Here is a 72,089-nt window from a genome sequence, read left to right on the forward strand (position 1 = left end):
TTTCATAGGTGAGGACAAACTAGAATCACAGTTTAGAATGGGCTTTAACTTTACAGAAAAGGGATTATATTTTGTTCTAGGACCAATGAGCTACTATTTGTGTTAGTCCATTTTGCATGGCTGTAAAAGAATTCTTGAGACTGGGTAATTTGTAAAGAAAAGAATTTTATTTGGCTCATGGTTCTGCAGACTGTACAAGAAGCATGGTGCTTTCTTATCTCTGGTGAGGCTTCAGGGGGCTTTCAATCACGGCAGAAGGTGAAAGGGGAGCAGGCACATGGCAATAGAGGGAGCAAGAGAGAATAGAGGAAGTGCCAGACTCTTTAAACAACTGTGAATGAATACAATGAGAACTCACTCATTACCCCATTCATTAATGGTTTGTTGCCCTCCTTGGGGATCCACCCCTATGACCAAACACCTCCCACCAGGTTCCACCTTCAACACTGGGGACCACATTCCAACATGAGATTTTGAGGGAACAAATATCCAAACTATGTCACTATTGGAGGGTTTTCATCAGGAGAATCACATGACCTGACATATATTTCAAGATAACTGCGGTTACCACGTGGAGAATGAAGACAGGGACAGATGAGATGCAGGGAAACATGAGGATTAGATTGGTAGAAGTGGAGATGGGCAAAAGCATTGATTTGGGATGTGCTTTAGAGGTGAGCTCTACAGAGTGTATTGATGCACTGGATGTGAGGAATAAGGAAGATGCCAGTATTTTTGGTTTGAGCAACTGAATGGACTATAGTATATTTTAATGAGATGGAAAAAATTGTGGAGGAACAAATTTGGAGGGGATGTGTGAATCACAGGCTTTCCTTTGCTAAAGTTGAAAAATGCATATCAGAGAATCATGTGAATATATTAATAGGCAGTTTGTCATATAAGTCCTTGTAGTTTGTAAAAACTAGACTCATTCCTCATGTAGTGTAGTCTACTCTACATTAGTCAGGACACTTTCTCTGGCTTGTAAATTTTGTCAGCCATTTTCTTGTGGCCTCTTTCACTTTTCTTCCTGCCTATTAAATAATCACTTACCATATTTTTGTGTGTGTGTGTGCTGGTTATGTGGATGAGCACAGTGCTGGCAGCTAACACTGCAGACATAGGTGGTTCTTTATGAATGTTTGCAGAATAATTGAATGAATGAATATACCTCTCAGGTTCCCTTAAGGCTTAAGTCTTGAAGTAATGACTAGTCTAGTACAGAAAATAATAAATATACTTTAATAACTAAAATAGAAAGTAAAAAAGTGGTGAGTTGAACAGGAAAGGTCCTAATTAAGGATTGGGGGAATTCAGAAGAAGCTAGGGGATTCCAGAAAGACTTCATTAGAAATGTGGCATACTGACATGATATTAATAGAATACTATTTAGTAATGAGAATGGAGAAGCTAAAACTATATGCAACAACATGGATAAATTCCAAAAACATAATTTTGAGCAAAATAAGCCATACAAAAGACTAAACACTGTATGGTTTCAATCATGTGAAGTTCAAGAAAGGCAAAACTAAACTATGGTGTTGAAAGTTGGGAGAATACTTGCTCCGTAGGGGAGTTATGACTGTTAGTGAGCACAAGGGGAGTTCTGAGGTTCTGCTTCTATTCCGTTCCTTTGGTTTTGTTTGTATAAGTGTGTTTACTTCATAAAAATTCACCTACTTGTACACTTGTGATTGTGTACTTTTTCCTCCCTTCCCCCTTTATTTTTCTTTTATTTTCCCTTAATCCTCTCTTCAAAGAATGTGTACCTTTTAAATGTGTATTACGTCAAGAACTGTGAAGGGTCTGAGATTTTACTCTATTTGCAATCCTGCCATAGTTTTATGGATGCTGGCAGAAGACATGATATTCCTAGGTCAGAGACAAAATAGTTTGTGACTCATAGCATGGCAAATAGCATGAGCTTTATGTTAGCTCTCGTTCCCTTTGGTCTTCCTCCCCCGAATTGCACAGAAGAGGCTACAATGGATGCTATACATGCAATGGGTTTGTGTCATGGCTGAGGAACCTCAAGTTTAGAGAACCCAAATCCTTCATAATGAGATAAAAGCAACATGCTCTATCTTTGCCCTGGAGGGAGACAATACCTTTGTTATAGCAAATAATAAACAAACCTGTCCTTTGCTTGGGAGGAAGATGCCATCTATCTTCCAAAGCTGTTCTGTATACAAACATCCTTGGAAAGTTAGTCTGGAACAAAAGTTGTCAGTGCCTCACTGCTCATAGGACATGCAGAAATGTGAGAGACTTGTGGAGAATTATCACATAACAAAACATATTTCAATAAAATGTTTACACTTAAAAATCTCTGATGCTTTAGCTAGGCGTATTTGGGCATAATCAAATTGAGGGAAAATAACTTTTACATGAGCGATGGTGAACAGTTGAGTAGAGCAGGGGGTTTTCCCGACCCGAAAGGTCTTCTGACATGGGAAGTTGAGTGAAATGAAACTCAAATTGCCAATTTTACTATCTTTTTTACTGCTCAGATAAAGGTTTGTAGAAGGGAAGAAAATCACATTAAAGAGTGAAACAAAAATTTAAGGAATCATCTGTGAATCTCATTTATCTTTTGCCCTCCTCCTCAAACTCGGCAAGAATTTGTATTATTTAAGAGTTAAGGGCCGGGCGCGGTGGCTCACGTCTGTAATCCCAGCACTTTGGGAGGCCGAGGCAGGCGGATCACAAGGTCAGGAGATCGAGACCATCCTGGCTAACACGATGAAACCCCGTCTCTACTAAAAATACAAAACATTAGCCGGGCGCGGTGGCGGGCACCTATAGTCCCAGCTACTCAGGAGGCTGAGGCAGGAGAATGGCGTGAACCCAGGAGGCGGAGCTTGCAGTGAGCCGAGATCGCGCCACTGCACTCCAGCCTGGGCAACAGAGCCAGACTCTGTCTCAAAAAAAAAAAAAAAGAGTTGAGATTTGGAAAATATTTCCATCGTACTATGTGCACAGTTCAGTAGTTTTTATTTTGAAAATGAACCATGAAATAGAGAAAATAATAAACTCAAATGCCTTTAAAAGTTTTTTATTTTCATAATTGAAATTTTTATACCAAAATTATATTGGCCCTAATTAACTTCACTTTGAAAGACAAATCCCTAAATTCCTCTTGTCTTATTCACAATAAATCTAGATGACCCAATAGCATTTAAGCAGAAATGTGATATGCTTAATGCTTAACAGTTTCTTAATATTTTCTCTCTGAAACATCCATTTTTATGCTACCTAGGTAAGAGTATGGAAGTGAATATTAAAATCCCATAACCATATTTTGGTGCTGATGCTGCATTTTCACATTTTATGATCTATCTCGAGCTGTTTGATTGAACGGCAGTCTGCTGTTTAATCAAGAGCCATGTGTTATTCTATATAAGTGTACTGTATTATAAAAATGAATGTAAAATTAATTTCAGGATATATATGTTTAATTACACAGTTTCATGTTACATATCTGAATCAAATTGTGCATTGCCTTTTAATATCTTTAAGAAGTTTGGAATTAATTTAAGCAATGAAGCTTGAGATCTTTTAAAGGAGGCTTTTCTCAGATCATAACTCAGTTCTTGAAGTTGGGTCCTATGCGGTTTTTGCAATTTAGCTCCTCAGGTGTGGACGTCAAGGGATATTACATTTATTGAATGTTTGTTATGCACCAAGCAATGGGATAAATGGTTTATATATATCATCTCATTTTAAAGCCTAACAAAATTCCATGGGGTGAGTGTAATTCCCATTTTATAGATGAATAAACAAATCAAGAGTGAGTTACTTTAGGTCACCCCGTTAAGTGGTGGAACCAAGATTTGTATCCAGAAGTGTATGACTCCACATTAAAATTATTTTTTTTAATAGGACTTGCATATGGGTAAGAAAAAAGATTGAAAAGATGAATGTGTACAATTATGTTAGCAGTGGTGGGATTAAAGGTAACTTTTTTTTTTTTTTGAGATGGAGTTTTGCTCTTGTTGCCCAGGCTGGAGTGCAGTGGTGCAATCTCGGCTCACTGAAACCTCTGCCTCCCGGGTTCAAGCATTCTGCTGCCTCAGCCTCCCAAATAGCTGGGATTACAGGCATGCGCCACCATGCCCAGCTAATTTTATATTTTTAGTAGAGATGGGTTTTCACCACGTTGGTCACGTTGGTCTTGAACTCCTGACCTCAGGTGATCCACACGTCTTGGCCTCCAAAGTGCTGAGGTTACAGGCGTGAGCCACTGCACCTGGCCTAAAGGTAACATTTAATTAATCATTTTCCTATTCTGTATTTTCTGAATTTCTGATAATGTGCAAGTATATATACTTATTTAAATGTAGTATAGGACTTAAAATGATATTGAGGAGTCATTAAGGAAGATAACTATTAATGGCAAGGGCTCCCCTGAGCTTTATCTTGACAAGGGAAGCTTGAGGCTGGTGGTCTTCTGAAAGTCAGCTATGAGGCCATTGCCAGAGACCTGATGATCATGAACTGATAGTATGCCTCCCACAAAGACCCCAAAGGTCAAGTTTGGAGCAAAAGATAGGCAATTCAGGGCTGTACTCCAAGCTGAAAAAGTTCTAGTGGGTGGACCTCAGATGGCTTGATTCTTATTAGGTCATGGAAGCAAAAACAACCCCTGCTTCCCTACCACTGTCACTTTTAAAAAATTGCTCTAGGCCAGGTGCGGTGGCTCACGCCTGTAATCCCAGCACTTTGGGAGGCCGAGGCGGGTGGATCACGAGGTCAGGAGATTGGGACCATCCTGGCTAACACGGTGAAACCCCGTCTCTACTAAAAATACAAAAAATTAGCCGGACGTGGTGGTGGGCGCCTGTAGTCCCAGCTACTCCGGAGGCTGAGGCAGGAGAATTGTGTGAACCCAGGAGGCAGAGCTTGCAGTGAGCCAAGATTGTGCCACTGCACTCCAGCCTGGGCAACAAGAGTGAGACTCCATCTCAAAAAAAAAATTGCTCTAATAGCTTATGGAGATCACCTGGAGTCATTCCACTCACCTGTCTATAGTTGTCTATGGTCTTATAGTTTATTTAATAATTAGCCCTTTGTGTGTATCCTTATTATAGTTTGGATGGAGTCAATCCATCATTTCCTCTCTTAAATGTGTCATTAATTCCCCTTAATATTTCTGAAGCTAAGCTTAATTGTTCATTCGAAGATATGGGATAGAAGGAAAGAAGGGTGTAGTCAGTGCTCTGGTGTGCCACCCAGGTGCCCCCTTTTGGGCCAAAGTATCATTCCCAGCTGCCAGGGATATTGTCTGCAGGCAGCTCACAGCTGAGACTCTCCTTAGGAATTGCCTTTGCTCAAAGGGAGCTGCCTTGCCCGAGGTTACATGTCCTCTGCAAGGGCAGCCCGTATCAAATGCTTGGACTATAAGTGAGTACAAATAAAGGGCCAACCCCTTTGCCTCAATGTAGCGCATCTCTGGAAAGCCATCCCAGCTCCAGACCTCTCTGTGGGATCATATGAGACTTCTGCTGCAACCCCATCACAGTTCAACTTCTTCCTCTGCCCAGGCCTGCTTTCCTTACATCCGTACAGGTACTGCTTTTTACAGCAATCACTTATGAGCTGTCTGCATGTAAATATCTTCCCAAATCTCTTTCCTTGGGAATCTGACCTAAGACTCACTATAATTCCTATGGCCTCCACTCCACCACTGGTGAGCTACAGAAAGAGGAGAGTTCAGAGGTGAATGTCATAGTAACTCTTCCAGACAGATTCCCAGACAGATCACTCTTCTGTTTAAAGGGACTGAGCAAGGAGTTAGTCACCTAGGCTCACATACCAAATTTGCTTAGAAAGAGGCTGTAAGCATACTCTCTAAGCCCGAGCGTCAAGAGCTGTAGTGCTTGTTAGCCTCATGTTGCCTGTAGTCTCTATGGAGTCTGAGTCAAGTGAACACTGGTCTCAACCCAAGCTCAAAGACTCTGTGTCTGATCTCCTGGACTTTGGGGCCCATGGGTTGTGTTGACAGGTCAGTGTTAATAGTTTTCTGGGAAAGCAGAAAACTGCAGTAGTGGTGACAAAACAGGAGGTCTCTATTTTAAAATGGAGCAAAAATGCCACTTCACCGTGACCCTTTGTGATCCAATGCCTGTCTTTTGGGTTGGGCTTCACCATTAGTCACATTGAAGGAATCACAGAATCGAAGTAGACTCTGACACTGCTCTGGGTCTGGGTGACTGGGTAACTCAACATCCTATCTTAGATTTGCAAACACTTCCATGAAGCCCACAAAAACCAACAAAGAAGGATAAGATGGTATCAGAGGATACCACAAACAAGCATGTTAGTTCTTTGTAACAACTCTCTTTATGAAAAATATACTGGATCAGATTGTGGTGGGACAACTTGATAAATAAAGACTCAGGGATTTTTTTTTTTTTTTTTTTTGAGATGGAGTCTTGCTCTGCCACCCAGGCTGGAGTGCAGTGGCACAATCTCGGCTCACTGCAACCTCCACCTCCTGGGTTAAAGCGATTCTCCTACCTCAGTCTCCCAAGTAGCTGAGATTACAGGTGCACAGCACCACACCCAGCTAATTTTTGTTTTTCTGGTAGAGATGGGGTTTCACCATGTTGGCCAGGCTGGTCTTGAACTCCTGACCTCAGGCGATCACCCCCCACTCAGCCTTCCAAAGTGCTGGGATTACAGGTGTGAGCCACTGTACCCGGCCCCAAGACTTAGAAATTTAATAACCCATGTGGAATAACTTTTTTTAAAAAACATCAATCAGACTGAGTTATTTTCCCCAGTACTACAATGGTTGTTACACATTTTGTAGACACCCCTACCCAGAACTTCCTGAGAAAGGATCTGATAACCACCATCTACACTAATTCAAACAATTGATTAACTTAAATGGAAAAAGTCTCCAGGAGGAGAATCTTTAGATATCATCGTGAGTGGTGAGTTCCTCTCCTGCTAAATTTGCTTATCTACTTCTCAGATATAATTTCCTCCTGTAAGCATTCAAAAAATATAAAACAGTTTAATTTAACCAGTAAATTGGTTTAGTTTCATTGAGGGTAAACTTTGTGGAGGACTCCTCTGGTTAGGATGCAGTGCTCCTCAAAATTAGACTATTGAATTTTCTTAAAATGCTCTAAATAGTCAGCCAGTAATCTTCTGGGAGCATTATTTTTGCCAAAATTGAAACAAAACTCTTGACTTGACTACTAGGAAGCTCATAGCTAAACTTAATGTTTAATTACAATAACAATTATTGGCTTAGATTTTCTAATAAAATTCCTCTTCCTTTTCAACCCCACCTTCATCCTATCCCCCAAACACACAACTATAGAAATTTTAAAAATATTTTAATGAATTTACACTGGGCAAAAAAACCAGAAAGTCAAGAAACATTCTGGAAATCATATTTATTTCTGTCTTGTTGGTCCAATATTTTAAGGCTGATGTGGGGGAAGTAATATATAAGTGGGCAACAACAAGAAGAAAGATGTTCAAGTTCAACATCTCTCCAAAGATCAAGGATTTGCTGATAAGTGGCTGGATGTGGATTATATATCCAGCATAGAGAGGAAAACAGTCTCTTCAATGTGGAATCTATTTTCCAAAACTGAATAGATCTATGCCACAAGCAGTTCCATCAGACAAATTGTGCCCTAAATCTTCTTTGAACTGCTGGGCTTAAATCAAATTGAGATATAAAAGGTTTCATTTTACATAACCTATATTTAAGGCTTCTATTGAGTCTTCAAAATGATTTGCTGCAATGCTTGTGTTTTTGGTATGAGTCCAACTTCTTAACCTGTCTATAGTTTCAGTGATAAAAGTTCACATTAACTTAAATAATATGCCAACATTGAAGGCTCTCAGGCTAGTTATCGATAGTCTGCATGTCTCTAGTATATTAAGATAAAAGGAGCTGTACTATTATAAAAACTGACATTAATTGATATGATTCTCTATACCAATACGTCAATCAATTTAAAAATACTATTTCATAATCTGTGTATGTTGGAATTTGAGATAATGGAATGTATATGTCAGATAGCATGGGCTCTAATGTGGTAAAACTATAACCCCAGAGTCCCAGTGACATAATAAAAATTTATTTCTTATTTATGCTAGCCCCAATGTGAGTTGGTTATTCCTTCAGAGTAACTGTCCTCCATGCTGTGACACAGAGATCCAGGCTGTTTGTACCTTCTAGCTCCACCATGTCAATATATCCCCTTCTTTATATCATGGCAGCAAAAAAGGGGGTCAGAGTAACACACTGACTGTTGAATGCTTCAACCCAGAAGTGGCTCTTGCTCATGGCTCATTGTCCAATCCTAATCACTTGGGAGCAAATGGATTTCCAGTGAATAGCAAATACCTTTGTCTCAGGGAATGTTCAGCATTCTGAAGGAGTGTGCAAACTTGTGGCATCTTATTCCTTGAAAATGTACGTTCTATCAATGTCACTGTGTTTACATAAAATCTTGCTTAGTAGTGTCATATCTGAATGTATACATAACATCTGTGCTTATAATTATACATCTAAAAGTAGAACATAGTTTTGTTTATAAAATAACTCTGTTGTTCATAAGTGATTTTTGTTACATGGATATTAAGATTTTTTTTGCTAAAGGTATTGTTTTATTGTTTGGGTGATAAAGGTCAAAGACATACCCCATGTAGGCAGAAAATAGGGTTTCCCTTGAATAAGAGACTACTTGTGGTGCCAGGCTCCAGAATTTTAGCAAGCCTCTGAGGAAGAAGCAAACCTCTGCCATCCAAAGAGAACTCAGGAATAAGAGGCATTGCTCAGTGAGGCAATAGAATGAAGATGCTTTTCTCAGAGTGTGTGAAACTATTGAGAGAACTTCTATTGTGTTTTGGGAAGAAGGGTGACAATAAGCAGACTAACGACAGGGGAGCAAGGATCCTAGGGGATACCGACCCTTTAAAATAAGAACACAAGTGTATAGACAGGCATAGAACCTGGGACTTTGCTCCCTTTCTCAGTTCTTAAGGAAGATTCTGAAGACCTCAGAGCTCTTGGGGGTACCAAGAGCTTAGTTTACTTGGGGCCAACATTTATTTATTTTGAGACAGGGTGCACTCTGTCACCCAGGCTGGAGTGCACTGGTGCAATCAGAGCTCACTGCAGCCTCGACCTCCTGGGCTCAAGTAATTGCCCTCTGCCTTAGTCTTCAAGTATTTGGGACTACAGGTACATGCCACCATGCCCGGCTAATTTTTTTTCAGCAGAGATGAGTTCTCCCTATGTTGCCCAGGCGGGTCTCAAACTCCTGAGCTCAAGCATCCTCCTTCCTTGGCCTCCTGAAGTGCTGGGATTATAGGCATGAGCCACCGTGCTTGTTTAGGCCAGCTTTTAAAAAGGAAGCAGAAACAATTGTTAGTTTAGATGGAGATTGGAATAAAAGAAGTGAGAAGACCCCAGTGGAAGGTTACATACATTCTGGGAGAGAAAGGCAGGGCTTAAGTCACAGAGTATGGCTGTAATATTTGCTACATCTGAGGGTGGGGAATGGGAGTAAATGGGAGATGAATGTGGGGACATGGATAGCAGCCAGACCATAGATTTGCTTCTAAAATTAATGTAGAGTCATTGTGGGATTCATATTATAACACAAGAATAGATTTTTATTTTAGAAACAATAGCAGCCATGTAGCCTAGAGATGATGACTTTATGAACTGTGACAGTGCTGAAGAAAGAGATAAAATATTTGGCAATAGGCTCTATAGGACTTGGTGAACATTGGTAGTGGGGGTGGGAAAGTTGTAAGTGAATTGGGCTGACTTCCAGGTTCCAGACTTGGGAAACTGGGCAATGATGGGGCCATACTCACTGAGAGACAGCAGAAGCAGGCTGGTGTGGAGAAGGTAATGGAACAGTTCTGTGCATGGTGATTTTGAGCTATTTGTGACACAGAACAGATACTCATTATTCTTTAAATATGTGAATTCCTTTCTCTTTCAAAAAGAAAAGAAATGACTATTTCCCAATATATAAGACCCATAAAGAAAGAGTGCTAAGGTCTTTTGAATAGTGTCATGTATCTATTAGAAATTAAGATAATAAAGGCTCAATTTTCATTCAAAGTTGACCTCTACCAAAAATTAAAGGCATGCATTGTTACTCAGATCCTGATGCTGTGTTCTACACATTGGGTTAGACCTCCTTGTCCTGACTCTTTGAATCATAGCTGTTTCCTAGATCTTCTGGACTTTGTGTCTACACCAGCATCTATAATGTGGATTAGCACCCACAACACCCAATGCACAGGTCTTCTACCTAGCCTCATTCAGCCTCTCCTGTGTCTCTACCAAGACCCTGCACTCCGATAATCATTTAACTGGTTTCCTACAGCAGTGATCCAGATACGCCGCTGGACGTTCATAGGCAATTACTTCATGTGGTTGGAAGTGATTTCTTTCTGAAGTCATGCTCATTCACTACATTAGTACTCTCAAAATATATTATTGTTCTCCTCCCCTAACTTCAATGAGACACCTAATTCAGTGCTTAGTACATGAGAAGGACTCAGTCAATGTTTTTTGAATAAAAGAATAGATAAATATATTAAATGGAGGCCATCAAAAAACCCTTTTACTGCCCTATCAATGTACCTTATGCTCACAGATGTGATTTCTTAATTGTCCCCATGCCAGTGACGCATATGCCTCATCTTGTGATGAACACAAATGTAGTGGTGAACACAATTTTCACTAATAACAGACTGGAAATAGCCAAAGCCATCAAATATCTGTAGCCAAAGAGCTCCACATCCACGTGTCAAAGGAGAAGCAGATGGGTCAACCTCCTTTGTGACACAACTTCCCAAAAGTACTAAAATAATGATTCATTTTACAGACATGAAAAACATAGCAGGAAATGGAATAACACAATTTTAATTAGAAACATTCAGATTTACTCTTAATTTAATTCAGCTGCCCAACAGCCATGGTTAGATTTGCATCATGATGTATTTTCGATACTATCTATTTTCGTAAATGTAAACTTTCCTGAATATGGTTCTGATGGATCCTGACATTTTAAAATATGTCCTATTGTCCTTTTCTGTGCAGTAGACCAAGCATAGAGTGTTCACTCCTATATCATTGTCACTGTACTATCAGACCAGATGGCTACTTCATCACAGAATCAAGAATTAGGAATAATTTATGCTGTTCCTTGCTCTAGAATATGAAAATAGAAAGCATTTGCTGCACACATACTCATGAGGAGCAGCTTGACCCAACAGTAACAGCTTCATCGGAGGACATTTGGTGCTGTGGCTGCACCATCTTCAGGAACTGGATTTCGTTCTATGGAGCCCTAAGCTCTCAGGTCATGGAGAAAATTATTGAAGCATGTGAGTCCGTGCTTCACCTAGTAATCAAATTAAGCCCAGAGAGCCTCCTTGTTGAGGAAAACAAGTTGCAATAAAACAGTTCTAAAATGGGAAAGATTATATCTGAACCTTTCATTGTTTCATATTCAAGGATTTCTCCCCTTCATAGGAAAAAAATTACGAATGTTGGCTTAATATTCAGAGCAGTTGTTTTTGTGTCTGTGAACATTAAATGTTAGAAACGGAAGAGCTATTTATCTTCAGCTGGCTGAAGAGAACAGTGGAAATTTTTCTTTATTGGTCTATAAATAAGCAAAGTCTGAACACACCCTTTATTGGGAGAGGGAGTCACGGCAACTCATTCCACATATCAACTGGCTCGGCAGGATTTCTGTATTTGATATGGTCATAAGCATGCAGCTAGTGACATAGACAAAAGGTTGTCTTCTCAAACTATCAAACACATTTAGCCCTAGGACCAACTAGTACTCCCCAGAAACTAGTATTTCCCTAGAAAGAAAAATGCATATAAAATCATAAGCATTTCTAACAGGTGTTATTGTTGAGAAAAAGCTAGAGAAATCAGCGACGTATCACTTAACAAGATCAAATGAATGGCGGTTGGTTTCTTTGTAAAATCATTTATTATCAACAAAGAAATGTGAGGCACTTGGGCTTTGTTTACATAGTGCCAGAAAAAGCTGGTTAACTCAGTAGAAAACAAGCAAACACCTCCCCCAAAATATCAGTTAAGATGCCTATTTGAATTCTACAAACCAAAGATCGGTTGCATTAATTTTTTATTTATCAATTGTTTGTGGTTGTGAACACGTAGGAAAGCCATTGAAAATGTCTCAACTAAATGGGCAATATAATCTGTTCTTCCTATATGAATCTGTTTAATTTGTTCATGTATATTAACTTTTTCAGATTAGATAGCCCACAAAAACAGACAGCTGCACTAGAGGAATTTAGTTATGTAGGCAAAATTAAAAGGCTATCAGTGTGAAAAGTGAGAACTGACAGAAAGCCTAACAAATTGGAAAGAATAACAGGCAGCTAGCAAGAATCACATTCCCTTTCCAAGAAAGGAACTCTTTCTGCCTGTTCCCTGTATGTGATTTGAGGCTTATACTCATATTAATGATAATACCTCTTCCATCAATATCTTGGATTATTACCAGTGTCTGGGAGAAATTTTATTGGCTGCCGCAGTTCACTGAAAATTAATTGATGTGACACACTTACTCTACATGAACTTGGAAAAAAGTCTATGGAGTGAGTGATTTAATTCATTTTATGTTAATTATAAATTATGCCAGGAAACACTATTACGGATGGACTTGTTTCCAGCTTACATTGCATGTGTGAGCAGTTTGTACTTCCTACATGCTGAATACCCTGACTTTGACTGACTAATACCTTAGGAAAGGCATTCATTTGGCATTCTCACTAATATTTGCAATGTGGCATGTCCTTAAACAAATTAGGCCAGGAGGAGGCAGCAAAATGGCCCACTTATCTTTATTTGTAACTTAACCAACATTATGGGAGACAACATCCAAATTGGGCAATTTAAAACTTTTACTTACTTTCTGTATATATGTAAATAATCTCCTGAGTGTTTCAGAAAACTGAAAAGGAAGAGGGTGGAGGTAGGGTGGGGAGTGGCTGCCAAATCAAGCTGAAAATGAAAGATGACTTTAGAAAGAGAATGCAGAGTTGCTGGTGGCACATTAAGGTGGTATGCTGAAGAACTCTTTATTTTCATTTCCTGTTTGATAGTGCTGATGAGTAGATTCCTCTCTATTCTCCCTCTCGGTGAGCGTACACTAATACTTTTATTAAAAGGAGTCCATCAGAATGGGGTAGTTGTTATGCAGGAGCAGTAGCTCACATAATGGGGGATGGCATTTCTTTCCACTCGTGCTGCTCCGCTGGTTCTAATAGCAACCTGGAGCTCAATTTCCTCCTCAAGAACATTGCATTTCATGTGGAATGTCAATTATTAAAATGCAGTGTCCCGTGTCTTACTTCTCAGTAGATGAATTCATTTGCAAAACTTGCTAATTTATGCAAATGATCCTTAACCTGTAACTGCCTGGAACCTATTTTAGCATTTCTAGCAGCCTTTGGCAGCTCGGAGCCTAGATGCGGGAAGGAAATCCATTAATGCAGAATTTGTCAGTTCTGTCATCATTATATCGGTTATTGAGTTGTTAAAAAAAAAAAAAAACACCAACAACAGATAAAAATGTGTTATTAAGTGGAAGCCAGCTGACAGCTAGAGCTGAAAAATCTAGAGATTAAATTAAAGATAAACCAGGATGAGAGGATCTGATACCTGCATCTCCTGACACCCCTGAGTAATGTTAGATGCTAATGACCTCTTTTCTGGAAGAAACTAACTGGTTAATAACCCAAAGAGGGTCTATCAGCTACTGACTAAGACAGATCCAGATAGTGAGCAGATAAGAAATTTCTTATTGGGAGTAAGAGCCAAATTGGCCTGGATTTTAGTAAATGCAACACACAAAAGGAACTGTATACAGTTTTTATTTTTTTAGTCACGGTTACATGAAAGATGAGGCAGCAAAAAATGGGATGCTGTCAAGAAGGGGGTTGGTGTGTGTGCGTGCATGCACGCATGTGTGCTTGTGTGTGAGAGCATGAGGCGGTACAAGAGGGCCCGCTGGTACTTCTGTGTCTGAATGTGTGTTCCTGCAGGTACCTCATACATCACATATCTCGCAGCTTTCCTCTGAATCGGTTGAGCTTTGTACATCAATGGGGCTGTATTTTAATCAATAGTTTGGAAAAGACATACTACAATTTTTACCCCCCGTAGCCCTCACGTACTGTGACACAGTCACTTTTCATGAACCATGTTGAAAAAGGGCTTTCTGCAAACCTCAGAGCTGCAGGTCAGGAAGATTCAGATTTCTGGCCTGGCTTCTGCATCCACTGGACCTATATCTATTGTTTTTTTTTCCATGTTCTTCATTCTAGCAAGCTTACAAAGGCCAGTGAGCAGACTGATTTAGATTTAAATTAGCCAGGAAAACTTGACAAGGGAAGCAGTGTGTGTGTGTGTGTGTGTGTGTTTGTGTTTGTGTGTGTGATGCACAGGTGAGCTCTAGTCTGGACACTCAGCCTGGGCCATCAATGCAGACTCTACCAAGCAGCCCCTCTGGTCTCCTGCACCTCACTGGCCACTGGCCACTGTTTTGGGGGATTTCCTTTGTTCAGCTGAGCATGGCCTCTGACTTACCTGAATCCATGCTGCACATACACAGTTACAAGCTGCCCCCATAACCCGATCTTCTGACTGCTGTATTTTTGTATTTTTTTTTTCTTTCAAGTGTACCAATAGTTGCAAAGCGGGTAGGGGCATTTGTTGTGGATATTGGGATGAATTCTTTCAACTCCTCAATGGATTCCAATGAAAGAGGAAAAAAAGAATCTGCCCTTGGTAAAATGGACAATTGCCACTTCAAGGAATCTGTCCAAGGTCCAGAATATCATAAGAGAGTACATATTTAATGGCTCACTTTGCTCCTATTTCTTTCAGAACTGTGTCTCTTTAAATCTACTGAGGAAGATATTCCTTCTGGCCCACAGGATGCCAAAATGACTTGATGATTTATTTATGCAGCACTTGGCAGCCTATAGTCCAGATTGTGGCTGAAGCTGAATTTTATGAGCCTTCCCCTAGTGAGTGTATTTTAAAATTATATTAAAAGTATATTTTTTGAAAACCTCAGTCATGTTTGGCCCAGCCTCGGGCCCTGAGAACGACGGTGATAGGACTAAGGAATTAATATTACTAAGGACCTGGCTGGTGAAATTTTTACTGTGAGAGCTTAGAAGAGTGTTAAGCTTTCATTTGGGGAAGGAAAAAATTGTATTCAAACGTAAATGCTTTAGTGATATCAAATGTGACCTTTCCTATTTGTAGCAATTCATCTGGTCACTCAACGGCTATTTATTGGGCTTCTCACTATGTTCCAGAAGTATTCGAAGCCCAGGGGATTGTGGCAAAAAAGACAAACACTGCTCCGTCTCCCCTGGAACAGACATTTCAGAGGAGGGAGGTGGATGATAAACAGGCAAGTAAATACTGTAGTTGAACAGAATGGTTTCAAATCACAATAAGTCCCATGTAATAAACACACAGACTATGTCACAGGACTTTGAGCTGAGAACCCCTTGAGGTGCAGTGACTTTCCATGTTTGCCTGAAAGGATAGCTTCTTTATGTTAAATCAGAAAAGCAGGGTGGGCACAGTGGTTCATCCCTGTAATCTCAGCACTTTGGGAGGCTGAGGCGGGAGGATTGCTTGAAGCCAGGAGTTGGAGACCAGCCTGGGCAACAAAGGCAGACACTGTCTCTACAAAAAATTTAAAAATAGCCAGGAGTGATGGTGTGTGCCTGTAGTCCCTGAGGTGGGATGGGGAGTCATAGGGGGCAAAGGCATGGGAAGGAGGATGGCTTGTGCCCAGGAGTTCAAGGCTGCAATGAGCTAGGATCCTACCACTGTACTCCAGCCTGAGCGACAGAGCGAGACCCTGTGTAAATAAAAAAGAAGAGGGTCTAGCAAAACAATTCCCTGGACAATTTTACTTCTGCAAAACCCAGCCCAAAAAGAAAATGTGTTGTGAAGTTCAAATGAAAGAGTTTAGACCAAGAGATGAGTTGATACCAAGGTGGTCAGGCAATGTAGTTCCAGGAGCAGCTTGTAGTTTGGCATCGTGCGTTTAAACTTTACAGGATCAGTGATTAATTGTTGTAAGGAGGCCCAAGTTTACAAAGCCTGAAATAAGGCCACAGGGGCAGGGTTTTCATTGATGGGTAATAAAAAATGACACAGCAAGGATAAGAACTTAAAATCCTGGGCAGTCTTCATTGAGAATTCTTCATAGTAATACCTCATACTTGCACACCACTTTATGTTTTTCTTTTAAGTACAAGTCACATTTTATGGCCTTTGATTTCCACATCAATCCTGTAAGTTATTGCAATCCGCATGTTAGATGAAAGAACTACTTCGTGGAAGAGACATACAGCTTTACAAAGGTAAAACTGGTCTCTTTATCATAGTCAGCTATTCACTCAAAAATGCAGATGTGATACCTCACAATTTTAAAGGAATAATTATTTGTGATTGCATTGCACTCTGCTTCTGTAGCCAGTTGTAAGTGAAAACCTCTGGTAGTCCATAATTTTGTTCCAAGTTTTACCCCATTTTTATGTGGATTTTTTAAACTGAAGTTATGCTTTCAAAATACAAAAACAAGTACTTAAATAAGCAAATGGGCATGGCAGATGCTTCACGTGGTCCTATCTCCCAAAAAAGCTGCTTAAAACTATGGCTTGCTGTGGAGTCAAGTAGACAAGGACTCAAATTCAAAGACATAGTCTGGCTTTTATTCCTGACAGTGAGATAGATTTTCCTTAATACTAAAACTAAAGGTAAAAAGGAGGCCTGCAATTGTGTCTAAGTCAAGGCCAGAGGATATCAAGGGCCTTGTCATTACTGTTAAAAAACCACAACCAAGAACAATCACCATAATCTAGACCTTTGCTGAAGAACTGCTGGCCGAGGAACAAAAAATTAATAATTCAAATTAAACTCACTTAAATCATTTTGCTATCCCTTTTGGTAAACAAAGACCTTTTCTTAAAACATAAAATTTTAAGGAATTTATCCTTTTTAATGGAAAAGATGTGATTATTACCATGTAATATTGATTGAATGTCAAAAGCATTTAATTTATTGGGTACTGGTAATACAGAAAGATAGTGCAGAGAAAGTGAAATTAGACACTTTCCATAAGTGTCTAGTCGTAATTCAACAGATACTTAACACTCTTGCTAACATGAATCTATCATCTGTAAACTTTCTAGTGATTACCTTTTTAAAAAAAATTCATATTGTGTAATTTCTTCACAATGTATCAGTGCCCAAGCCTTTTGAGTAAGATTGCTTTCTGAGAGTTATGTGTGTGTTATTGTTTCACTGAAGTTACTTAAGCATAAATTTGAGCCACAATTACAGTTATTTTGTAGTACAAAAGTGTTGGGGCAGAAGGTTCCATCTAATAGGTGTCCCTTTCTGTCCCATACACAGCTACACGCTATGCTGAACCGACTGGTAGGGTAAACTTGGGTGTGGTCAAACCTCATACTCTTGAGAATGTGGAAGAATCCTCCCTGCTCTACTTCAGTCAAGGCTCAAGGTGCCCTTTCAGGGTGATGATAGAGTCTGGACCCCATGTACGCCATGGCTGACACTCGGAAGCAGTTTTGGACAGGCAGGTTCATTTAATTTCAGAGGAGGGCTCCTTAATTCACTGAATGTCTGGATCTCCTGGGGCTTTATAAGAGTTAATCTCATCCAGTGCCAAAGCCCTTGGGGTTTTTTCCTACTGTTTGAGACTATACTTCATTAGTCTCATCCTCTTCTGTGTGTTGTTTCTTTGGTTATTCTAGAAGATCCCAAGTAAAAGCTCCAGGCGGCAGTCAGGAGTTCTAAGCAGGTGACAGTCATAGTATTGATGGAAAGGGCTGGCTTTGGAATCAGCTAGATCTGGATTTGAATCTCAGCCTTACCACTTCCTGTGTGAACTTGGGCAATTATTACACTCCTCTTTGAGGGTCAGTTTCCTTACTTGTAAACAGGAATAATTATGTCAACTTTATAGGACAGTGTGAGGATTAAATGAGGAAAAATAAAAACCAGCACACAGCATCTACTAAGTGCTCAAAACTGCAAGCTCTCTTACCTCTTGAGGACCTTGCCTTCTAAATATATCTCCATCTCATACATCACTTCAAGTCACAGGTATACAAGTGGTTTTAATGACTCAGTTTCATCTGCTGCATATTTCGTCTAAAATTTCTAAGTACTTCACTGCTACAGTGAAGCCTTCCTCTTATGCCATCCTTGGATTTCTTGCTCTAAAGCCATTGTATAAATGAAGACATATAAAACAATATTAACTCCCCTCCAACAGGGTTTAAGTGAAACTCATCCACCTTATCCTGTGACATATGGTGTAATGGGGGATGGGCCTCCATAGATTACCCTCCAAGGTGAGATTCAATTCCATTTTGAAGTTAAGACTTGATTAGGATCTTTGGCATGCTAAAGCCACAGTTCAAAAAGTAAAAATCTTGGGCTGACAGTTGCATAGGTTTGTTGTTAATGCCATGGAAAATAATCAAGTTTATTTAACTAATAATTCATTATTTTCCCATCAAGGACAGCCTTGTCACTTTCACAGAGAGGGATTTGGTCCCTTTGAATTAATGTGATTTTTGTAGAGGCAGGATTCTGAATAGACTCTGTGTTTCCTATAGCACAGCCTATTTTCCTAACAGCTATCTAGACAGGATCAGTGTTGTTACTTCGAGAGTTACACAATGGAATAGGGGGGAGTTATAGGTAATCCCTTCTTCTGAACTAGCTTGAAATAAAAATTAAATGGGCCTTGAGCATTTGTGAATTGCAGTGTTTCATTGGGGCCATGGAACACTAAGTGAGGCTCAGAAACAGGGTGTTAATTCAGGCCTAATCATTTAATTCCACTCTGTTATGTGCTGTATTTATTGCCCTCCTGGATCTGTTTTCTATGGCCTGATAAAGAGACAGTGATTCTCCAAAGCTCAGTCAGGGACCATTTTATTTATATCGTTAGTTCAATAAAAGCACTGGCTTCAGATTCCCGCTGTTATTTTCTGTTTTGTAGCCCTGTCATTAACTATGAAAATGCTGATGGGGTTTTCATCTCCTGGGCTGGAGTTGCTTTGGTTAAATGGGGGCTCGTAAGAAGAGGGGAAGGTCAGGACTAGATGGACTGTAGAAAAGTTAAGTTTGGTGTAACCAGATGCAGAGTGACTGGGAGGCAACTTGGGTTTTAGGAGCAAATACAAGCCTTTCATTATTACGTGTGTTAGTGTGCTGAAAACTTGATTGACACTTTTAGAGCAAACTTGGGGCTTTTAAGATGTGATTCTGTTTGTGAACCAGACGTGTTTCAGAGTTTTTAAAGGTCAAATCTTTCTGCAACTCTTCACAAAGTGAAAATTGTTCTAATTTTGCACAGAAGGTAACAGAATATAGCTCTAAAGTTGTTTATATATGTCAAGCAAAGAAGTGGTGAAAAACAACAACAAACATCAATGGGATCACACATCAGATCCTCTTTTTTTTGAAAATAGTTTTTACTGTATACTTTTATTGTTTAGCCAACAGTCTCTAAAGTGTTAGAGAGTTCCAGAATAAGAAAATGATGATGGGAAACAGATTTATAGAGGTCACTTGAATTAATAATATGGCAATCAGAAGCTAACACAGGTGCATTAACATAACATACTGTGTAATTACCAGTGTTTCCAATGGAGTTAATGGGTAGTTATCCATGTAACAATAGACATTATTTCATAGCAGATATGCAGTTAGCTCATCTCATTGGTGCGTAGAGCACAAATGAAGCAAATCATCATTATTGTTTCAACACTAAAAGATGAAGACATTTTGAAGACTGATGGGCCTCTTTATCAGACATACTATGATATTTTTAAGACGGTCTAAAGCACACATTCAGTAAGTAAATGTGAGAGGCATTCAGCAACTAAATGTGAGAAATGTTAACAGTCAGTAGCTTCCATACCTATGCTGGTATTTAAATGTTTGGAGCAATTAGCATGGTAGAAAGTTGTTCTGGGGGATGTGGTTGAAATTGCATGAGCAAATTTGCACAGAAGTATACATCAATAACCAAAGTTATCACATTCTCATTGAAAGATAAGAAATGAATATTCATTCATTTTACCAACAAAGATCTGTTGACCACTTTCTATAGGAGATAAACAGCTAACAAGTTAGGTCATGCCTAACTCTCCTAAGTACAGTGAGATGAATTGCAGGGGCTGGAGGGACTGTGCTATATATGAGGACATCACTTAGTACTTTAGAATGTATGGGTCAGGCCAGGTGCAGTGGCTCACTCCTGTAATCCCAGCACTTTGGGAGGCAAGATGGGCAGGTCACTTGAGGTCAGGAGTTCAGGACCAACCTCGCCAAAATGGCAAAACCCCATCATCTCTACTAAAAATACAAAAAATAAAAAAAATAAAAAAGCCGGGAGTGGTGGTGCATGCCTGTAATCCCAGCTACTCGGTGGGGCTGAGGTAGGAGAATCTCTTGAACCCTGGAGGCGGAGGTTGCAGTGAGTTGAAATTGCACCAGTGCATGCCAGCCTGGGCAACAGAGTGAGAATTCATCTCAAAAAAAAAAAAAAAGAATTTATGAGTCACTTTATTATGCAGTATTACATTTGATCTTCAAAAGAACCTTGTGAAGTAGAAAGGCCAGGTGTCTTCATTTTACAGATGTGGAACTTGAGCACATGTGTCTGGTTCAAGGTCACTTATCAAGAAAACAGTAGAGTCAGGTCTCCTCATCCCTAATCCAGAGCAAGTCCGCTAAATAAAGATTGAGAGAAGCTATATTTAAAAATGACAAATAGCTCCACTCCTGTCTCCGTGAGTTCTAGCCTTTTATGATTCTAGAATAAATGTCAAATCTTGAGTTTTAGAGAGGAAAAGAGCTGGAATTAAAAAAGAAAAAAAAAAAAGATTTCAAAGATGTGGGGAGTGCGTGGGAGGAGGCTGGAGAGATGGTAAAGGCATTGGAGGCCAAATAACTAAGGGAGGGGAGGAAAGGGTGGTGGCCAGACGTGCAGCACCATGGAGATCAGAGACAGTGCCAGGCACAGTGGGCTTGCCCAGAAAGCTGTGGGAAATATGTATTGAATAGTAAACAGCACCCAGATGGTGGAGGCTTTGACACAGAATTTACTTGGGAGGAAGTGAAGAGCCACTGACAGTTTGGGACAGGAGAATGATGTCACAACAATGACCTTTTGCAATGATTAGTTTAGTGGTGTGCAAGAAAAAGTAGCTATTGTTGGCAAAGACACTAGAATTGTCCAAGCATGAGAGAGAACCTAAGACTACAAAAGAGAGCATACAGCCCCAAGGATTTAATAATTCTCTGGTGAATTAGAAAAACTATTTTTAAATGTTGTAAAGTATTCAAATAAATCAATCACAGCTGCTCACCCTTCTTGAGAAATAGCTCCAAATTAAACTTGGCTTTTAACAGACATGAAAAGGAAAATTAGGCAACCATCTAAAATCCAGGGCACACCCTATACTTCATAGGGGCTCAATTTGTTTTTCTTATGTTGATGAAAATATTATCTAAGTCAAGCAAGAAAAACATTTCTCTAGGATGCTAGCTTTTCAGATATCAATATTCTTATTAAAATATAATTTATAAGGTTGCTTTAATTCTCTATTTTAAATGTATAAATGAAATCAAATGAATGCTAAATTTGGAGGTCAATAGGGGATTATTTTTTCCTTCGTGAGCTAAGGAACAGAATAGGATAATAGTAGGAATAAAGGAATAACTTTAGTGTTTTGAATTGACTTTTCTAAAGTCTAGAGTCTTTATTATAGAGAATTCCACAAAACTTTGATATTTGCCAAGGGTCACAATGTCAATTAATCTAGCATCATGGCTTTAAGCGAAGCAAGATCTATTATTCCTAGACAGCCTCAGGCTAAATTCTGAACTAAGGTAAATTAGCTTTTAGACCCACCCAATTCTGTAGTATAAATTGTCACACTGGCTGGGTAAACTTGATGAGAAAGTTACTTAACATCTCTGGGCCTCAGTTTTCTCATCTGGGAAGTGGGGATAATAATAGTACTGCCTGCCCTCACAGGTGAATTCTACAAATGTTAGTCACCATTGAGAATCATTCCCAATCCTCTCTGTATACCCCTGCATTTCGTACATAGTGATCCTGGCCATCAGGATGTTCTCTCAGCAACACTTCATTTTCCCATCATTTGTGCTGCCTGCCCTGATGTTCCAGTTCATCCTACTCAGTGCCGTAATTTTGACTAAGTTGAGAACCTGCTGCATGCCGAGATGTCAATGAATGTTCACATATCTCCTTATCAACTTTTCCAGATATGTTGTTTGCATTTTAACAGGGCTTAAAAGCATTAAGCCAAACAGTGAAAAATGATATTAATTATAGGTTCCTCAATTGGTTAGTGAAGAAGATCATGACAGGGAGAGAGGGAAGAAGGGCCTAAATTGCCACCACACATAAGGTAGCCTCTGGGGAGAGTCTGAGCTTCTGGTGGTCCCTGAGTGACTCCATAATCAACACCTAATATTGTTGCTGCTCCAGCCATAAGCCTGGCTCCTAGATCCGAGGGACATCAAAGTTGGTCCTATCATCAGGAACATTTTTCTGGTTAATATAGAATGTGCCACCATCCCTTTCACATTCAGCAAACACAAAGACGCATCTTCTAGCAAAGGGCTGCGTTTTGGTGTCTAATGTTCCAGCTACAGTAAAAGCCCACTGGGTCTTTCTCCTGTGTTTATAAACACAAGCATTTAATCCACAGCTATGCCTCCAGTTGCTGAAGAGAGCTGCCCTGCATCCCTGCATAACGGGCTCTTTTCCTCTCAAACCAATTGTGGCACTTGCTTCCTTCGGCCCTGGTGCCTATCTACAGCTGTGCTTACTGAAGTGAGACTATAATTTGCTACAGCATGCCAGAGTATTAATAGACAATTATTTATTGCAAATTTGAACCATTTATACTGTTTACTGGCTGACACAATGTAAAATTTTGATCCAAATGTTAATGTGTCCATGACATTGCATAATTCTGTTCCACGCCATGGTTTTTCTCTTCTAAATGAATCGAATTTGCAGTACAAGGAAATGGCGTTTTTAATGGATGAATGATTTACAGCCTCAAACTTATAAAGCTATTATTTGTGTAACTGAGGGAGAATTGACTAATTGCAATAACACAGCAAATTAGACAAATTTAGGATTATACTGGGAACAAATTCATAGGGAGAAAAATGAAAATAACTTGCAAAGTTCTTAAAGGGTAAGTGAATAAATCTCACTTTAGCTTTACAGGGCAATTGTATTTTGAGGGGAGATCAGGTACCTTTGAGGCCAAACAGACTTATAAATATTCAATTGAGTAGAACATAGATAAAAATTACCTCTTCATAAAGAACCATATGTGTAGGAAAGAGCACTTCCAATTCTCCAAATGTTTACTGAAATTGCCTACACAAATGTTTTCAGCAGTTGGGTGAAAACAAAGAGCTTTACAGTTATGTGGTTTTCATGAAAAAGACACCAATTTTAGCATATTTACCTTCTATTTGTTGAGCATGCAACACAATGCCAAGGAAGAATGATTTCCTAATGGAGATCTTCATGATTTTTCAAAATAAAAAATGTGCATCAGCAAAAATAATATTTCTATCTTTCTGAGGTATTCCTCTTAGGCTGTTTATATTGATTCCTATTATTTTTTACCTCTACTCACAGAGAGATTGTTAAGATAAAAAGTGCTCAACACAGCTCTAATTAAGTCTGAGAGCTACACTAGATGTCTAAACACAAGGACATCCAAAATTAAGACTCCTTCCATGTTTTAGTCCATGGGGCTCCCACAAATTAATAATGAGAGAAAACTAATTTGGAGTTACTCCAAAAACATCTCACACATAAAATATTCATGTGTCAGTCCAAATTTCAGTTAACCCCTGAACAGTGCGAGGATTAGGGGTGCTGACCCCCATGCAGTCAAAAATTGTCGTGTGGCTGGGCACAGTGGCTCACATCTATAATCCCAGCACTTTGGGAGGCCGAGGTGGGGGGATTGCTTGAGGTCAGGAGTTCGAGACCAGCCTGGCCAACATAGTGAAACCCATCTCTACTAAAAATACAAAAATTAGCTGAACGTGGTGGTGCACACCTGTAATCCCAGCTACTTGGGAGGCTGAGGCAGGAGAATCGCTTGAACCCGGGAGGTAGAGGTTGTAGTAAGCAGAGATTGTGCCACTGCACTCCAGCCTGGGCAACAGAGCGAGACTCCATCTTAAAAAAAAAAAAAAAAATTCTCATGTAACTTGACTCCCGAAAACTTCACTGCTGATAGTCTACTGTTGACTGGGAGCCTTGTGGAATACATAAACACGTATTTTGTATATTACATGTATTATACACTGTATTTGTGCAATAAAATAAGCTAGAAAAAAGAAAATGTTATTAAGAAAATCATAAGGAAGAGAAAATATATTTACCATAAATGGGAGTAGATAATCATGAAGGTTTTCATCCTCGTCATCTTCACATTGAGCAGGCTGAGGAAGAGGAGGAAGAGGAATGGTTGGTTTTGCTGTCTCAAGGGTGGCGGGGGTGGAAGAGGAGGCAGGAGAGGCAGGCACACTCCATGTAACTTTTATTGAAAAAATTCCAAATATAAGTGGACTCTCACAGTTCAAACCTGTGTTGTTCAAGGGTCAGCTGTGTATACAAAATGGCCTTCTCTTCTCTAATGGCAAGACCCTCCCTCCCACTGGCTTTAGTGATTGCTTCCTTGGTTTTCTTTCCTGTTCCCTGCAACCAGTAGCATCCTCTTCGAGTCTGTTCTCCACAATTCAACTAATGATCCTCTTTCTCAAATATATGCCTTGTCTTGCCTCTCCTCTGCATAAACCCTCACCAGAAAGATCAGGATAGAGAAATACTTTATCATGGTGTACACAGTCCTTCTAGACTTCACAGTGGATACCTTGCCACCTTCTCTCTTGCTGTTTCTCCCCTTTCTCTTATCCTCCAGTAATCTCCAGATGACTTGTAATCCTTGGAAACAGGCTTTGTGCTTATCTCTAATTTCAGGGCCTTTGTGCGTTCCTGATCCTTCTCGCTTTGTGAGGCTTTCCCCACCCTCTTTGCTTGGCTCTTACTGATGCTTCAAGAATGGTTTGGATGACCTCTTCCCCGGGAAACCTTGGTTGAGCCCACCAGTCAGTCAGCTTCCCCTTGGCTTCCCCTACTTCCCATCACTGTGTTGCCACACTCAGTTTAGAACACTGGGTCTTCAATCACTTTCTCCCCTGAGCTAGAAGCTCCTGGAAGGCATGACTTGTCTTCTTTACTGGGCTTAACCACACCCAGCAAATATATGAGGAATAAGTGAAAGGTATCTTGAATACCTACTTTGTTCCAGGCACTGAACAAGGTCCTGGGGGAATACAGAAATGGTTTGTGTGTGGTCTCTTCTCTCAAATAGAATAGCTTATAATTCAGTAAAGGTTGTATAAGAAATCCAGAAACAACAGCAGAATATGGTAAGAGCCACAAGAAAGGCAGGAATTGCTATAGGGTTTCAGAAAATTGAGATTCATTCTTTAAAAACCGCTGTCTTCTCTTTGTTTCTCTCTGTCTCACTCACTGAATCACTTTGAAATAAAGCAGACCTCGAATTAAATCCACATTCAACCACTTATTAACTGTGTGACCTCAGACAATTTATGTAAGCTTCAATTTCCTCATCTGTAAAATGAAGATAATAATATTTACCTTACAGGGTGCAGTGAAGATTAAGTGAGATTGTGCAAAGGGCCAAGAGCATAGAAGACTCAGCAAATGGCGTTGAGAATATTATTTCAAGGCAATGTGCCACTTATTCTCTCAGAGCTGCTCCACTGTACTTCAAGTTTTATTACTCGGCATCTCATATTTCAACTATTAAAAAGATATCTTTAGTGTAGGAATCTTATCTACACATGGCAAATAGCTTGTTTTCAAAATAGGACACAATATACTACTCAGTTTTTTCCAATATTGATTGTAAGTTAATATTTGGAAGGGCTTCCTTGCTACTGATAAGCTTGAATTTGGGGCTTTTTGAAATTTTAAGGATGCAAGGATGGAAACCGTAGCTTACACTCCACAGGTTGTCAAAGACTTTTTGCTGAATTTAAATTGCCAAACTTAAAACATCTGATTTATTTATGCAGTACATATTTATTGGGTTCTTGGATAGACCCTCTTGCTGTATCCATCTTTCCTTCCACAGACCTCCATCTCAAATGGAAAAGTATCGGGGGAAATGGAAAGCAGCAACCAACTGCAGCAATGTAGACAAGTAGTGAAGTGAAGCAACGACTGGTTGAAATTGAATCAGATTTTAGTGTCAATTATAGTCCCCATGTCAGAGTAAGGACCAAACACCATTTCTATAACTTATATGATAAATTAAGCCAAGACAATTATCTACTACATTAATACTGGATTCAGGGTTGTATACTGGTCAAGAGTTTGGGTTGCAAAATTAGACCTGTATAATTGTGATTTTGTACAAATTACTTAGTCTTTTTAGACTCCAAATTCTTCAACCATTTCATGGGGATTGTAAAACTGACCTTGTGAGGTTGCTTTGGAAGTCAATTGAGATAATGCATATAAAACACTTAACACACACAGAACTCATCACATGGATATTTTCAGTATCATTTTGAAGATGTCATGGACGTGGTGGCATTTTAAAAAACATTAAGTTAAGGGCACCTGTTTGAGAGACAAGATGATTGTATTATTGTTACTCAGCTGAATGCTTAGTCCATACTCATTGGACAGTGTGATCTTGTATTCCTGCAGGCTGCCCAAGAATGGGGCGGGTGTGAAACATGCATTCAAGAAACAGGGTCAATAGATCTGAAAGTCTTAACTAAATCAATGCAAATAGAAAGTTTGAATTACTACTAAAATAACCAGCTACCACCTTCTGTACATGCAAAATTGCAACATGGAAATATTAATTAAAAAGGAAAAATTTGGGGGCTCTATCATGAGAAGCTAGTTGTTTGGCTCAGTCCTCTGCCTTTACGAAAAGCCTCAAATTAGTTTGTGAGAATTTTATTCTAATCTGCAGTCACAGAAACACTCTGACAAGGCTGAAAGAAAATAGACATCAGACAAATTTCAACTCAAGTTCCCATTTTGGAACAAAGCTTGCAGCACGTTACATTAAGAAATATTACTTACACATCATTTAAATATCTTCGGAATAATACAATCATCTTGTATTAAATATTTTGTGTTAAAGGCATTATATTTGTTAATTTTATTCATTGAAAATATGCAAGTTATATAACCCTATTTAGATGCTTCTTCACTTTTCAATACTCAGAGCCTCTCAAATTACAAGTATCCTGGGCCACTCTCTTGACCGCTATGGTGTTTCAGCCTTCCCAATGCCTTCATCTAGTTCATGCCTGATTTTGAGCAATGGGGGGAACTATCCCGTATTCATATTAAATATATTTATTTTACTTTCACATCTCATTCAAGAAGAGAAGCCAGAAACAGGAATATATTGTTTAAGAGCCAGTTTTAAATTGTGTCCAATGGAATAATTCCATGGGAGTTGCGTAGGGCTTTGTCACTGATGTACATCAAGAAGAATTCAGATTTTATATTATTTGTTCTAAACCAGAACATTTTACTTATTATTCATAATGCATGTTGAAAGCAGACACCAAAATGGCTCATTTGGAGCCTTTTCTTCTCGCCTGCTAATGCACATTAACGCCAGTACACATTCTGTATTATAGATCCATAAAATGCATTTGCATAATATTGAAATTATAATCCCAAATGTGTACTAAAAACCTTTATGAAAAATTGTCACTGCTCAGCTACTATACAGTGGCTAATTTTTAATCTTAGCCTCTCAGCTGCGAGTAAAGATGGGGTGTTCTTTAAATAAAAATCTCAGGAGTAAGATCCTGGAACCTTAACTCTCCCCTGTTTTAAGTAGGCTGTTTTTAGGGGGAGAAATAGACTATCCAAAGTGCTAAACAGCTGCCTCCATGGTGATTCTGGTATTTTGTGGACTGATGTCTTGAATTTTTAGATTAGGTGAGAGTATCTTTAATTAACCTGCCTTGCATCGCCAATGGGATGATCGAAAAAGCCCTCTGGAGCAGAATCAAAGTGGCTGAGGTGGCAAATATTTTAGCAGAGAATACTACTGGCCACTGCTTCTTGAGTGCCACCTATGTCCTCAGTGCCACAGTGGACCTTGGAATAAATTATAACAGTGAACCCTCACAATAATTCCGTGAGCTAGCTAGCTGTCCCTGATGGAGACATTGAGACTGAGTCTCAGAGAGGCTAAGCACTTGCCACATCTCTCATTTCTCCAATGTAGACCCTATCTGTTCCATATTCTAACTGCTGTATCTAAGAAGAGTGTTTAATTTATATGTTTGAGTCTTCAAATGATTCCACAACTGTGCTTTCAAATACTTCCCAGAAAGTTCTAGATGAGACTTTCCAAAATTAACATCACAAAATTACATTTCTACCAGGCCTTTTTGACATATACTTTAATAAGGGGAACCCTGATAAACAGGCTGAATTCTCACCTTGTGCACAGTGGGGTCCAGTCGGAGAGTGGCCCTGCATTTCCTCTGTGGAGCTGGTCATCTCTTGGTCACGGGACCTTCTTGCCTTTTTCCATGGCCCTAGGCAGAAGTTTACCCTCTGTGTGATGTCAGGCAGTTCTACTCAGTTCACCAAATTGTGAAGTAAGGAAATGTTCCCTGGTGCCCTCATACCAGACTCTACCTCCTTTTTCCTCTTCTCTGTCTTCGGAAATGTATAGCTGCAGGAGGGGAACAAGAAAACATAAGTCAAGCAGGCATGTCCCCGTGTCCCCCACTCTACTCCCACCCTGCACCCTGCTATAGCCATCTGATCCTAGTGGCTTTTTTAAATATAAGAATCAAGGAGGGAACCAGAGATAAGACAGAATGAATTCCCTACTTTATATGGGGGGTTTTGGTTTGGAAAAGAATTCCCTTATTTTCTCTTAATCATTTATTTAATATTCATTTATTTGATGTTAATAGATATTATACACAGTACTAATGCCAAAGGTATAATAGTTCTAAAATTATTTTTTATGCTGTGGAAAGTATGTCTCTCTTCTACTCCTTTTTGAAAACATACAAACAATAGCGTAGTATATGTGATATATTGCACCTCATTTTAAAAATGTGTATCTTAGAAATCCTTTTTTACAAGGCCATGTAGAGCTACCTCTTTAACACAGATATGCTATAACTTTTTTAACCAGTCTTCTTTTGATAGATATTAAGGATGTTTCCAATTATTTGCTATTAAAAACATTGCTGCAATAAATCATGAATCCATAAGTCATTTGGAAATGTATCAATAGATCTAAGAGATACAGTCCTGGAAATGTAATTGTAGGGTCACAGGACAAGCACACTTTTAATTTTGGTAGATTCTGAGAAATTGTCCACCCTAGAGATTGTACCAATTTAAACTCCCTCTCCCCTCAACCCACTAGCAGCAGTGCACGAGAGTCCCTTAGTTTAACCCTTTAGATCAAGAGGTTCTGGTAGGATATGGCTAAGACTTGAGAGAAGGCGGACTTACGGGAAGGTCGGAGAGAAGCCTGGCTTTGTGGACTGAATGTCTAACCTCTTCTCAGGCAAGCTACAAAAGAAAAGGACTAGGAAACTCTTAATAAGACCATTCTATTCATTTCAAAGACTCCGAAATAGTCCCAAACATATGGGTCTCATGTCTGCTGCTAAAAATTTCCAGGAGGTAAATTCCACAGCCTTCTTGGGTAAACTATTTGGCTTCTCACAACTCTTCTGACAGTCAGGACATTTTTCCTGATGTCTAATATAAATCTTTCCTGCCTACATCCACTTGTGGAAAATGTGTACTAATATTTCCCTAAAGCAATGCAAGTTCAACTGGCTAGATAACATTATGTGCTAATTTCATGGCTAAAGTATATATCCTCCTGTTTTGCTTTAATAGCAGGCATCTCTTAAGTCGTTTTTAGAAACGTTTGATGCCCACACAAGGGAACATGAGCCCTTTTATTGTGTCCCATCTTTGTTTTAGCTATGAACTTTACAAAGACTGTGTGTGTGTGTGTGTGTGTGTGTGTACTTTACTTTAAAATTCTGTAGTGCCCTCTTGTTTTCTTTTTCTCATATATTATAATCATAGAATTGTGATACCTTCTCATTAAATGCTGATTAACATACAGCTTTCTTAACAACACATTCAATATCACTTCTGCTGAAGGAAACAATGTCTGTAACTGAGAGGCGTGTAGGTCATTTCTGAGTATATCTTTCTCCTGCTGTCTAGATACAACAACTATTTTAGGAACATTTGGCATCCAAAAAATCCCAGCATTGTGCAAATTAAAACATCTGCTTATACTTTGACACTCTCATTCTTCAAAGGTTAGTTGGATTTGCGGTTGCTTTGTTCAACAAGACTGCTCTTAGAGCTCAAGGATGCACATTTAATTATTGGGAAGATCTGTTTGACAGAGTTGTGGGGGAAAAATCACCCATCATATTCAGACCAGCATTAACATTTTTATAGAACAAGATTGCCTGAGAGTCAAAGAAGAGGGGAAAACTCCAGGAAAATAAATATGAATCTATTTGGTCACTGGTCTTCTACTGATTTACAAGACTCCAGCAAACGACTCTTTGCTCTGTTCCCCAGAGCTCATCAGCTTGCTGTTAAACTGGCATTTCTGATTTCTGCCGAGGTGAAAGACAGCAAAGTAAACTCTGCTTCCAACAATAAATAACAGAAGGAGTTTTTCTTTTCATTCAAAAAGGCTTTAGATCACAGCAGACAGCTACAACCAGGTGCATTTAGCTACATTTGTCATTGCCACAAATGCAAAACATGTAAAGAATCTGTGGCAAACGGGTCAAGATCCAGCCTTTTTCTACCTTATTTTTTCATCTGTAATTGTTACCATTGCCATAGTGAAGGCCAAGGTGCCAGTAGTAAAGCCAGCATCTCCTGATTGGCTTATTTATTTATGCAAGTCATTGACGCTAGGTAGCAGATTGTACACTGGAAGGCTTTCTGTGTCTCAGGCCAAAGACTAGTAATCTTCTCCCTGGGCAATGCCGAGATAACACATGTCAAGAGGCAGCAGTGACTCGCAAGCCAACTCATCACTCACCTCATCCCATCACTGGCCTGGCCCACTCTCATTGCAGTCTTTTCATTGCCATTCCGAGGGGGCCTACAGACCTTAGCTGTTGCACAGGGAAGAAAGGGATAGGAGAAGGGGGAATGCATAACACATGCAGCAAGAGGGATTTGGTGAGGCAGGAACCAGCAGGTGAACAATGACTCATTTGGAAACATGCAGCTGGGTGTGTGTTATTTGCATATCAGAGACCCTTTGTTAAAGTGGCTTGCCCAGCTGTGTGGGCACATTGGTGAGGGGTGGAGGGGGTGCTGGTCAGAAGCAGAAGATGAATTCTCAGAGAAAACAGTGACTTCCTATCTAATTGGTGCACAAGTTGAGGATGGCATGCTCATAGGGGACCTGCTGCAGAAAAGCTGCATGCTTCTGAGATTTATTTTCCTTTTGCCAAGTATATTATTTCCAAACTCGTTTTTTCAAGATCTTGCAAATTCCCTTGAAAAGAAAAGATTTAACAGTTTAAGGAAAACAACAGCAAAACAAAAGCCATGTTGATGAGGGACAGAGATAAGGTTGGGTTTGAAATGAGTGAGGAACCTCGTAATGAGGTGTGCAGCTTTGTATATTAAGTGATTTCTCTGCGGTACTTTTCCAGATGTGATGGAATACATTTATTTTTGTGCTCATCTGAACTGAAATAATACAAATGAGAAACTAAAAAGATATCATTATGTGCAGAAGTAGGCGAAGAATTTAGAATCCCAATTCTGTAAGTTAACAGCTGTGCGTAAAGCAATTCGGAAATGCTTCAAGTCTGCAGGTTGCCTGGGAATCTCTGTCTAGCTCGTATGGACTGGTGACAATCTACGTGTGAATCCTGCATGATAGTTCAAGGCTACTTTATTTCAGGCAGAAATAAATAGCTGGTAGTAAGAAGTCTGTCTCCACCGAAAGCCTGCAGTACAGCTGAATACAGCCACTGCAGTAGTGCCATAAAACGGGATGAGTTTAAAACTACCAGATGGTACCCTGTACAGTGCCTGAAATAAAATGGAGAATTAGGGTGCCCCAAGGTGTGCACAGGAAAGGCAATTACATGAAATAAATGTGCCTTGGGCCTACAGGATGCTCAAGTATGCTACACAGGAGACATATAGTACATCTGGTGAACAGATTTTATCACACACTGGAAAGCCATAAAGCACGCCATTGAATATCGGAACCCCGTCTTACAATGACATTTTACCTGTGTTGCTATTCAGTGCTGTTTATTTTAAAAGGTGCTGTAATCTCAATGATGTGTTTTAAAAGCCTCCTTAACAATGTTTTCTACTATGTCCCATTTTGGGGGTACTTTCAATGCAATGAAAATCTGTGGACAAATAGCCACTCTGGTCACACGAGATCTTGTTTTTATTTCATTTATCTCATTGCTGATGTGATTTGAGTAATAGGATTGTACTTGTCAGCACTCCCCATTAGGGAAAATGCCAACATATTTTTAATGCTATTTCCCACATCTCCCTTGTACTGTCTGTAGCTTCACTAGAGTTTCCCTCTCCACCCACTCCTCCTTTTTCTTAACGTTCAAAGAAAAAGTGATTTTTTTAGTGGTGGGGGCTTGTGAGGAGGATTTGTTGGCACGGAGCCGTTTCTTGCTTCTTCCTCCACAGACGCAAATCTGCTTTCTGTTTGAAAATGGTGTGCTTCTCTTCCGTTGTGAAAATGGCTGAGGAACACATAACATTCATTATTGTTTTAAGAGTTGCTGTAATAAAATCCTCTCAGTACTTAAAGATAGTTTTAGTGTCCCTCCTAGGATTCATTCTAGCTTTGATAATTGGGTAATTGCATCCCCTCCCCCACCAATAAATATTTTCACCCAATTAAGTTTAAAACTATAATAAATTTTAAAGAATTATAGTCCAAAAATTCATACCCTAGAACCAGTATTAAGTATGAATATTTATCTTAAGCCATCAAGCAGTGCAGCCTGTTTAGATGCTCCCATACCTTCTGTGCAGCGTCCTAGCTCTCGAGAGCTGCTGCTGGCAGTGCGGCTTCCCTGAGTGCCAGGAAGACATGTGCCCTTTACTGCCTGTATGGTTTTCAGACAAAGCAATCCTTTACTTTCATGTTCCTGTCCTTCTTTGTTTCCATGCGGCATTATTAATTTGTCCACTCATTCATTCATTCATTCATTCATTCCTATCTTCAGTAAGTTCTAACTGAGTGATTGGGCCCGTGCTTATGATTGAAGCTGGGTATGGAGAGACACATAGTTGGACCAAGTGGCTGCCCCGACACAGCCCACAGCTTATTAATACCTTCACTCTCTCCCATTCACTCCACAAACCAATGCATCCAGATACATCTTCCAGACCTTTATTACAGGTTCACCCTCTGTTGCACAAGAGCATATACTCTCAACGCTAAAGGGCAACTAAATGACACAGGGCACTACCCTCATTGCTCAGATGTGTAACAAATGCAGAGTAGCACCCAGAAGACAGTCCAGGAGTTCACATTTCAAACTCCAGCCCAACAGAGACGCCAAACTTCCTGTTCCCTCATGTTGAAAATAGAAATTCAAGCACAGCCCCCAAAGCTGGTAGCTTTTGGCAACAGTAACACCTGGAGCTCTGGAGCCAGGAGCAAGGACAAAAGGGCACCACTGGCAAAGCTGAAGCTGAGGTCTGGGAGAAGGGAAAAGTGCAGCTACAGCAAGAATGAAAGAGGAATTGATGACTAGGAGAAGAAAGAGAGCCAAAAAGAACAAATCAGTAGGCCCAGCTGGTGGATGAGAAGAGGGTGGACCCTGGACTCTGGGGCTCTGTTGGGCACTGACCCGGTCTCCCCACCACCTTGGTTTTCCTCAGTTCTGCTGCCTTCTTTCATCCACTTTGTCCACTTCTCCTAAGCCAAACCATCCTATCCTGCTGCCCACAAACGCCCAGATCTGTTCTTCCCTGATCACCCGCTCCACCTCCACCATCAAGGCTTAACCATCTCTGCCCCATTTCCACCCATCACCTTTTAGGAAAAGAGCCTGGCAGCATTGCATGCCCAGGTGGTCATATTTCAGATGACACATTGTGAAAACACAATGACATAGACACATAAAAACAGTGATGCTGAATCTCTAGGTAATGTGGTTTTGGGTGCTGAGCTCTGTTAATAAAGAATATGTCAATGATAATATTCAGTTGGTGAAAAAAAAGATAATTAGAAAAAAAAACCTTTAGCTTCTAAAACCCTATGTCAATAATTTCTGAGGACGTCAACAGGGAAGTTGTTTTTAAAATTCAGGATCATAATACCTGAAAAGAATCAGAATCTAGTAACTTTTCTTCTTCAAAACCTTTCTGATGGGATTCTAGGTGGGGTTGTTGGCGATGGTGGCAATTGGGGTTCACCAAGAAGAAACGTCCAAAAAATTGAAGTTCAAAGCTGAGCTGAAGCTAAAATCAGTCTGGTATTTGGCTCTTTATATCATACACAGAACTGGTCAAGAGGATGGCAATCATAACTTCATTTTATTTACTCTGAAATATTTCAGATAACTTTAATTAGTTTCAAAGATTTTATTTGAAGAAATAAAAGTAATACATGCCAGAAAAATGGTCTAAGTGAAGGGCAGGAAAAGATGACAGGGAAGAATTTGTGAGAAAAGTCTTTGTGTCTGTATTTGCTTTTTACTATATTCAGATTTTTCATCAGTTCTTAATCAGCACTATAAGCAGAAGTTGCAGGCAAGGGCAGGAGAATGGCATTGGTAGTTTTATGGAAGCTATGAGGGAAAAGTGTGTGGGGGAAGGAGTTCTTGGTATGAACTGTACAAGTTTGTTTCAATGCTGTTTCTCCAAGGGCAGGTTGGGCTACAGGTGGCTGCTTTCTGGCTGATGCCAGTTGGCATGTCACCTGCCCTGAGGGTGGAGTTTTCAGAAGGAAGGGATCAGACCAGAATCAGCCAAGGTTCCAAGGAGCCTCCCCTAGATGGATACAGTCTGAACAGGTGTGGAGAAAGGTCGTTTCCATGGCAGCTGTCACTAGGCGCTCTGCCAGGGAGGCTGACTAGTACTTAGTGGACTGGATGCAAGATGTCAGCATCTCCAAACTACCCTGCTGTATGAACAATCCGTGAGCAGCACCCAGCTTCCAGCAAGCAAGGCTTTAGAGCATGATGGGTAAAAAGAGAGTGAATGCACCGAACTCCTGCTGCTGTTGTTTCCCAGCTGTGCAAACTCGGACAGGTTATTTTATCCCTTTAAGCCTCAGTTCTCCACTCTATAAAGTGGGCATGAAAACGGTAGTGCTTTCCTTATAAAACCGTCATGAAGAATCAATGAGATAATCCACATAAAAGTACATGGCCTGGCTTACAGTAAGGACTCAATCATTTTTAGCTATTCTTACAAATAATAACTCTGTAGGCAAGGATGAATGAACTAGAGCTGTAGAGAGGAGCAGAGGGAAATGAGACTCTCTTTGGAGCATCATAGAAAAGCATCAGAAAGCACATAAAAGAAAAAAATTAGGGGAAGGCATAGTGAGGGTAGAGGACATACAGGTGGTGAGAAATGAAATTAGATTGGACTCACTCTTCACCTAATATCACAAGATTTTCCATCACTAAGGATCCTCAGCCAAAGGATGGGAATCTTTTGGGATAAGCAGAGGCAAGTGGTGGGTGTGGGAGAGCAAATCAGAGACCATTCTAGAAGTTGGCCTGGTGGCAATAAGTGACGAGAATTGCATGGGTGCTTACCCAGTAGCTGTTGGGTGTGGTAAAAGGTGGGCCACAGCTGTTATGCTACATGTAGGTATAAAGACAGAGGAAGTGGGGAAAGGGGCCCTGCGGGTAAATGTTGACTATTAGTGTGGAAACCAAAGTCAGGACAACCTGGGTTGTGACCCCAGAGATTTTGCCAAAGCCAGTTGAAGGTCTTTAGACACCAGAGGTTCTACAGGGTCTCAACATGTGATGGTACAAACGGGAAGGTTTTGTGCTTGTAGAAAAGTGGTGACATTGAGGAACAAAGAGAAACCTGTTCATAAGGCCTTAAACAACATCACATGCTGGTATTCATTTTTTTTAAGGTGACAGAGTAAAATACAGTAAGGGCAGGGATATAAGAGGATGTTCTAAGCAGAGGGGAATAGGAATGAGCTGAGATGCTTTCAGGAAACAACAGGAAGTCTGGGGGTGGGGAGGACAGGATAGTGGAAGAAACACTTTCCAAGTGAGGAGAACCAGGCTTGACATACAATCAGTTGTACAAATAACAGAGATATTGCTCTCAGCCACGTGAAGCAAACGGAGAGCAAATAGTCCCGGGCTGGGATGATGATGGCCTGGACTGAGGCTACAGGAGAACCAATGGAAAGGAGGGGTCAAGTTTGAAAACATGGTAGAGATAGAATCAACAAGACCAAATGACCTCTTGGAGTAAGAAATGGGAAAAGGTTGGCACCCAAGGTTCTTTTCAGATTTCTTATCCTCTCTAACCTTTCCCGCCCACATGACATTGCTTAACACTCCTGGCTTCTGGAAGCTTTTTCTGTTTCTTTAATGAGGCGGCACTGCCCTGCTTCTCCTTCTGGTCATGAGCAAAACAGAAATGACCTTTGGAAAGAAATTTATCTCTTCATTCCAACACTCATCTCTCCAAAAGATTAAGTGATTTATGTGACACTGGTCAAATCTGATTTAAGTAGTAGGTCTGAGCCCATGAGACTTATCTACTAAGCTGAGTTCCATCCCCCAGGGAGAAAAAAAGGGAAGAGATTTGGTTGCAGGTGTGTACAGATGTGAGCTTGGGGAATTGAAATGTTACTAGGACTCTCTGCAGGAAACTTAATGCTTCATACCAGCAGGCAAAAATAGTTTGAGGTTCTTTCCCAAGACAGTGAGTTTTAAATAGAGATTTGATTTGGAATGGTCGACATATAAATCTTCCTCCCCGGCTTCCGCATGAAGCACACATTTGATCCTATAGACAGCAATGAGTCTTTAAGAGCCATAATGGCCCATCATGCCAGAGGGTATTTATGGATTTACAGAGTCTTCAGATATCTGGATCTTGTGCAAGCATGATAAAAGCCCTCTGAAATTTTTGCTCAAATAAATAAGTGCTTAGCTAGCTGTGTTTCTTAAATTAAATGTCTCAGCCATTGTTCACTTGTAAAATACCCAAGGGTCCTAGTCTACATTTTGGAGTAATGTGCTGCAACATTTCTGTTGGAAGAATAAAGCGGTTTAGGGGCTGTAGGAAATCACTAACTTCTATTTTTGTTTTTCATACTGCTAATTTAATAGGAAATATGCTGCTGAGTACAAGTTTGATGGCAGGCATTTCTCAAGCCATCTCTCCAGTGACCAACAAGGTTGATGGGAGTGAAATCGTTTTCTGTTTAAAAAACTGATTTGGAACATAGGTCAGTAATTTTAGAAACCAAACGTGTTGTTAGATTCTTAACTGATAGGACTTAGAAGCTAATAGTTGTAGAGATGGGAATCTTGTCTGTAGATTGAGTTTCTCATTGAGTTTTCTCATTTCCAGCAAGGAGCTGAAGAATTTTTACTATCTCACAAACCCTCTTCTTTCATAAGGAGAAATATTAAAAGTTATTTTCTGTGTCTTCATGAAATGCCTGTCATGATATGGAATTAACATACCCATTTTCATTGAATGCTTAAGACAAAGTATTTTATAAATTGTGGTAAATAAAGCCTCTGACAGGTAGCTGGTACTAGAGCAGTTAACTCTCTCAGAGGACCCTCAGGCTTCCTGGCATCTTCTGTATGCCATAAGCCAAGGTGCTTTGGCTTAATCCAAAACCAGAGGCCAAAAGTTTACTGATCTGTGTCAGTTAGGTAAATCTCAATGCACAGAGATCACTGATTTTAAAAATATAAATGTTTTCCCAACCTATACTTCTTTGTGAGATAAGTATTGGGGAAGAGCTGAACATAATGTATCTTTCTTGGTTTGGGTTATTAAAATGGGAACATGTCATATAATGATAGCCACATATGGAGCAAAGTGTAATGTCTAGAGAAAGGCTGCTGCCACCATCATTACCACAGTGGCCTTCCCGGGCAATCTCCTAAATTCCCAGCAGAGAGGCAGAGTCCTCTAGCTTGCTGATGTGGGAGCCAAGAAATTGAAAACAGTGGGGAAGAACAGGAGGACCTGTACCTGCTACCTCAGCCAAATTACCTGTATTGACTTTGAGTGAAGCCCCTTAGGTTTGGAAAAATAGTTGTTTTTGTAATTGTCAAGGGACAACTCAGTTTTTCTAAAAACTCTGAAGGTGAGCAGTCTCAACTCCCATTTACACATGGAACACTAAAAAGCTATATGTAATTGAGGCTTCCCTATGAATCACACAGATTATGCCAATCAGATCATCAGGTATGCATTTAAAGAAAAAGCAGAAGACTGTTAAGTCAGACACATGGAGGCAGCAGAGAGGAAGACATCATTCCAAAAAGAGATGGTAATCAGTTGGAAAAACTGAGTCCCAAGTCCTCTGTAGCGACTCTTCTGGAAGACCCCAGAATCAACATTAAGGATTGATATGGTTTGGCTCTGTGTCCCCACCCAAATCTCATCTTGTAGCTCCCATAATTCCCACATGTTGTGGGAGGGAGCCAGTGGGAGATAATTGAATCATGGGGTGGGTCTTTCCTGTGCTGTTCTCCTGATAATGAATAAGTCTCATGAGATCAGATGGTTTAAAAAATGGGAGTTTCCCTGCACAAGCTCCCTCTCTTGCTGCTCCCATGTAAGAAGTGCCTTTCACCTTCTGCCATGATTGTGAGGCCTCCCGAGCCATGTGGAACTGTAAGTCCATTAAACCTCTTTATTTTGTAAATTGCCCAGTCTCAGGTATGTCTTTATCAGCAGTGTGAAAATGGACTAATACAGTAAATTGGTACCAGTAGAGTGATGCTGATGAAAAGATACCCAAAAATGTGGAAGCAACTTTGGAACTGGGTAACAGGCAGAGGTTAAAACAGTTTGGAGGGCTCAGAAGAAGACAGGAAAATATCTGAAAGTTTGGAACTCTCTAGAGACTTGTTGAGTGGCTTTGACGAAAATGCCGACAGTGATAAGAATAACAAGGTCCAGACTGAGGTGGTGTCAGATGGAGATGAGGAACTTGTTGGGAACTGGAGCAAAGGTGGCTCTTGTTATGTTTTAGCAAAGAGACTGGTGGCATTTTGCCCTGTCCTAAAGATTTGTGGAACTTTGAACTTGAGAAAGATGATTTAGGGTATCTGGCAGAAGAAATTATTTAAGCAGCAAAGCATTCAAGAGGTGATTTGGGTGCTGTTAAAGGCATTCAGTTTTAAAAGGGAAACAGCATAAAAGTTTGAAAAATTTGTACCCTGACAATGCAGTAGAAAAGAAAATCCTATTTTCTGAGGAGAAATTCAAGCTGGCTGTGGAAATTTGCATAAGTAACAAGGAGGTGAATGTTGATCACCAAGACAATGGGGAAAATATCTCCAGGGCATGTCAGAGAGACCTTTGCCACAGCTCCTCCCATCACAGGCCCAGAGATTTAGGAGGAAAAAATGGTTTCATGGGCTGAGCCCAGGGTCATTCTTCTGTGTGCAGTCTAGGGACTTGGTGCCCTGTATCCCAGCTGCTCCAGCCATGACTAAAAGGGGCCAAGGTACAGCTGTTGCTTTAGAGGGTGAAAGCCCCAAACCTTGGCAGCTTCCACATGGTGTTGAGCCCGCAGGTACACAGAAGTCAAGAACTGAGGTTTGGGAATCTTGCCTAGATTTCAGAGGATGTGTGGGAACGCCTGGATGTCCAGGCAGAAGTTTGCTGCAGGGCCAGGGCCCTCATGGAGAACCTCTGCTAGGGCAATACAGAAGGGAAATGTGGGGTCAGAGCCCCCACACAGAGTCCCTACTGGGGCACCACCTAATGGAGCTGTGAGAAGAGGGCCAATGTCCTCTAGACACCAGAAAAGTAGATCCACTGACAGCTTGCACTGTGTGCCTGGAAAAGCTGCAGACACTCAGTGCCAGCCCATGAAAGCAGCCGGGAGTTGGGGCTGTACCCTGCAAAGCCACAGGGGCAGAGCTGCCCTCTGCTGTGTGAGCCCACCTCTTGTAACAGTGTCACCTGGATGTGAGACATGGAGTCAAAGGAGATCATTTTGGAGCTTTAAGATTTGACTTCCTTGCTGGATTTCAGGCTTGCATGGTGCCTGTAGCCCCTTTGTTTTGGCCAATTTCTCCGATTTTGAACAGCTGTATTTAACCAATGCCTGTACCTCCATTGTATCTAGGAGGTAACTAACTTGCTTTTGATTTTGCAGGCTCATAGGCAGAAGGGATTTGCCTTGTCTCAGATGAGACTTTGTACTATGGACTTTTGAGTTAATGCTGAAATGAGTAAGACTTTGGGGGACTTTTGGGAAGGTCTGATTTGTTTTGAAATGTGAGGACATGAGATTTGGGAGGGGCCAAGTATGGAATGATAAGGTTTGGCTCTGTGTCCCCACCAAAATCTCATCTTGTAGTTCCCATAATTCCCACGTGTTGTGGGAGGTACCCAGTGGGAGATAATTGAATCATGAGGGAAGGTCTTTCATGTGCCACTCTCATGATAGTGAATAAGTTTCACAAGATGTGATGTTTTTAAAAATGGGAGTTTCCCTGCACAAGCTCTCTCTCTTGCCGCCACCATGGAAGAAGTGCCTTTCGCCTTCTGCCATGATTGTGAGGCCTCCCTAGCCACATGGAACTGTAAGTCTGTTAAACCTCTTTCCTTTGTAAGTTGCCCAGTCTTGGGTATGTCTTTATCAGCAGTGTGAAAATGGACTAATACAGGGATTGAACAGCTTTTCAGGTATATAAAGCCACAAACATTTCCTTGTTGTGAAGATATTTAGTCTCCAGGCAAGAGGGAAAACTCGTGTGTGTCTTTCCCTTAAGCTTTTTTCAGTTGGACCCCTGGGGGAATGCTTAGAGGATGTGGTGAAAAGCATTCCTTGAGTTTTCCAGCTTCTTCCTAGCACTGTCCTCTAGTGTGGGACCACCAGCTTCCTCTGGATTCAGAGATGAAGGGATTGACAATGGTGCATAGGTCTAGGGGATTATCCTTTTGATTCTGACCACTAAACTTAATTGGGTAAGCCATGGGGACCAGCTAAGACCACTAAGCAGAGAAATGGCATGATTAGGGTTGTGTTCTATAAAGCCCACTCTGGCAGCAGTGTGGAGAGATGAATTAGAACAAGAATAGGATGATGGCAGTAAACATTGCCGTAGGTATCTATGGCCAGAGTGGTGGCTCACACCTATAATCCCAGCACATTTTTAGGGAAACTGAGGTGGATCACTTGAGGCCAGGAGTTTGAGATTAGCCTGGGCAACATCATGAGACCCTGTCTCTACAAAAAAAAAAAAAAAACCCCAAAGAATAACAGAAAAATTAGTCAGATGTCATGCTGTGTGCTTGTAGTCTTAACTACTTGAGAGGCTAAGGTGGGAGAATTGCTTAAGCCTGGAAGGCTGAGACTATGGTGAGCTGTGATTGCATCACTGTACTCCAGCCTGCATGATAGAACAATGCCCTGTCTCAAAAAAATACAATAATACAATAAAAAGTACTTTGAGAGAGGATAAGAATTTCAAGGACAGTGGCAATTACATTGACAACCATGGTCCTAACAAACCTCCTTGTGTCCCCAGACCATGTCATCCCCACCTTGGTGGCTTTGGTGTCTATGTTTACCCACGAGCTGCTCCACATCTTCCTCAGATATGAGCTTACATATCATCAGCATGTCTGCTTCTAATATATTTTAATGTGCATTCCTTACTGTAACAGATTTCTGGTAAATTTACAGTTTTGGCATAGGGCCATTTCCTCATCCTGCTCATAACTAAATCCAGCAAGATCTTCTTTACCTCTATTACATTCTAACTGCTGATCACAAAGTCAGGTAGTGCAGGAATAGACACATGGCGACAGCCTACAAACACCCTCTCTTTTTCAGGATGAGTAAAATTAGAAAGGGACTCCATACAGCTGAGACCTATGTGGGTTCAAATAATAATAATAATAATAAAATAAATAAATATTACACCTTTGTACTTTGTACTGAGCTCTTGCTTTGTACTGCACTGTGGGCTTAAAGTTTTATGTATATCTTGTCATTTAATCCTCACAACAATCCTATGAAGTGACTACTGTTAGCATTCCTATTAAACAAACAGAAAACTAAGTCTTTTTTTTTTTTTTTGAGACAGAGTCTCACTTTGTCTCCCAGGCTGGAGTGCAGTGACACAATCTTGGCTAACTGCCAACCTCTGCCTCCTGGGTTCAAGTAATTCTCCTGCCTCAGCCTCCTGAGTAGCTAGGATTACAGGCATCCAGCTAATTTTTGTATTTTTGATGGAAATGGGGTTTCACCATGTTGGCCAGGCTGGTCTGGAACTCCTGACCTCAAGCAATCTGCCGGCCTTGTCCTCCCAAAGTGCTGGGATTACAAGCCTGAGCCACCATGCCTGGCCAGAAAACTAAATCTTAAAGAGAGTTTAAGAAACCTTCCTAAAGTTTCATAGCTAGTAGGTGACAAGCAGAGATTCAAATCCAGGTCTATCATGTTCTTGAGCTCAAGCTCAGTGATGCTGTGCCACAGAGAGTATCATCATTATTTCCTGCACAGATGCTCATCTATTTCTAGTCCAGTCCCATGATATAAGGGCAAACTAAACCAAACTGCAGGCATTTCTCCCATCCAATTCAAAATTGGAAGAAAAGCTTATCTTAAGCCTTAGAGGATTCTCTTAGATTTAATGTAGCACTTGAAATCTGGGTCTCAACAGAAGGGAATTTGTGGAAGGATCCAGACCAGATGAACTCTCAGACTCATCAGCATGGACCAAATCTAGGTCCTGTGAGAAAGGAACATAATTTATCCAGCACCCACAATGCCCCTCCTTCAAGGGTTGGTGACTAGACTCATCCCAGTCACCTTGCAGGAAATTCCTGGCACAAAACAAGCTCCAGTCCCAAATTTATGACACTTAGGCAGCTGACAGTCTTTGCAGACTTGAAAAGAGACTCAGATGAAGTTTTGTACATAGGCATTAATGCTATTTTAGCTACAAGAGCTCTAGGCAGCCATATCTGCCAAGAGAAGTGGATTTTTCAGGCAGGGGTCTAAGATAGCTCCTTTACCTGCCATAGTAAATTGTCAGCTATAAAAAGTCATTCAGTCCCCAATGGAGAAGCTACTCCTGGTCAACAGTTAACTCACATTACAAAGAACATTTTAAAAGTCTGATGGCATAAAGAAAGTAAACAAAAGATTAATATCCAGCATCTTTATGCAAGCAATATATCATTAATGATCATTATGGAGAACTTGCTTAGTTCAAATGAGGTTCCAGAAGACTGGAAGCATTTCACTGTAGCACCAGTATTTATAATAGCCACCCTGGGGAACAGCAGGCCCATCAACTTGACATAGCTAATATGCAAGGTAATGGAAATAAGTAGAGGTGAAATGGAGCCACACGGACACTGAATTATCTTGGGAGCCAACTTCCATGCAAATAATTAGAAACTGCCCTGATTATTAGTAGAGTGGAGAGGACGCTGCCTCAAACACCTTAGGTCACATTTTAACTTACTATTTAAAACTGGCGCATCATGTTGTCCTGCTGCTTAAAATCACAGCAAAGAACACTGGATGCAATTGACAGAGGACAAATCATTTCTAATGAAATTTGAGGAAGGAGTTTGTTCATATGGTTTGGGAAGCAGCACAATATTGGAGATGAGGGTGGTCTGGATTTTAGTCGCTGTCCCGAGTGACTCACTGTGCACCATTTTATTATAAAATTCCTTTAACCTTTTATTAATTTTCTCAACTGTAAAATTTAGATAGTATTGCCTAACCTCTTGTCTCATTGTTTGTGTAAAACAAGAGAGATGAGCCTATATGAAAATACTTGGTAGAGTATAAGACAGGAGAGGGAAATGCAGATGCGTAAATGAGCGAAGTAGCTGCATGGAGGACGCTGGGGGATTTTGCAAACTGGTGAGACACACCCTATTTTTTAAAAAGGCCTTTCAGCTCTAGCTCATTGTTGCCTTGCAGGAATGAAGGACTGGTGTTGCAGGCAGGTCTTCCCATTTTAAAATAATATTGAAAATAGCTTTTCTTTTCTGATAAGTAATCTATTTTAAAACGCAGCAGTGAAAACAAAAGTTTCTAAAACTCTGTACATGCAGATTCCATACTATTCATGGACTATTAGTCCTCTCCCCCAAAGGGTCATACGGTATAAGGGTAATTGAGAATTTTATTAGTTGATAATAATAATTGCTAACATTTATAGAATTATAGACTAGAATATTAGTTGTGTGCTAGGTACTTATTTTTACTATGGAAATGAGGGTTTCCCTCCAGCTTTATTGAGGTGTAACTGACACAAAAATTGTATATATTCAAGGTGTACAGCATGATAATTGGAGAGGTACTCTTCCAAATGTTATATAAAGTAGTCCCAGAAAGCCAGAGAAAAGGTACTATCATAATCCCCATTTCACACACGTGGAAACTGAGTGAGATTATCCCTGGTTAAAATTACATGAATTTTATAGAAGCCTTAATTTCTAAAAAAAAATTATAGAAATCTTAATTTTTAAAAAAATGTAGCGGAGGATGTGATGTAGAAGCCCCCAACCCTCAACTTTTTTTAAACCAAATGCTTCACTATGACCATTCCAAGGAAGTATTTTCCCAAAGCATGGTTAATTATGGATCTTTCCTGTGCTCTAAATAAGTACAGAGAATTTGCCAACGTTTCCTCTCATACATCTACTTTTCTTTAGCTTACCGTGGCCCATGGAGTTAGTTAACTAAATAAAACGAAAAATTCATTTTTATTTAACTGGACAAAGCAGGGAGTGTCCAGGGAAGGTAATTTCTTAGCCTGACTTAGAGCTAACCATGATGTGGGAAAGGTGAGCTGCCCAGTGTCAATCCTGGATCAAGTTCAAACACAAGAGTCCAGAGGAAACACAATAATGTTTCATCTTCTCATTATTGCACATTAAAGACTCTGGTAGAGGCCTTTCATCCTGGAAAATAATATCTAGGGGGGATCTTCAAGTTTCAGAAAGGTATTTCCAAGAAGATCTAAAAATAAAGAGATAGGATACCCACAAGAGAGGAAAAAGCCTCAATTTTCTATTAATAGATCAAATAATGAGGTGAATATCTGAATGATGAATAAAACATGACTTCATTTTCCCTTTCTTCTTGTCCCTTTAGCAGGTCTTTGCCAGTTCCTTTGCTTATTAGCATGACTGCCAGAGAGTAGGCAGAACAACAGTTAAAAAGCAATGTTCTTTGTGGGACAGTTAGAAGAAAATTATTAGTGTAGTGATTATTAGAAAAGGGCTAACAACGAAAGAAATTTCTGATTATCTACACACCTTAAGCATGCAGGATTGGCATTAGTATTATTTGCCAGTCCAAGTCTGTATTCCTACTCCTCCTTACATTCTCATTTGCCACATTTCTGTTTTCCATGCCCAGACATTTCCAGCAGTCTCTTTCAGCATGGAGATGAAGGAAGGGCTTCCAAGTGATGGCAAGCAGTTAAAAATATCAGAAGGAGCTGGCAAATGACAGTCATAGTTAAGGGAAGTAAGAAATGGAATCTTACCAAGGGTCAGTGTGTGGGACTTGGACGATTCCGGTGCACGTGAATGACTAACTTGGGCCAACGAGAAAACAAAATGGGGCAGCCCAGATGCAGAGGACCCTCATGCCATCTCCCCGTCCGTGAGCTTGGGGCCTGTGTCCCTTCTCTTCCTGTCATGGCCTGAGTGTTTCCCCAAGAAGCCAGGGAATTAGAACAGGATGATGTGTGTAACCCCGGAGGGAATTCTAAACAAAAGCAAACAAGAAAAGAAACTTCCCTTTATGTGCCCTTCACCAAAGGAGCATTCATTCTGAGAAGTAAAATGGCGTTTCCTTGGCCTGTGAGAGGGAACTAGTCAGTGATTCTCAGAAGCAACTGCAAAAGCAGTCTTGGAATTATAACAGCTTGTTGCTAACCTTGACACTAATCATGAAAAAGGAAGTGGTAACCATTAGAAAATTCCCAAGAATAGGTTATGCTGGGACAGAGGGAAGAACGGTACTGATATTTTAAAATTGAGCAACATTCATCCCCTCCACATCCTCCAAAACAGCCCAGGGAGCTTGTGGATCCTAAGCATTTTTATCACATTCAATTGTGTAAGTATTCATAGGGCTTTGGAGTGTACCTACCACTATGCTAGGAGTTTCTTTTAGTCGTGCTAGGGGTTTCTTTAGTGAGAGAAGGCTTTTTCATTAAGCAAAGACATCATGTTTGGGAATGAAGTTAGTGGGGTCAGGAGAGATTTTCATGATCCTCGGGCTTAAGGAGGGACTTACCTCCTGGCCCTTGATTCAAGACAGGAGAACTGTCTTGTGCACATTCCAGAAGTGGGTATCCCAGAAGTGAGGACATTTAAGGCACCTCAGTTATCAAAGTAGTACAGGCTGTTGGACAACTTGCAGCCCGCTATAGGCCCAGACGTAATGCTCTGTGGAGAACTAGACCCAATTAAATTGGGGACTGCCTTGCAGTTACCAAGTTTCATGCAACTACTGATGGATTTGGAATGAGGAGCAGAGGCAGGCCCAGAGCAAAATCAGCTGAGTCGGGAAAGGAGAAAATAGACTCAGAATGTAAAAGCAGGGTTCTTTGATGGGCTGAAGAACTGACACATGGAAAACGTAATGCATTATTGACAAACATGTATGCTGGCTGCAAAAATAATTAACACAAGCAGAAAAGAAATAGGAATGAAATGGAGCAGAAAGACTTTGAAAGATTGTGAAGTGGCCGCTGAAATTGCCAAGCTAATGTCAGAGAGATGATTAAAATTTTCCAATAGAACAGGTGAATAGGTACTTAGGAGAGTGTGGTGTAAACCAGGAGAAAGTGGATCATTATATGAATCTGCACTGAGATACTAATCAGCATTTTATGTGCAACTTTGCGGTGCACATTTTAGCAGATGGAGGAAGCTCTTAAAAGCTGATAGCTAAACCGAGTCTGACTGCCTTTCTGTTTCATAATAACCATCCCTGGAATGGGTACTTGTTCCTGTGAGCACTGCAGAATCAGTTCCCAGAATAGAATTCCAGAAATATCAATATGTTCACAAAGTAAAAATATCTGTAAAACTCTAGGATCAAGGGAGAGGAAGGGGAAGGAAGGGAAAGTTTACATCTTCCTAAACAGGAGTACCTAGATGAACAAGCTATAACAGAGTTCTCAGTAACGAGAACTCAAAGATCAAGTAGCAAAAAGGAGAAAATCTTCTGCAGGCCAGACTGTATATATGCACTCATGCACACACACATTTTTGTAGAAACTGTATTGCTGCAATAACCAAAACAATTAGATGGTGGATTGTGGGTATGTTAAAAGAGAATAATTCTTCATGATCAGAATGACTTTTTCCCTCATTCAACAGAAAAAGACTCTTATTTTTTATTTGTTGGCAAAGCCAAATTAGAAAAAATATATATCTTTACGACCATAGGAGACAAATGAGGGATACCAAATATCACTAAAAATGCTATTAATCTACAGTGATATAAAATTACCATCTCAGCACAAAGAAAGCCTATATAATCTGAATTTCTCTGGCATCATAAAAACGAATGAGAAGCGAAATTGAGAGTAAGTATGCTTTTGAGATGCCGTTAAGGGTTACATGCATTGTTAACAAATGTGGCTAGACAGACTGGTGATTTACCTTGAGTAACAAATTTATAGAGATACAGAAAATTTCCAGAAGGGACCAACTCATTGCCCTTCGCTTTGGTTAATGACACCTTTGAGGGTGTTATTCTCCTTTCTTGGATATTAAAGTGTGGCTAATTAGCTATTGACTTATAGATTATTTCCCCATTTTTATTTGCTTATTTTCTGCATATAGCAGAACCAAAAATAGCTTGGGGTGGGGTAAGGGTGTGGCAAGGAAGAGGATACAGGTCAGGAGTTTCTTCATGTACCAGAGGAGCCTAAGTGACCTCACTGGGTGACCAGTGAGGTACACAAAGGACTTTGGCTTCATCACTGTGGGGCCTTCCTCAAATCTGAACAAGCCCCACTCTCTGTTAATCCTCCATTATCTCTTAATCAGTCTAGGTGAGTGGAATGTCAGCCCAATTCCAGGATATTTCCACAAGACCCTGGAAGAGCTGGACAAGGGCAATGGCCAATTCTGTAACTAAGAGAAAGTACAGGGCAATATCTCATAGGAAGTAGAGGGCAGTATCTGACAAGAAGTAAAGGGCAGTTTCTGACAGGAAGTAGAGTGTAGTATCTGACAGGAAGTAGAGGGCAGTGGCATTGAGCTGTTGAGGGAGTGGGAGGACAACGAGGATGTGGAGGAGGAAGGGTAAAAAGATGGGAAAAGGAGGGAAACGAGTGTTTTCACATCTTCTCCCATATTTAAAAAATAAAAAGAAACAAAAAGGAACCTCACTACCAACACCACCACTTAGGGGAAATTTAGAAAGGAACGTGTCAGTTTTCAATTTGTCTCAAAGTTGGTGTGTGAACAAGATATGAAGGTGATAAAACTTGACGAAAATGCTACCAGTAACCTGTGAAGTTTGCTGCTAGCCAGGGAAAATATGCAATGAGTGGTAGCAATGGCATTTTCCTTTATGTCAGCTGCCTTCTACAAAGATTTTAACATTTATATTATAATACTAATGCAAGACATCCTGTGAGATGAGCAGAGGCTTTTAGAATCCCATTTCCCTGAGGATTACAGCCTCCTTCCCAGGGGCACATAATTAGAACAAGGCGAATCTGGAAATAGAACTGAAGTCCCATTCTAGTCTATTGTTCTTTCCCCGAAACTGAACCAGGCATCTTTTCCTAACATCCCTCTAGACAGAGACTCCATCTCTGAGAACATGAGAGTGCTGGGCATGGCCTTTTATGTCAAGCAGAAGTTCCAAGGTTGGCCCCCACGATAGATCCAGGTTTATGGGACCTAAAGCTTAAACTTGTGGGTCACTCTTTAAGAAAAAGAATTTTAAAAGATGAGTTAAAAAGTAGGTATGCATGGGAGAATTTATTTCAAAAAGAAATTGCATCAAATCAGAAATGTTATAAAACTCACTGCTGTAGTTTATCTGACTCTTCCATTTGATCCTCAGTTTTGGAGGTAGGGCCTAATGAGAGGTGTTTGGGTCATGGGGTGGATCCCTCATGAATGGTTGGTGCAATCTTTGCAGTAATGAGTTAGTACTTGCTCTATATTAGTTCCCATAAGAGCTGCTTATTTAAAAGAGTCTGGCACTCCCCTCTTTATCTCATGTGCTTCTTCCTTCACCTGTTATCTCTGCACAACTGGTTCCTCTTCCTCTTCCACCATGAGTGGGAACAGCTTGAAGCTCTCACCAGAAGCAGATGCTGGTGTCATGCTTCTTGGGCAACCTGCAGAACCATGAGCCAAACAAACCTTTTTTCTTTAATTACCCAGTCTCTATTATTCCTTTATAGCAATACAAATGAATTAAGACACTGAAAAATATCACAAATTTAAAAAAAATCAGAAAGGAAAGTAACATTAAGTTTTTGGTAATTAAGCACCTAATTACAGTTCTATAATGCTTGTTTCCCTTCATCTTTGCCTTTATACTCTTTGATTGTCCCTTTATATAACAATTTTGTAATTTTTTCTAGAGAGGAAAACATAATTCGGTCTTTCCTCTACTGTGTTTGATCAAAATGTGATTATTGGTTTCAAAAAGTTACTTTTCACTTCAGCCTTTTATTGGCAATGCCATATCTGTAAATTCCTTGGCAGTTTTTGCCTGAGGCCAAAACTTTTAGAGACTGTCAACCTTCTAATCTGGCTGGTCAGCCCCTCACTCCACCTCCCTGTTCCCAGTTACAGTTTCTCACCGACTCCTTCCTTACCAGGTCTAACCTGGGGTAAGGTGGCCAGGGAGTCAAGGTGCTCTGACACCTAGGTCAAAGTAGTAATGAACAGTGCCTGGTTCAGATTCCTATTACTGAAGGTAAGAATGGGTCAGGATGCTCATGGCAGGCCTATCAGAAGGAGCTGTCATTAGGTGTAGGCAGAGGGAGAGGATTTTCTGAGCCCACCAGGCCAGCCAGCAGCCCTAGGACCATGACAGGCAAGGGCAGTGATGCCCCCAGGCCGAGTTAGCAACTTTGTCTTCTTGCTGGGGTGGCTGCTTTCTCTTGCAGACAGCACCTGAGCCTTGAAAAAGACCTTGAATTTTAATCTGCATCTATGCCTTGTATCTGCATCTAATTGGCCATCAACAAATTATGAAATAGAAGGTTTACTTTCAGGAACACCCTTTCTCCTATGGGCATTTTCTGTTCTTAGAACATAACTACAGAGAAAATTCACAGATAGGGAATTTAAATAATAAGTTTGAAGCTCAAAGGTGCTTTTTAAACCTATCAACAACAAACTCTCAAATTTTGAACAATTATGTTAAAGACTGAATTGTCATTCTATGTTCTCTGTAATAAATATTACAAAATTGTCACATGCAGAGTCAACCAAAGAGTATGTAGCCAAAAAGTGTAGGAAAAAAGGTATTCTATTCTACTGCTGTGATCCCCTAACCAGCCCCAGAACCCAGAGGAGATTCCCCTCAACCCTGTAGGACTTGCTCTTGGCTTCCTGGTAGAGCTCATTGAGCAACACGTCCCTTTTGATCAAATGCCTGGGAGCTACTTAAGATGCCCCACACCTTGGGTGATTGAATTTAGATCAGAAATTTTAAAAACAAAATCATTAAGACTTTAAGGAATTTACCTATAAGTGTGGAATTAAATGGAGCCAGTAGGGAAGATATTATGATACTGGAGAATTTCCCCTCATTTAAGCCAAGAAATAGACATACCCATAACATTTATGCCTAAAGTTAACACCAAGTCCAAGCTTAGCAGGTATTGATCATTTACCAGCTGTATGACCTGTAACAAATTTCTTAACATTTTTATTAGTCCTGGTTTCCTCATCAATTAGAAAGGGGAATGATGCTATGGTCATACTTAGCTTGCAAGGTGTGAAAGCACCCTATTACAGTGCCCTACATATGGTGCTTAATAAATGTAATTATTTCTTCCTATGGTTTTACAATATGAGTTCTTGAATTTTATAGTTTTCTATGGTGTCTTTCATCTTTACTAAATGGTCCATTTATGTAACTTCAGCTCCTGCTGAATCCCAAGAGACCTCATTGTTTTTAAGTCCTCACTAATTCCTGATTTTTGCTTTCTCTCCTTCAGCTGAAGACCAAACCTTGAACTTTTGCTTATACCCTGTATTACCTATTTTGTGTGATGTTGATACTAATCCCTGGAACACATGTGCTGACAATGTTATATCATTTCTTTACATAAATTTTGATGCTCATCTTCCTAGAAAGACTGGCCACATCTCTCAAAGGGCAGGTCTGAGGCATCATGATACATAACACTTTTTCTCCTGCTCAGATTTCTCTGGACTGCACATATTTCTAATTTTAGGAGTAGCTGCAAGCAGTTAGGAGTCATGCACTCACATATTCAATGGTCTGTGCCAAAGCTGTCCATGTCTGATAGGGTAATGTGTACTCAGTTATTTTAAATTCTTTCCTTTGAAATGAATGCTTTGCTGTTTCCACATTTTCTGATATTCAGAAATATACTTTTCCAGACCTCTTCCTAAAGCATGTTGATTTTAAGGTCTGCACCAGAGCTCTGTTCTGCTCTTGACTGTTGAATATGTCTGGCTTATTAAAAAAAAAACTGTGTTTGCCCATAGAGGGGCAGGGAACTGGGGAGGAGAAGGTAGGTAAGGTAGGATTCTGACTCCAAATGAGCTGATTAAAAGGTATCTGAGATAATTGTTTTCAAAGGTGGAAAGAGATGGCTGGAAATCAATGGGCAGGCATGTTGGAATGTAAAAGTAATCAACATGAACACAGGCCATATCATCAATGCTTTCTGAATGCAAAGGGAAAGGGAACTACTATGCCGTGGCTTCCTTCAAATTGATGTGTCTTTCCAAACTTAGAGGAGCAAGGGAAATGCTTGCAGGGACTTTAACTTGAAAAAAAAATAGGCTTGTGGCATTAACATAGCACGTTGAGTTATTTGGAGTCAAGGTGCTGGCTAAATTTCTCCTGCTAATAAATGCTTTTATCACAAAGTATACCCAATTCCACTATCTGTGTGATGCATACCAAGTTTCTTTGGTTTGTAGCAAGACCATTTTGCATTACAGTTATTCAAGAAATCACTGATCAATTACTAAGATGCATCTTCATAAGAAATAAATTCTTGACATGCATAGAAATATATGGATGGTTGAAAGTAACTTGGAAATTGGAGTAACTGAAATAATTTAATCTAATCCAGTCATTTCACAGGTGGGATAGCGGAGGCCCAAGTTACTTGTGGGATTGGGTCAAAGAAAGCCAGCATTCTTTGACCAGTATTAACATCTGTGTGTCCTGATATCTACTCAAAGTCAAACTATGACATGGTAATATCTGTACACCAATCACACAGAAATGAACTAGAGGTGATATAGTTTAGATGTCCCTTCCAAATCTCATGTTGAAATGTAACACCCAGTGTTGGAGGTGGGGTCTAGTGGGAAGCGGATCCCTCATGGCTTGGTGTTCTCCTTGCAATAGTGAGTACTTGCAAGATCTGGTTAAGAGGTGGCACCTCTCCCCACCTCACTCTCTCTTGCTCCCACTCTGCCATGAGAGATGTCTGCTCCCACTTCGCTTTCTGCCATGAGTAAAAGCTCCTTGAGGCCTCCCCAGAAGGCAAACAGATGCCAGTGCCTTGCTTCCTGTACAGCCTGCAGAACTGTGAGTCAATTAAGCCTCTTTTCTTTATAAATTATCCAGACTCAGGTATTTCTTTATAGCAACACAAGAATGGCCTAATTCAAGGGGGGACTTGAGGACACCTGTATAAACAAAGTGAAAACATTTACATTTTCTTTATACTTTATTATTATAATAAAAATAAAGAGCATTAGAGATGGATATTGAATAGTGAATGTGTGTAAAAGCTCAAAATAAAATCTTTTCCAAGAATTTTAATGAGAAAGTTGAGCTTGCTTCCATGTACATAACTATTTTATACCGAGTTTTATGTTTGAAATGGCTACAAGCAAGTCCTGATCAAATCTTTTTAATGATCTTTTCAAATTCTTGATAGTCACCATTGATGAGAAACTTTGTTCTCACAAGTAGGTGATAAAAAATTTAAAACCATTTTTTACAGCCATTCAAAAATTTATAACAGTTGAAATTATCTTTAAAGAATCTGAGCTTTTCTTTTTTATTTTCTTTGACTGATGTAAATGTTAAAATTTCTTTTGATGAGAATGGATTTCAAATTCAGTCAAACTTTTTTCATTCCAAGTATTTCAATAGAAAGGCTCTTGAACATGCAGAACGTGCTCACAGTGCTGGAGCTCTTGCCCTGCTGTTTGTATGGACTCCATAAAAAGGGCACTGCTACTGCAAGTACAGGTGTAAGTATCCAGCATACGTGAAGAAAGAGGTGCAGGGCAGCCCTTGAACTCTACCCTGCTGGAGTCTCACCTGTCCTCCCTATCTCCTCATCTGCCACACTCAATCAAGACTTGGACCTCCTAGCAAGCTCCTCGGGCCCCTGGAACAAGAAGTCTCTAGCATCTCTGCAGATTTCTTGCCCACAGTGCTGAAGCAGACTGCTGAGACAGACAGTGAGAAGCACTTTCCTGGCAGCACTCAGTGTGTGAGTGTGTGGCAGACAAGCTTGTGGTATTTGCCACCTGCAGGGACTATGGGACATGCTGTCAGAATCCCCTCAAACTGCTTTCAAGGAATCCTGGACTGATGATCAGCTCAGGACCTCAGTTATCCCAGGCCTCATGGGCCAGGGGTTTATTAGATCACAACATACCTATAACCACTGCATGGCACAAAAATCAGGAAGCCCAGAGAACACAAATGTCTGGCCCACGTCTGTAAGTGACAGCCCAGGATTAGAAGGTATTGTCCACCACTCAGTCTGTATTCTTTCCCCTTTCCATAGTTCATCTCATTAATAATTTGACCAACATACCATCCTCAAGGATAGAAGTATGTCTCCTGAATTCTACCAGCAGACCAGTAAATGTGGTAGTTTTACTTCTCATGTATAATAAGTAGTGGTCCTAGAAATTCACATGATTTGTGTCTATTTGAAATTTTATTTTATGAATTAAAAATAATAAATCCTGTTACATCCATTGTGAGATCACAGAGATACTGCTGCCCTCTTCCCTAAATGTTCCACATCAGTGAGACTGGTACCACTGACCACTTTTCATCTATCAATCACTATGGATGGAAAAATAAAAACAAGCAATTTCTTTTATCATCTTTTTCACCCAAACTCCGTTCATTATCTGACTTTGCATATGCTTCATCCATTTCAATTCCCCCGGGCTGAGCAGTTTATGTTCTAAAGAGCTGCAGACTAGACTGAAAATGCCCTTCTTTCATCTTTCTTTTATAAAAGAAACATTTTTTTTCCTGTGCCTGGGAAGAAGTGCTGAGTGGACAGCCCTGGTGGCTTCTGTTTATACTGTGAGCAACTGAGACACAAATCAGTACCAGGGTTATCTTGATTTCTGCCTGGAACAATATTATCCTGCAGGGACCCACTCTGGGGATCCAGAGGGTGATATATCCCTTTCTATCATAGGTATGTGCCTAAGAGGGCAATTTTAGCCCCTCTGATGCTGCCAGAGACTGTGAATAGCGACTGGATAGAGGAGTGGCACCATGTCACCACACTCTCATAACTCACCACCAACACACATTAAATTCCTACTTTGTGCAAAGCCATGTGTTTGTTAGTACTACGTACTAAGTCTATGTGCTAAGTCCAGCCTAGGATAGAAGAAATAATAATAAACATTTGTTGAACATTTCCTATACTTCAGGCACTAAATCAAATGTGTTGCATGCATCATCTAACTAAGCCTCACCATGATCCAATGAAGACTGTGTTATTATTCCAATTTTCACATAAGCATATTATTATTCCCAAGATTATGATGCTTCTATGTAAAGATTCTTCTTAATTATTTTATCTAATGCAAATATCTTTTTCTCCAGTTCAGCTCCTTGTTTGTTTTCTTCATAACACTTCTCACATTTAAAAAAATATTTTTTTCATTTGTTGGATTTTTTTTTTTTTTTTTTTTTGCTGTCTCTCTCACTAGTATGTTGTGTTCTGAGGTTAGAGATTCTGTCTCTTTTGTTTCACCGCCTAGCAGGGTACCTGGACACATAATAGGATCTTAATAAGTGTTAGTTGAGTGAATGAATAAATAAGTGAGTGAATAAATAAAGCTGATACAAAGAAGTTGAGTACCTTGCCCAGGGTCATAGAGTTAGTGACAGAGCTGGGATTCAGTGTTCATGAGCTTATGTACATAGCTGGTCTCTAAATATATGATAAACCTGTTTAGGATTTGAGATTTAGACATAAAAACCAATATAGAGGATTCAGGGGTTATGCATCCCAGAGAAAATCGCTTTTTTCAGGTATAGTGCAGAACTGCATTCTATTTTAGATCCCCAGCTGAAAATATGGTAGGATTCCTGCCAGATATACTGACCCACTGACCATATTACCTTTTCCTGCTCATCTTTTGATTTTTCTCCTCCACTTCTCTTTGCTACTTAGGGACACTGGATTTTGTGGATGCTCCTTGAACACACTGGAATGCACCTTGGGTAGCCCGTGGATCATTTTCCCCAGTATGAAGCATGGGAGGAGCTGGAAAATGAACTCATGAGCCAGTTGAGCCAGCACAACAAGCTGGAGCCAGGTAGGCCTGTTCATGATCCGAACTATATTTATTATCTGACTTTGCTTCCAGAAGCTGCATAGCCAGAAGTCAATTTTTCCCATTGATATTGGACCAACTGAAAGAATAGAAAGATTAAATTGATGAGAGGATTGGCTGTCATATAGAGCTTTTCTCTCATCTTTGGCCGAGAAGGGAGAATCAAACATAGTCCTCAAGGCTTCAATTGGAGTAGGCACTCAACTAATATTTACTGCATGAATAAATGAATGACTGACTGGAGAATAAGTGTTTCCCTTCATTAATAGTATATCTTTCCCTTAACTTGTTTAAGTTCCTTCTATGAGAACTTCTAATGAGAAGCTTTGACTCACAATGTTGTAAATATTGCTGTTTCTCTCTTATATAGACCAATTATTACATTAAAATTGTAATATCTTTTACTTCTCTTTCTTGGAGAAAACTTCCCAGGGACAGTGAGACTTTTTTCAGACAAACAGCTGCTTTGGGATTCATAAAAACCACTGGTATTTTAAACTCTACAGATGATACCAAAATGTTTTTTTAAAAAACTAAAAAGAGTAACAGACGGAATTTATTATCTCATCTTGGGAGCAGAGGCAGTGCAGCATGCACTTAGATCAAGAAATTTCCTGAGTTGTGAGTGGATGTGACTCACTTTTTATACCAAGGCCATGGAATATTAAGGGACCATTTTCCATCTCTATCTTCCTGAAATGGTATCATTTCTACATCATTGATGATAAATGTATTATGTTTTCTGTTAAATATCATATTATCTGGGGGAAAAAAGAGGCATTGGTGTTACCAGTGGTTAGAAAAGAACCTTTGTATATCTCAAAGTTTTTACATCTTTAATTGGGACTATTCTTTTCTCTATTTCTCTCTCTCTCTACCCCCTTCTTTTCTTTCTTTCTTCTTCCTTTCTCTCTTAATATACATCTACTTCTCTTGAGCAATTACACGTCTTTGGTAACTCTCATCAACATAAATTGTCAACATTATTATGAGCCTGTGAGTTTTCATCCTGAAGTGATGCAGTGGAAGTTTCACTGAGGCAATATCTTGGTGATATTCTCCTTCCAGTAGGGCTGGGTTGTTGGGCTAAATGTGCAGTTGAAGAGAGACCCCCACCCCCACCCTCCAGAATCACCAAGAAAGTTCTGTGGGTATTGACAGTGGGAATTGAGCCAGCTACAGTTAACTTTCAACAATAAACCAACTGGGATATCTCTGTGGCCTCATCAGCATGTGCATTCAAATGAGCTCCCATTAGCATTATTATCCCAAATTTCTTTCTTTTGTCCCACCCTGCTGAAGCATCCCTGCCAAGGCCTCCCAGTGAATTCCTGGGAGTCCCCAAGGAGTGTCTCGCCTCCTCACATGCCTGCCAGTCAGGTCCTCAAGCAGCCCCACACCTTCCTCTCCTGGATCCTCCACCCATGCCAGGCTGGAGGGAACCTCACTATAGCACCAGCTGGTGGTGCCTATGGTAAGAACGAAGTGTAACACTGGTGACATCTCCCTAACCCGCTAGTCTTCAAGAAGCCAGAGCTGTCTGGGTGCCTCAAAGAAGTAGGGGAGAATGGTCCTCAACCCTAGTTCTGTGCCATACTTTGATATGCACAAGAGTGGCCATGTTGGGGTCCAGGTGACAATGTCTCTTGAAAATAGCTCCTTCGCACTCTGGCCCTTACCCTTCTCCCCACCAGGTGATAACCCAGTCCAGGGGATCAGTTGCACATGGAGGTTAGATCATGGCTTCAACTCTCCATGGCTATGCCCCCATCTCAAAACTATGCAAAACAACAAACGGAAAGAAGTCACTACCACCACCACCAACACACTCTCCTTGCTCCAAAAACAAGAGCTCTTGTGGATATCAGATTATACAAAGTTGTACACAGAATAGTCACTACTCTATGCTGTTCCACAAGCAGCCTAATTCTGACCCTCCACCTGTGCTCAGCAGAGCCTCACGCTACTGTGCTCTACATGGTAGCCCCCACTTTCCATGTTCTGCACACCCTTGCTGGAGACTCCGCCATTCGCTTACTCACTGTGCGTTATAAGCATGATGCAATGAGCATTCCTTGCCTCCTTCACTTGCGCATTCAGCAGTTCTACTGGTATCAGTTAGCCACAGCTAATGTTGTACATCAAACCACACTCAAACTCCATGGCTTAACAGAATAATCATCTATTCTCCCTCATATATTTGGGTTTGGCTGATCCAGGTTCAGTTCAGCTGGACTTGATTTCAAGCTACAGATTTGGTCCAGATGTGCTCCTTATGTCTTCTTCACCCTCTTTGGACCACCAGGCTAACCAGGGCATTTCTTCTCATGGCAGAAGCAAAAGAAGGGCCAGCCCAACTACACAAGTACATTTGCAGGCTCTGCTTATATCAAGTCTACTAGTATTCTATCGAGCCAAGCAAGTCACAGGGCCAAACCCCACGTCAACGAAGCAGAGAGGTACTGCCTCCGTGGAGGTATAGAGGGGCGGGAATTGGGGATGGTGGACAGGGAGTGAATATTTGCTAAATGATAGTCTAATCTATCACAATGCTCAAGCTCTAACTTAAATGGTCAGTAAACAAGTATCAAATGTAGTCAAGAAAATACCAAAGGAGCTATTTTTGCCTGAAACAGGCTGCTCTAACAAGTTTATGTGGAAGCATACACCCATGTTTCATATTGTGGGACCATGTGTACAAATGTTTCACATCAAAGCATTACCACTTGCCTTCTTGGTCAGCTCCCAGCTGATTTTGTTTGAAACAGTCACGACTTACTCAGTGAGGGATCTCTGGTTTCCAGAACCAATTCTGCCTTGTCTTTCAAGAAATCATTCCTGCTTTCTCTGCCTTATATTCCATCTGAACTTCCTCTTTCACTATTGCCCCATTTCCATATCTCCTGTGTTCAGACTTCCCTGTTGTCCCAAAATGTTTCTGGAGAAGTCTGTAATAGCTTTCCAAATTCAAAAAAAGGAAAAAACAGAGGTCCTTTTCTATCACTCTTCTTCCAGCTTAAATTATGTGTGTGTGTTAATATATACATGTATGGGTATATTTATGTGTTTGTATCTATAAAGAGAATATATGTGTGTGTAATGTAATTATTACTCTTATTACTGGTGATGAAACAGAGATTAAACAAACAAAAACAGTAAAGACATATACAGCACTCACCCCTTCCTGCAGGTGAGGAGAGTTGCAACACTATATTTGGGATCCTTCTTGCTTCTATTGTTCTGCATTCTCTTTGATCTGAAATAGTAACATAGAAATTTTCTTTCACAGGGACAAAGATATCCTTTTTAGCCACATGTTTAATTCTTCAATGTCAATATTTGCAGAAAACATAAGCACAGCATGATATTGCCTTAGAGTTGTTGATTAATCCCATTCGGAAGCTTCCCTAAGTTTTTCTTTGATCTTCAGTTCATCATTAGTCTGGTAATGGTGTGTGTGCTTCTGTGAGTGTATTATTGTATTGCCCCAAAGCCTAATAATGATGACAGTGAGGCTTTATTGTGGATTAAGTTTACAGACTTCCTCATTCCCATCCAGTTCCATGGGAGGAATGACTTAACTCAGCTTCCATGGGAAATAGAGACCAGCCATAGATGCCTGAGAGGAGTAATGATGGCACTGATGTAATCTCCAACCTAGATATGCCAGGGATGTTTGTCACCTGTTTAAGAAGCTAAAATGTCACCATGGAGTCTGCAGTTTTTTGATAACCATTTCATCTACAAAACAAAGGAGGTGTGTGAACACATGAAATGAAAAATAAGAGACACTGTGAGCTAGGGGAGCCCTGGATGCCCTCCAGGAGTCTCTACGTCTTGGGGCACTGAGGTCCTCTCCCAGGGCTGGGCACAAGGAGTCTCTCATTGTGCTCACCCTTTTCCCTGCCTCACTCTGGCTTTTGGATGAGAGTAAATAGAAATGAGAAAATATCAGAAAAGTTGCTCCATAAGAGAAAGGCAAACCATTTTCAGTGTCCTAACCACTCTTCTTCCTTTCTTGAGGCTTAAACCAACTTTAATCACAAAGCCATGAGGCCACTGGTTTTCCCACCCATTCGCTGCAATGTGGGATCAAACATTTTCTTTTTTGTGTCTGTTTATATGATCACTTATGTAGCCTGCAGACTTTCAGAGAGATGCAGTATTGGTTTCCTTCAAATATTAGGGCTTTATTTTATTTTCATTTCCCAAAATATAAAATCTGAGTCCCTTAGCTTGGGATCACTAAGTACCAAGAAATTAGCTGAGTTAAAGTGGCTCACAGAACTTGGGACAATTATAGCTTCTTGCAACGCCAAAAAGTACTTCTGAGCCAAGGTCATTCAGGAAATCTCAGCTAAATAAAAATGTCATTAAGTTTTGTAAAACCTTTTTGCTGGGCAAGAAGTAAAAAATAACTTAGAAACCACTTGAAAATCCTAAAGGTTAGACTTCTCTGAGCAAAGGCTTCATCAGGCTTCTGCCTCTTACTGAAAGTCAGAGCATCAAATGTCCACTGATTCTTGAGCCCTCTTTATTCCCTACCCAGAGCTAAGCCCAATGCCTCACAGTCTGCCTGTTTCCAATTCCTCTGTGCCAGCATATCTGTTAATGTCCCAAGCGGCTTCCTTTACAGCCGTGCGATCATCTGTGTATTATTAACTAACCGCAAATTAAAGTCATTACTTGGTGCTTAATTTTATGTAACATTTCTTTGTAATGTGTACAAAAGAAACTTGTTTTTAGCAGGAGTTTTGTAAATAGCATGTGCCGTGATTAATTAGAGAATATGAATCTGCTGATTTGAAATTAAATTCAGTGCAACCATTTCTTTAGAAATAATTTCTTAAATAACATTTCAAGGTGTGTGAGTCTTCAAAAGAAAAAGTAAGCATCTTGCATTGATTGTCCTAATGCTCCATCCTAGATACTGTTTAGACTTTACCTGCTAGAGAACTCGCTTTTATTTTTCTCGTATCTATAGGCACTGTAAGGAACAACAACATTCAAAGGGCTATTATAAGTCCTTTTTGGAACTAGGTAGAATATAAATGAATAAACAAACAAATGAGCAAATCCTAAAATACTTGGAGGTCAGTTATATTTCAGTATAGTTTGCTCTTCTCCAACTACTGTGCTTTTTCTCTTCCTCTTACACCCCAAGTGCATTCCTGCCTCTAGGCCTTTGCACTTGTTCCTTCTGCCTGGACATCAATCCCCCTGGGTCTTCATGTGGCTTGAACTTTAGTCAGGGACTTTTCTGATCATTGTAGCTAAGGAAGTTCCCTGCCCCAGCCCCTATCACATCACTGTGTTTAATGTTTTATTTGCTGAATAAATCACTCTGTGATATTACCTGGCTTTGTGATTGTTTCTTTTCCTCTGTCTCCTCCTATGAAATGTAAGATCCTCAAGAGCAAAAACTTGTCTGCCTTGCCCTCCCTGTATCTCTAACACCAAGAACAATGTCTGGCACATCAGTGGGTGCTTAAATAATCTCTGCAAAATCAATGAATAGATTGCATTGCTCTCACAAGCCAATAATTAACCATGCCCCTAATGGAGAGAAAGCATAATCGGCTTTCAAAGTTTTCTTGAGGGAACAGAAAGAGAAATTCAGTATTTGTTGCCTAGCTATGAGATACCTTGCAAGGGAATGAAGAATTAAAATATGAACAAATTAGATGGGAAAAGCAGGAAGTGAATGTTGTAACTAATTGCTTAGTTTGTGCGAACACCAGACGCCCCCTGAGAAGTGAAGCCTTCACTCACTTGGCACCTCCTGCATTTATGAGCCCAGCAACCAGTTGAACTGTTCCTATTAAAACAACTTGGCCAAGCCATCATCTTTGTTGATAATAAATTAAAAGATCTGAAGAATCTTTCAACCTTCATGTATTTAAAACAGGATTCTTAGGGTTGATATGGTGTTTCTGAGCAAGAATTAGATGAGGGTGCTGCTGTGATATCACAAAGAGTCTCTGACCAAGAGAATAAAAATTAAGAGGTATAAATGTACATGTTGTATCATACTACATTTTAGTTTTGTCTTCAAAATATACCAAAGTCTTTCTTTCTCCCCAGAGTCTCATGCCTCTTTCTCCCCAGAGTCTCATGCTTTTTAAAGCTCTTCTGTAATTCTTCTTTTACATTAAGTCTAAATCAAATGGATGGGACCTTGCCTAGCAATATTAAGATTTTAGCCTGGGTCCAGTGGCTCATGCCTATAATCCCAGCACTTTGGGAGGTGGAGGCAAGGCATCTCTTGAGGTCAGGAGTTCGAGACCAGCCTGAGCAATATAGTGAAACCCCATCTCTACTAAAACTTTTAAAATTAGCGAGGTGTGGTGACACATGCCTGTGGTCTCAGCTATTCCAGAGGCTGAGGCAGGAAGATTGCATGAGCCCAGAAGTTTGAGGTTACAGTGAACTATGATCACAGCACTTGTCTCCAGCCTGGGTGACCCAGCAAGACTCAAACAAACTACAACAATGACAACAACAAATGATTATATTTCCCAATTGTGAGTAGAGTCTGGAAAATGTTTATTTTCTGATTTTTCTGTGTACTTAAAGTGAACAAAAATTTAGGTGGCTCAGTGTGCAATGAGTTGCAATTGCCACATGTTCAAATTCCATCTCTGCCATTTACTAACTGTATAAACTTGGGCAACATACTTAAATCTCTCTGAATCTCAGTTTTCTCACCTGCAAAATGGGCTTAAGATAACTCACGTGGATCAAATGTCAAGCATTTGTTTTCATGTAATCACAAGTGGCAGTTCTTTTACTTTTTACTTTTGGATTTTAAGGTGTGCTCTAGAGAGTCATCTCCAATCCTGGTTATAGATTAATTCACCCAGGGTTTTTTCCCTCCAATATTTTAGATGTTCTACCTTTTACACATAAATTTCTCATCCACTTAGAATTTGTCCTGTTATTGGCCGGGTGCGGTGGCTCACACCTGTAATCCCAGCACTTTGGGAGGCTGAGGCGGGTGGATCATGAGGTCAGGAGATCCAGACCATCCTGGCTAACACAGTGAAACCCCATCTTTACTAAAAAAATACAAAACAGGAGCCAAGATGGCCAAAAAGGAACAGCTCCGGTCTACAGCTCCCAGCGTGAGCGACGCAGAAGAGGGGTGATTTCTGCATTTCCATCTGAGGTACCGGGTTCATCTCACTAGGGAGTGCCAGACAGTGGGCGCAGGACAGTGGGTGCAGCGCTCTGTGCATGAGCCAAAGCAGGGCGAGGCATTGCCTCACTCGGGAAGCGCAAGGGGTCAGGGAGTTCCCTTTCCTAGTCAAAGAAAGGGGTGACAGACAGCACCTGGAAAATCGGGTCACTCCCATCCAAATACTGCGCTTTTCCCACGGGCTTAAAAAACGGCACACCAGGAGATTATATCCCACACCTGGCTCAGAGGGTCCTACGCCCACGGAGTCTCGCTGATTGCTAGCACAGCAGTCTGAGATCAAACTGCAAGGCGGCAGCGAGGCTGGGGGAGGGGCGCCCACCATTGCCCAGGCTTGCTTAGGTAAACAAAGCAGCCAGGAAGCTCAAACTGGGTGGAGCCCACCACAGCTCAAGGAGGCCTGCCTGCCTCTGTAGGCTCCACCTCTGGGGGGGGCAGGGCACAGACAAACAAAAAGACAGCAGTAACCTCTGCAGACTTAAATGTCCCTGTCTGACAGCTTTGAAGAGAGCAGTGGTTCTCCCAGCACGCAGCTGGAGATCTGAGAACGGGCAGACTGCCTCCTCAAGTGGGTCCCTGACCCCCAACCCCCGAGCAGCCTAACTGGGAGGCACCCCCCAGCAGCGGCAGACTGACACCTCACACGGCCGGGTACTCCAACAGACCTGCAGCTGAGGGTCCTGTCTGTTAGAAGGAAAACTAACAAACAGAAAGGACATCCACACCAAAAACCCATCTGTACATCACCATCATCAAAGACCAAAAGTAGATAAAACCACAAAGATGGGGAAAAAACAGAGCAGAAAAACTGGAAACTCTAAAAAGTAGAGGGCCTCTCCTCCTCCAAAGGAACGCAGTTCCTCACCAGCAACGGAGCAAAGCTGGATGGAGAATGACTTTGACGAGCTGAGAGAAGAAGGCTTCAGACGATCAAATTACTCTGAGCTACGGGAGGACATTCAAACCAAAGGCAAAGAAGTTGAAAACTTTGAAAAAAGTTTAGAAGAATGTATAACTAGAATAACCAATACAGAGATGTTCTTAAAGGAGCTGATGGAGCTGAAAACCAAGGCTCCAGAACTACGTGAAGAATGCAGAAGCCTCAGGAGCCGATGCAATCAACTGGAAGAAAGGGTATCAGCGATGGAAGATGAAGTGAATGAAATGAAGTGAGAAGGGAAGTTTAGAGAAAAAAAGAATAAAAAGAAACGAGCAAAGCCTCCAAGAAATATAGGACTATGTGAAGAGACCAAATCTATGTCTGATTGGTGTACCTGAAAGTGATGGGGAGAATGGAACCAAGTTGGAAAACACTCTGCAGGACATTATCCAGAACTTCCCCAATCTAGCAAGGCAGGCCAACATTCAGATTCAGGAAATACAGAGAACACCACAAAGATACTCCTCGAGAAGAGCAACTCCCAGACACATAATTGTAAGATTCACCAAAGTTGAAATGAAGGAAAAAATGTAAGGGCAGCCAGAGAGAAAGGTCAGGTTACCCACAAAGGGAAGCCCATCAGACTAACAGCGGATCTCTTGGCAGAAACCCTACAAGTCAGAAGAGAGTGGGGGCCAATATTCAACATTCTTAAAGAAAAGAATTTTCAACCCAGAATTTCATATCCAGCTAAACTAAGCTTCATAAGTGAAGGAGAAATAAAATACTTTACAGACAAGCAAATGCTGAGAGATTTTGTCACCACCAGGCCTGCCCTAAAAGAGCTCCTGAAGGAAGCGCTAAACATGGAAAGGAACAACTGGTACCAGCCGCTGCAAAATCATGCCAAAATGTAAAGACCATCGAGACTAGGAAGAAACTGCATGAACTAACGAGCAAAATAACCAGCTAACATCATAATGACAGGATCAAATTCACACATAACAATATTAGCTTTAAATATAAATGGACTAAATGCTCCAATTAAAAGACACAGATTGGCAAATTGGATAAAGAGTCAAGACCCATCAGTGTGCTGTATTCAGGAAACCCATGTCACGTGCAGAGACACACATAGGCTCAAAATAAAAGGATGGAGGAAGATCTACCAAGCAAATGGAAAACAAAGACAGGGGTTGCAATCCTAGTCTCTGATAAAACAGACTTTAAACCAACAAAGATCAAAAGACACAAAGAAGGCCATTACATAATGGTAAAGGGATCAATTCAACAAGAAGAGCTAACTATCCTAAATATATATGCACCCAATACAGGAGCACCCAGATTCATAAAGCAAGTCCTGAGTGACCTACAAAGAGACTTAGACTCCCACACATTAATAATGGGAGACTTTAACACCCCACTGTCGACATTAGACAGATCAACGAGACAGAAAGTCAACAAGGATACCCAGGAATTGAACACAGCTCTGCACCAAGCAGACCTAATAGACATCTACAGAACTCTCCACCCCAAATCAACAGAATATACATTTTTTTCAGCACCACACCACACCTATTCCAAAATTGACCACATAGTTGGAAGTAAAGCTCTCCTCAGCAAATGTAAAAGAACAGAAATTATAACAAACTATCTCTCAGACCACAGTGCAATCAAACTAGAACTCAGGATTAAGAATCTCACTCAAAACCGCCCAACTTCAGGGAAACTGAACAACCTGCTCCTGAATGACTACTGGGTACATAATGAAATGAAGGCAGAAATAAAGATGTTCTTTGAAACCAATGAGAACAAAGACACAACATACCAGAATCTCTGGGACACATTCAAAGCAGTGTGTAGAGGGAAATTTATAGCACTAAATGCCCACAAGAGAAAGCAGGAAAGATCCAAAATTGACACCCTAACATCACAATTAAAAGAACTAGAAAAGCAAGAGCAAACACATTCAAAAGCTAGCAGAAGGCAAGAACTAACTAAGATCAGAGCAGAACTCAAGGAAATGGAGACACAAAAAACCCTTCAAAAAATTAATGAATCCAGGAGCTGGTTTTTTCAAAGGATCAACAAAATTGATAGACTGCTAGCAAGACTAATAAAGAAAAAAAGAGAGAAGAATCTAATAGACGCAATAAAAAATGATAAAGGGAATATCACCACTGATGCCACAGAAATACAAACTACCATCAGAGAATACTACAAACATCTCTATGCAAATAAACTAGAAAATCTAGAAGAAATGGATAAATTCCTCGACACATACATTCTCCCAAGACTAAACCAGGAAGAAGTTGAATCTCTGAATACACCAATAACAGGAGCTGAAATTGTGGCAATAATCAATAGCTTACCAACCAAAAAGAGTCCAGGACCAGATGGATTCACAGCCGAATTCTACCAGAGGTACAAGGAGGAACTGGTACCATTCCTTCTGAAACTATTCCAATCAATAGAAAAAGAGGGAATCCTCCCTAACTCATTTTATGAGGCCAGCATCATCCTGATACCAAAGCCGGGCAGAGACACAACCAAAAAAAGAGAATTTTAGACCAATATCCTTGATGAACATTGATGCAAAAATCCTCAATAAAATACTGGCAAACCGAAACCAGCAGCACATCAAAAAGCTTATCCACCATGATCAAGTGGGCTTCATCCCTGGGATGCAAGGCTGGTTCAATATATGCAAATCAATAAATGTAACCCAGCATATAAACAGAGCCAAAGACAAAAACCACACGATTATCTCAGTAGATGCAGAAAAGGCCTGTGACAAAATTCAACAACCCTTCATGCTAAAAACTCTCAATAAATTAGGTATTGATGGGACGTATTTCAAAATAATAAGAGCTATCTCTGACAAACCCACAGCCTATATCATACTGAATGGACAAAAACTGGAAGCATTCCCTTTGAAAACTGGCACAAGACAGGGATGCCGTCTCTCACCACTCCTATTCAACATAGTGTTGGAAGTTCTGGCCAGGACAATTAGGCAGGAGAAGGAAATAAAGTGTATTCAACTAGGAAAAGAGGAAGTCAAATTGTCCCTGTTTGCAGGTGACATGATTGTATATCTAGAAAACCCCATTGTCTCAGCCCAAAATCTCCTTAAGCTGATAAGCAACTTCAGCAAAGTCTCAGGATACAAAATCAATGTACAAAAATCACAAGCATTCTTATACACCAACAACAGACAAACAGAGAGCCAAATCATGAGTGAACTCCCATTCACAATTGCTTCAAAGAGAATAAAATACCTAGGAATCCAACTTACAAGGGATGTGAAGGACCTCTTCAGGGAGAACTACAAACCACTGCTCAAGGAAATAAAAGAGGATACAAACAAATGGAAGAACATTCCATGCTCATGGGTAGGAAGAATCAATATCGTGAAAATGGCCATACTGCTCAAGGTAATTTACAGATTCAATGCCATCCCCATCAAGCTACCAATAACTTTCTTCACAGAATTGGAAAAAACTACTTTAAAGTTCATATGGAACCAAAAAAGAGCCCGCATCGCCAAGTCAATCCTAAGCCAAAAGAACAAAGCTGGAGGCATCACAATACCTGACTTCAAAGTATACTACAAGGCTACAGTAACCAAAACAGCATGGTACTGGTACCAAAACAGAGATGTAGACCAATGGAACAGAACAGAGCCCTCAGAAATAATGCCACATATCTACAACTATCTGATCTTTGACAAACCTGAGAAAAACAAGCAATGGGGAAAGGATTCCCTATTTAATAAATGGTGCTGGGAAAACTGGCTAGCCATATGTAAAAGCTGAAACTGGATCCCTTCCTTACACCTTATACAAAAATCAATTCAAGATGGATTAAAGACTTAAACGTTCGACCTAAAACCATAAAAACACTAGAAGAAAACCTAGGCATTACCATTCAGGACATAGGCATGGGCAAGGACTTCATGTCTAAAACACCAAAAGCAATGGCAACAAAAGCCAAAATTGACAAATGGGATCTAATTAAACTAAAGAGCTTCTGCACAGCAAAAGAAACTACCATCAGAGTGAACAGGCAACCCACAAAATGGGAGAAAATTTTCGCAACCTACTCATCTGACAAAGGGTTAATATCCAGAATCTACAATGAACTCAAACAAATTTACAAGAAAAAAACAAACAACCCCATCAAAAAGTGGGCGAAGGACATGAACAGACACTTCTCAAAATAAGACATTTATGCAGCCAAAAAACACATGAAAAAATGCTCACCATCACTGGCCATCAGAGAAATGCAAATCAAAACCACAATGAGATACCATCTCACACCAGTTAGAATGGCAATCATTAAAAAGTCAGGAAACAACAGGTGCTGGAGAGGATGTGGAGAAATAGGAACACTTTTACACTGTTGGTGGGACTGTAAACTAGTTCAACCACTGTGGAAGTCAGTGTGGCGATTCCTCAGGGATCTAGAACTAGAAATACCATTTGACCCAGCCATCCCATTACTGGGTGTATACCCAAAGGACTATAAATCATGCTGCTATAAAGACACATGGACACATATGTTTATTGTGGCATTATTCACAATAGCAAAGACTTGGAACCAACCCAAATGTCCAACAATGATAGACTGGATTAAGAAAATGTGGCACATATACACCATGGAATACTATGCAGCCATAAAAAATGATGAGTTCATGTCCTTTGTAGGGACATGGATGAAATTGGAAATCGTCATTCTCAGTAAACTATCTCAAGAACAAAAAACCAAACACCGCATATTCTCACTCATAGGTGGGAGTTGAACAATGAGAACACATGGACACAGGAAGGGGAACATCACACTCTGGGGACTGTTGTGGGGTGGGGGGAGGGGTGAGGGATAGCATTGGGAGATATACCTAATGCTAGATGACGAGTTAGTGGGTGCAGCGCACCAGCATGGCACATGTATACATATGTAACTAACCTGCATATTGTGCACATGTACCCTAAAACTTAAAGTATAATAATAATAAAAAATAAAAAAATAAAATAAAAATACAAAACAATTAGTCGGGTGTGGTGGCAGGTGCCTGTAGTCCCAGCTACTCGGGACCCTAAGGCAGGAGAATGGCATGAACCTGAGAGGCGGAGCTTGTAGTGAGCCGAGATCGTGCCACTGCACTCCAGCCTGGGCAACAGAGCAAGACTCCGTCTCAAAAAAAAAAAAAAAAAAAAAAGAATTTGTTCTGTTATGTAGTACAAGGAGTGGCGTCAATTTTATCTCTTTGCATACAGCTACCCAGCTACCCTAACACCATTTATTAAAAGTTCCATCCTTGTCTTACTAGAGATGCCATTTTTATCATATATTAAATATTCATGTGCAACTAGGTATACCTTTGAATTTTCTATTTTTTTCCATTCTTATGCTTATTCATTAACACCAAACTATTTTAATTTTAGAGGTTTATGTTTTAATATAATACCATTGCTCTTCTTTTGAGGCATTTTCTAGCTATTCTTGCATGTTTATTCTTCTAAACACACTGTATAATCAATTTGTCTAGCTCTAGGAAAAAATGATGAGATTTTCACAGGGATTACATTAAATATTTAAATAAGCATAGAAATAACTAAGATATTTATGTTTTCTTCGTGACTATCATTTACCTTTCCAATTGTTTAAGTCTAATTTTGTACCTTTATGAGTGTTTAATAATTTTCCTAATAGTGATTTTGAACATTTCTTGTTAAGTTTACACTGAGGTATTTTGTTTTTAGCTATCAGACACATGGTCTTCTATTCCATTATATCTTCTAACTGGTTTTGTTTGCATCTATTGATTCAGGAATCATGTTGTTATGGCAGTACTGGTATTAGTATTCTGAAACTGTTGTGTATGTAGTGTGGGGTAAAGCAAGAATATGTATATATTGGTGTCATTGAGAACTGGAATTTTTCAGCTTGGGTGACAGTAGATACAGCTTTAAGATCAATGAGGTAAAAATATTGTAGTCCTGAAAATAAATCTGAGTAGCAGTACTAATTCATAATATGTTTTATGGTTTAAAAGCATGCATTTTCTAGTTCTTTCCACTGGAAAGGCCTAGAAACAATGGCCAACCTACTACTACTAGCAATGAGCACCTCCAGAACCCTGATTGCATCTCTAAAACTATTTTCCACCAAAAGGAACCCACCTCTTGGAAAGATGGCTGATTCCAGATCTCAGACAGGAAGTTTATGAAATGAGCCTGGAATATATTGTCATGCCAGGTATCAAGGATGCTGTGAAAAAGTACTATGATTCTGTCCAAAGAGGATCCAACTGGCCAAAGATGGGATAATTTGAGCTCTTCAGTGGAATGATAAATGAAATGAATTCAATGGAAACATATCAAGTATATTTAAATGTAAGTTTGGAATGATATCAGAAATCTAAATTCATTTATCATCTTTAAAGAACGCTACAGGATTAATTCATTGTGTTAAAAAAAATGGTCTCAAAGTAATCAAATAATCAAGGGTAAGTTTCTCTTTATAGAATTTTTCCAGCTAATAAATGAATGAGGATGGATAGAATTGAGATATCAGCATGTTGCAACCTTCTAATGAATTAATGGCTCTGGACAGTGTTCACTAATGGCTGCTAAACACCAAAGAGAGACACTTAGACATTACGTACCTCCTAACAGAAGTGCAGAACACTACATGTGCATTATTCTTGACAAAAAAATAATTGAACCTGAATCTGGTCAAGCTTCTAAATCCAACTACCAATTTACAGCTTACAATGACAGAGAAACATGTTAAACATCACAGGGATGCCATCAGCAAACTCCAAACTGTGGGAAATTCCAAGACAGCCAGTTTATTCAACATTAACTTAAACAAGTTGCAAAGGGGAGGTGGGAGATATGGTTGAGAAACTTCCAAATTTTTTTGGCACGCAAGCATTCATTTGACCGTATTTTAAAGGCAGAGCAGAATCACATTCACTTTCTTATATATATATAAGATTATATATAATCACTATAAACAGGTTGGATTTCAGAGCTCTAAGTTCGCTTTGGAAACTTTTGAACAGTTGACCACTAGCAGCCCAGCAAGCTTTTTTCCTTCCCTTCCAGGCTCTCCTGCACTTTAGTAGGGAGGAGGCAGTGTGTCGGTGACAACTGATGCTAAATAAATAGTGCGTGGTTGTGCTTGCCAAACCCTTTCCACCTCCTCCACAAGCAACAGGGAGACTTGGCTTATTCTTTATCTGAAGTCTCCAAGTCAACAAGTAGGTTATCAGACACAAAGAATAGAGGGAAGCTTCTGTTGTAGATAATTTTAAACGTTAAGAATGGATGAACTTGGAGCTTAAGTGCTCAGTCCTCCTTTTGCTGACCAGAGAGAGGTATGCTAGCAAGAGAGCTCAGATGCTTGGTCTATTGAAGCATCAGTGTAATATATTCAGTTCCTTTGATTAAAAAGTGCTGGAAAAGCCATCTCTGGGTGGAGAAGGGAAGTGAGTTGATTACAATGATGGTACTATAAAAGGCAAATCAAAGCAGCAAACAGCAGGCAATGCCCCTTTCCTCTTGAACTCCAACAATCAGTCCACTCCTGTCAGCTTTACAGGCCAAGAAAACTCAACTGGGAAAGCAGAGGATGATAACTGGGGCGGAAAAAGGAGAAGGCCTTTGTCCAGACCTGTGGACCACTTCAGACATTCTTTTTCCCCAGCACTGTG

At 40.3% G+C, this 72,089-nt stretch overlaps 1 long non-coding RNA gene and 1 pseudogene across 1 annotated transcript; both read right to left on the reverse strand.

The window, feature by feature from the left end:
• Window positions 1-24,570: 24,570 nt before the first annotated feature.
• On the reverse strand, window positions 24,571-28,944 carry LOC134807993 (uncharacterized). Its single transcript, XR_010149798.1, has 3 exons — window positions 28,908-28,944; window positions 28,706-28,804; window positions 24,571-24,631 (listed from the first exon to the last, which is right to left on the reverse strand). It is a non-coding gene; the product is annotated as an uncharacterized LOC134807993 (long non-coding RNA).
• A 42,930-nt stretch (window positions 28,945-71,874) lies between these two features.
• The window catches only part of LOC129143316 (tissue alpha-L-fucosidase-like), an 825-nt pseudogene continuing 610 nt past the window's right edge, over window positions 71,875-72,089 (reverse strand).

This window comes from Pan troglodytes, chromosome 13 (genome assembly GCF_028858775.2).
Source record: "Pan troglodytes isolate AG18354 chromosome 13, NHGRI_mPanTro3-v2.0_pri, whole genome shotgun sequence".
Lineage (NCBI taxonomy): Eukaryota > Metazoa > Chordata > Mammalia > Primates > Hominidae > Pan > Pan troglodytes.